The following is a 61,192-nucleotide window of genomic DNA, read 5'->3' as shown; positions in this document are numbered from 1 at the left end:
CCTGTCCCGTACCAGTTCTGCTTTATAAAACTCTCATTTGGGCACAAGAACGAGGGAACAGCTTCCATCAGGTTGGTACTGATGCACCTCTGGAGTTTGCTCAAAACCATAAGCCATGATCAGAGACTTTCCAGAGCTCAGACCCTGCACCAGGAACCAATGTTCCAAAATCAACCAAATTAACCTTACACAACCCGGGTTGATTCATCCATAGACTGGAGATGAGTGAGCACTTACCCAACAAGGAACCATCTCATGCAGCAGTGGAAGGAGGGAGTGGGAAAGGGGTGGCTGCAAACAGGAGCTGAGCAGCCACTATCGAGGTTTTCTCAGGTATTTCAACACCAAAATAATGCAATCCCTGCACTTTTTTGAATGCTCCATAGGTGCTTATGGTGAACTCACTGTGGGTGTGCCGGGCCCAGTTAATCAGAAGAATGAGCCTCACACCGGTGATGTCCCCTCCTCAGGAGGGTATAAAAGGCCAGTCCCAGGCAGGAGGAGCACAACTTCATCATCTCCAGCCACTTCTTCTCATTCCTTTTTTCCTTGGATCACTCCTGGCAGCTGCCATGTCTCGCCAGTGCACCGTGAGGAGCCAGGGCAGAACCAGCTTCAGCGCTGCTTCTGCCTTCATGCCAAACACCAGCAGCTCCAGCCTCTGCCTGCACCCTGCATCCCAAGCTGGAAGCTGCAGGACCACCACTGGCTGTGGAAGGTTCACTGGAGGGTTTGGAAGCAGGAGCCTCCACAGCCTTGGTGGATGCCAGAGGATCTCTGTGACCGGAAGAGGTGGTGGCTTCTATGGACCTGCAGGTTTTGGTGCTGGCACTGGGATCTCCTGTGGGTTTGGTGGGGCAGTTGCTGGGCCCTTTGGGTTTGGTGGTGACCCTAGATTCCCTGGTGTCCCATTTGGGGGCATCCATGAAGTGTCAGTTAACCAGAGCCTTCTGAAGCCACTCAACCTGGAGATTGACTCCAGCATCCAGAGTATCCGTAAGGATGAGAAGGATCAGATTCAAACCCTCAACAATAAATTTGCCTCCTTCATCGACAAGGTGAGACCTGAGATTCCTGGTTATGCTATGGGGATTCTTTGGTGGGGAAGTACAAACAATGATATCTTTAGCCGCAATTTTGCTGCTCCTGTTCCAACATCCCAGCAGCCTGGGAACACATCCTGAGGGTTTCCAGCTTTGAGATCATTTACATCTTTTGGGAATGCTGAGGTGAGACCAGAAAACAGGAACAAAGTGGTGGTACTGGATGTAAGGAAGCAGAGTCAGGAAAGAAAGCAGGAGTGTTTAAATTATCAGCTGTGCCCAAAGGGCTGAGACCTTCCATCTTCCAGCAAGTGAATCCTTGCAGAATGTCCCTCACATCTCCAAGGAAAATCTTAAAACGCCTTTCTCTCTCCAGGTCCGATTCCTTGAACAACAAAACAAGGTCCTGGAGACCAAGTGGGCCCTTCTGCAAGAACAGGGGAACAAAACAGTGAGAAAGGACATTGAGCCCCTCTTTGAGACCTACCTGAATAACCTCAGGAGGCACCTGAGCAGTCTAATGACAGACAGGGAGAACCTGGGAGGGGAGCTGAGCAAGATGCAGAGCCTCGCTGAGGACTTCAAGAACAAGTGAGTCTGTTCATGGTCTGCCTGGGCCTGGGTGGGCTGCAGCAGATGCAGAAAACAGCAGAAAAAAGCTTTTTTGCTGATTTAATCTTCTGAGAAAGGCCTGAGTTTAACACAAGATATGGCTGAAATGTCACAGGCAGAAAATTACAGGGCAAAAAGAATAAAAAAATGACAGGGCAAAGGCACAGAACTGTACGTACAGAAAAAAAAAATTAGAGGCTGGTCCTGAAAACATGAAATAATATTAAAACAAGCTTAGACCACCCCTCCACCTCCATTCCACAGATATGAAGAGGAGCTCAACAAGCACGTGGCCATTGAGAGCAAGTTTGTGACCCTGAAGAAGGTGGGTGCCCACCCACATGGCCTCCCAGGCCTGCAAGAAACCCCTTCTCCAGCTTTTCCACTGCTTCTCTGAAACTCACCTCATTCTGGTGATGTGTTTCCTCTCCTAGGAGGTGGACACTGCCTACTTGGACAAGACAGAGCTGCAGGCCAGGCTGGATTCCCTCACAGAGGAGATCAACTTCCTCAGAGCTCTCTATGAAGCTGTGAGCACCAGAACTTATAACCTTGTCCCAGTCCTTGTCTTCCTTTCCCATTTCAGAGCCTCAGAGCTGATTATTTTCCCCTCTGTTGCACTAAATAATTCAATGGTTTTTCCATTTCATATTTCTGCATGAAGCTGTCTTGGAAAAATCCTTTTGTTTGCTCAGCTCTCCCCTCTAACCCCGGGGCTTTCCATCCTCCAAGCAATATTTGTGTCACAACTCTCAGGAGTATTTGCTGCTTTTGCAGGAGCTGTCTCAGATGCAGACCCAGATCTCTGACACTTCTATCATCCTGACCATGGACAACAACCGGAGCCTTGACATGGATAGCATCATTGCCGAGGTGAAGGCGCAGTACGAGGACATCGCCAACCGGAGCCGCGCTGAGGCTGAGTCCTGGTACCAGTCCAAGGTAAGCGCCTGGGAAGGCTTTCTGCAATGGGAAAACCACCCTCCCATCCCCAAATTCCTCTGGGGAGGTGGGTGCAACTGTGGCCTTGAAACACAGAATGTCTTCAGATTTAATAACCCTATGAAATTCAGAAGTCTTAATTTGGGATTGGGAACACACACACATTTTGCAGCACAAACACCCCCAAACCCACACTGTTGAGCTCCAAATCCAGCTTATTTTCCTTTGACTGGTTGTTCCTCTCTGTGACAGTACGAGGAGCTGCAGGCCACGGCTGGCAGGCATGGGGACGACCTCCGGAACACCAAGCAGGAGATCTCGGAGCTCAACCGCCACGTCCAGCGGCTCCGATCTGAGATTGACAGCGTGAAAAAACAGGTAAAGGGTATCGCCAATGCATCAAATGTAACTCTGGGTTGTCCAGGGAATAAAAATAAATTCATCCAAGGGATTTCTGCTGGATCAGGAATGAACATGACAGGATTTATAGCAGAGCAGTGACACCACCAAGAGTTACTCAGTGAAATATCAATGACCCCAAGGACACTCTTAGAGTTGTGGAGGTAAATCCAGATAGTGACCTGGCTCAGAACATGGATTAGTTCAATGGATTGGATTGAATTCATGGATCAGTGATGGTTAAGATCACACATATTGATGTTAACCCAAACATCAGACCTGGGATTGGGACCTCAGGATACAAAGAGCTGGATTATGCTCTCAATAAGAAACGAAAACCTAGATTTTCCCCTGCAGGTAACTGGATTGCAGACAGCCATCGCCGATGCTGAACAGCGTGGGGAGGTGACCCTCAAAGATGCCAGGGCCAAACTGGAAGAACTGGAGACAGCCCTGCAGAAAGCCAAGGCTGACCTGGCTCATCAGCTCCGGGAATACCAGGAGCTCATGAATGTCAAGATGGCCCTGGACATTGAGATTGCAACCTACAGGAAGCTGCTGGAGGGCGAGGAGAGCAGGTGGGCGAACAGCAGCCTTTCATACAAACTTCTCACCTTTCAAGAATATTCCAAGGAAATTTTCCTGTCATTGTGAGCAAGTCCTGCTCACAGGATCCCCTTGAACTCTTACCGGTTCTCTTTTGCTCCCTGACAGGCTCTCTGGAGAAGGTGCTGGTTCAGTGAACATCTGTAAGTAACTTTTAGAGACATTTGGCACTTTCTAGATTTACCTCCCACCCTTGCTCATAGCCCATCCCACACATATCCTGCCGGTGGATTCCTCTCACAAGGGTGTTTTCCTCTGGCAGCCATGACCAGAACAACTTCAGGAACAGGATATGGAAGCGGGAACTGCCTGAGCTTCAGTGGTGGGGCTGGAGGTGGAGTCTGTGCTGGAACGGGAATAGGGTCCATCTCCGGAAGTGGACACGGCACAGGTGGCTCATGCATGGTCAGAGACAGCAGCTCCAGCTTCAAGTCCATCTCCACCAGCTCTTCCACCAGGAGATGTTACTGAGGAACTGACTCCAGGCCCAAGTGCCACAAGCATTGAGGCTCCTCTTGGCTCCAATCCTCACCCAGCTTCTTCAAAAGATTTGAAAATCAAACCCATCTATCATTATTTATATAAAAGAAGCTGTGCTCCCATTTGTCCTTTGACCCTCAACATCCCTCATTTCCCAGTGTTTGGCTAATAAAAGGCATGGAATTAATTATGTCGCACCCTCTTTTTAATTCCAATTATTTTATCCTATCTTGTGACAAAGGCTGGTTGGTACAGCAGAGTAACTTTACTGCTTTGAAGGTAAAAAAAATCACATGCAAATTGAGACATCTCCTTCCTCTCCAACTCCATGAACCTCATCTCCAGCAGGAATAGAACATTTGGATGTTCCATTTCCATGAGGATTGAAAGATATCTACCCTTCCTACTTGGCACAAGAGAAAGTCCTCCTATCTTAATTCCTACATTAAGAGATCTCAGCCTTTTTTGCCACAGTGGTCATGCTCAAACCTCTGTAATCGAATGGGATGAGTCATGGAGAGATATAAACCGGGTTTTCCCAAGAAAATGAGTGCTGTAGCTTATCTGTTCTGCACACACAACTGCAGGGACTGATAAAACACCTTCACTGCCATTACCACAATTAGAAATGGAACACACTCATTAAACGCCCGAAGTAACCCTCTTTGGGATAAATAATGTCTCCAGGGGAGGTTGTGAGACAGTGATAGACCCTCAGGGCACTTGAAAGGAAGTGGCATGTTCTCTTCAGCACCTGCCCATTTTCCTCTCCAGTCCACATCCCACTGACAGCAGCAGAGCTGGAGGTTGATTTGTTATTTAAGCACTGTCCAGCATCAAAGCTCAGTTGAGAGCTACATGGATGGGGAAGGGTCTGCAGGAGCCACACAAGGAACAGCTGAGGGTTGGTTTGTCCATCTTGGAAAAGAAGAGACTGAGGTGAGACCCCCTGGGGGCTGAAGCTTCATCCTGAGGGGCAGCTCCGATCTCTGGGGCCCAGGGACCCAGAGAATGGATGGAGCTGTGTCAGGGGAGGTTTAGGTTGGATATCAGGAAAGGTTCTTCCCCAGAGGGTGCTGGGGCACTGAAAAGGCTCCCCAGGGAATGGTCACAGCCCCAAGGCTGCCAGAGCTCTAGAAGCATTTAGACAATGCCCTTCAGTACAGGATGGGATTTTGAGGTGTCTGTGCAGGGCCAGGGGTTGGACTTGATGGTCTCTGTGGGTGCCTTCTAGCCCAGAGCATTATGTGACTCCTCTGATGAGCAAGACTTTCACACCTCAGGCTGTTTTCTCTCAGGGGACCCTGGACTTTCAGAATTCTCCTAATTCTGCATTTTGACTCAAAGCACCTGGGCTCCCAGAAAGGCACAGATGCCTCCCAAAACCCTACCTTTACCAGCAGCACCTCAGTGCAGGTGAAGTTCTGCCTGCAAAGCTCAGAAGTGCAGGACCAAGACAGGACCTTCTTGTCTGGATCAGCACAGGTTGTCATTACCCCACAATGGCTGGAAATCTGGGGGCATTCTCAGGTTTTTCCTTTAGCAAATCACATCAAACTGGCATTTTCCTCATCTCTGGATTCTCTCTTGTGGCAGCTTCAGTCCCATCAGCTTTAAGCTAAACAGGAACCACATTAACCAAGCTAAAATCAAGCCCAAAGGCAACTTGTGGATGGAAATGCATTTTTTTTTTGCCCCACCAGTAATCTCCTCTTTGAAAAACATCTTAGAAAACAGGGGTAAGAAAGTTTAATGAGCTGTCGCTGGAGCTCATGGCATTAGAGTGGGTGGGGGTGGCTGGATGCCAGACACCAAACCTAGGAGCTCAGTCCCTTGAGCTGTGGTCAAGCCCAGCTCTCCAAAATCATAAAAGGCTGAGGGGACTCCTGATCCCAGCTCCCAAAGATTCCTGCTGCTCTTCCACCTCACTTCATTGTCCTCGTTCAGTGTTGGGTCTCTTGGAGCTGGGTGCTGCTCCTGCTGTGATGCCCATCCAGTGCAGCACTCTCAGCACCGTGTCTGTATCCCACAGCCCTGCTGGAAGCATGGGAAGGACCAACAGACCTTTCAGCAGGAGAAGCCTTCACAACCTTGGGGTGAGCACAAGGATGGCCATGAGTGGAGGGCTCAGGGCTGCCAGACCAGGATACAGTCGCAGGGCAGGAGGCAGGGCTAGAGGAGCAGGGCTTGGATGTGACCCTGGAGGGATCCAAGAGGTCATGGTCAACCAGTGCCTATTGGTGCCCCTGAACCTGAAGATTGACCCCAACATGCAGCAGGTATGGCAGGAGGAGAAGGATCAGATCAAACCCCTCAACAACGAATTTTCCTCCTTTATCAACAAGGTGAGACACGTTCTGCTCCTCCAGCTCCAGCATTACCTGGAGATGGAGTCAGGCAGTTCTCAATGTTAGAAATTTAATTCTAATCATTAAAGCAGAGTTAAGGATTTTGTGCAGGACTTTGTTCCATATCCATTTGTCCATCTGTCTGTACAGATCTTTTTGACAACTTGGATGCAGAACAAATTTCTCCAGGCTTTCTTGCAGAGAATATTTCTCCTGGCTCCCAAATCTTCCCACCAATGATCTTCTGGGTGACATGCCCATCAAATCATGCTTTAAATTACAGAAAATATTTACAACCCCTGCCATATTAAACCTCCATTTCATGAAAACCAAGGAAAGTTTTGAGTAGAGGATCCTGAATTATCTGTATTGTTCTGATGGGTTTCAGGTGCAGTTCCTGGAGCAACAAAGCAAAGTTCTGGAGACCAAATGAAGCCTTTTGAAAGACCAGAAGATTGTGAAGAATAGCCTGGAGACCACATTTGAGTCGTACACCAGGAGCATGAGGCAGCAGCTGGAGACTCTGGGAGGAAAGAGGCTGCAGCTCAGCTCCAAGCTCAAGGCCATGCAGGACGTGGTAGAGGACTTCAGGGTCAGGTAGGCAACACCCATAGAAAGACCTGTCCAGTTTTCCTTCACTCTGTTCTTCCCACATCAGTGAAAAGGCCAAAGACAGCCCAAAAACCTCAGAATCATGGAAAGGTTTGAACGGGAAGGGACATTAAAGATCATCTCATCCCACCCCTTGCCATGGGCAGGGACACCACTCACTATCCCAAGCTGCTCCAAGCCCCATCCAACCTGGCCTTGGACACTCCCAGGTTTCCATGAGAAATCCATTCCAGGGCCTCCCCACCTTCCCAGGGAGGAATTTCTCCCCAGTATCTCATCTAAAACTCTCCTCTTTTAGTTTAAAGCTAAATGAGAATTCATTCAATGTATTGGATAGCTTGAGCACTTTGGAAAGTGAGGAGTTCCCTTCTGCCCCATGGAAAGTTGCCAGAATTCTGGGTGAGAGTTTCAGCTCAGCAACTCTTCGGGCTGTTAGGAGCAGGAGTTCCCTCTCTCCTCTGCTCTTTGAACTTTGGGAAAACATCCATCCAGTATTTGTGTCTGCTCCCATGACCATCAGGGATCTGCTGGGAATGGATGTGAAAAAATGAGGAGCTTAAATTGTCAGTGTGGAACCAGAAAAATTAAAGGTGGGAGTAAAGTGCTCATCCCAGCTCCCAACAAGGCCATGTGCATCCTGCTTGGACCCTCTGCTCTCCTTTCACAGGAGATCACATGCCTGACACTTTGTGCCAGCTTTTCCCACCAGGAAAAGTTCCCTCCAGCCCCAAAGCAGCATTGAAACATCCTTGACTGCCCTGGAGAAAGAAATCTGCATGCACATGAAACTCTTGGACAGTCAAAGGTCACATCAGAGATGCAGTTTAGACTTCACAGCTCTCCTTGTGTCTGACAAAGTGGCAATTATTCCTTTGGGATCAGCAGATTCTGGGGCGAAGCTCAATGACATCACACACATTGCTAGGCAAGGACCATCCTCTTGAATCCACACCTACAGAAGGACATCAGGCTCCTGCCCCACTTCCTAGGAGTTTGTCCTTCCCACCTTTATCTATTTTAAACTTTTTGGGTTCCAAATTTTCTTTCTAATATGGGAAGTGGAATGACATCATCTTTAAGGTCCCTTCAAACTCAAACCTTTGATTCCTCTGGACCAAACATTAATCCAGCAACAGAAGAAAAACAAGTATTAAATTTTTTTCTTCTACATGGCCAAGAGCTTTGAGACCCACAAATGAATGCAAAAATGGGGCTCTGCTTAACGGAAATTATTTTCAGGGACAAATATACCTGATGGGAATAAATCCTCCCCCATGAAAGCACCAGGAGACGCCCATGGTTTATTACCTGCACGGACTCCTTCCTTTGAACTCCTCTCTTTCATCTCCCCCATTTAAGCATTCCGTAGGAGCTGGGCATCAGTCCAGGCTCCCACTGGGTTTTGACTATCCCAAGAGCGTGGCCTTGGCTCTCCCTGCGCTAGCCACCCTCACCCTACTCCCCGGCCATCCCGCGGGAGCTGCATAGCAGATCCCGGCTCTCCTGACTAACCAGGTGTGGCGATGAGCTCATTCCCGGCTCCACCCAGAACATTTTAGGAGCACAGGGCTCCCATTCACGGGATAAAAGGTGCCTTTAATAAGGGCCTGCAGCTTTTCTAGACGACCCCTCCCATCTCCAGGATGCTGCCTTTTCCATCATTACCAGTGACATACGACGCTGCTCTTGGCCGCACCGGAGCTCCAGGCTAGCTCTGCGGTGCCACTCCGGCACGGGCAGTCATCAGGAGTGGGGAACTGCAGGGGAAAGGCGATCCCACTGCAGAACCTTCAGAGCACTGAATCCTGCCGGGCTCTGCCAAATCAGGTGTCATAGGTGGCGGCAAAAGGAAGGAGGAGACTCACTCGGCTGTACTTCCCAGGAACAGGTTTATTCGGGAGAGGGGATGAGCACAAGGGTCTGGGTTGGGACAAATCAGGACCGAAGAGAGCCCACAGCACCTCTGTGCACTGGGTTTTATCTCAGGGGCGGGCACAGTCCAGGGTCCAATGGGAGCTCACGGAGGGAGGGCTAAGGGGAGGAGGTTGCAATATCAGGGACCAATGGGGATACAAAGAAGGCGGGAATACAACATAACAACCAATAGTGTTTTGAGGAAGGGATGATATACATGGAAGGAGCTGGAAGGAGAGGTGGGGTTTACAGTGATGGATGGGGAGATGGGGCAGGGTAAAAGGTGATGGACAGGGAACATTCAGGAAAACTGGGTGGGGTTTACATAACAGACAAATGGAACCAACCAAAGCAGTAAATGGGGGAGAACCAGGAACATACCAAACAGATGAAATACTAACAATTTTAACAGAACTGAATAAATGAACTACAACAGACATAGAAGTAGAAACAATAAAGCTCCATCAAGGACTCTATTCCAGTGCTGCTCCCTCCAAAAATCTGTGGAGACCCTTTGGTCTCTCCTCGTGTGAAGAGGGGGTTTGCACAGGCCCCTGGAGGAGGCTGTGAAGGGATTCTGAGCTCTCCCTCCCCATAGGTGTGAGGAGGAGATCAACAAGCACAGGACAGCAGAGAACAACTTTGTCACGTTCAAGAAGGTGAGGAGGCACCACCACCAAAGCAGGGACAGCTTTGGAAAGGCAAACCACATTCAAATCACCCTTTGTATGCAGCAATGCCAGGCCTGAGCACCGGGAACAGGTGGAGTCATCCCTGGAAGCAGAAACACCCAGTTGTGCCAGTGGGGCAGTGCTGGTCTGTAATTCCTCCTTGTTTCAGGTCACTCATCCCAAACTCAGGAGTGTCCCACAGACCAGCACAGATTCCACAGATCCCACTGATCTGGTCCCCCAGATCAGCTCTGGGTCAGCTCTCGTCCCTTCACCAGATGCTCTGCCAGTCCTCAGCATTTCTGTGTCCAATCCCAGCATCCACAGCCCCTGGTCCCACCTGCAGAAGACACAATAAGAAGTTTACGCTGTTTCAAGTATTGTACAAAATATCTGTCTGGGCACTGGCAGGAAAATGGAATTTCAGTGGTGTGACATTGTTTGGATCCATGGACATCCGTCTCCTCCCCTCCCAAAAAAAAAGGTGGAGGTGAGAAATCAGTTTACTCTTGGCTCTGTTTAAAGATGTAGAGGTCAAGAAATCCTCCGTTTCCGGTTTAATATGAAATTTCAGTTCTTAATTTAATCTGAAACTCCAAAGGTTTGTGTTAGATACAAAGACTTTGCCCAAGGGCTCAGAGAAGGTCTGGTCCAACCTCCATTGCCCCCATTGCAGGATGCGGATGCTGCCTATGTGAACAAGGTGAATCTGGGGACCAAGGTGGATGCCCTGACAGATGAGATTAACTTCCTGTGAGCCCTCTACAAAGCAGTAAGAGTATCCCAAAATTCCCAGTCTGCTCTTTCCCCATTTTCCCAGTCTCCAGAGGCTCAAAGAGCCCAAGAGCTGGTCAGTGCTGCAGCTCCTCCCCAACTCTCTTCTACACCTTAGCTCAGGGCAAACAAACAGCGAAACATTTGGGACAGAAAATGAATTTGTTTACAGCAGCTGTCCCAGATGCAGACCCAGATCTCCAACACTTCCACAGTCCTGGCCATGGGCAACAACAGGAATCCAGACATGGACAGCATCACCACTGATGTCAAGGCAAAGTACGAGGACATTGCCAACCAGAGCTGCGCTGAGGCCAAGTCCTGGTACCAGAAGAAGGTGAAGAAGCAAAAACAAACAGGGAGATTTTTGTTTAGCATTTTGGAAAGGCTGGTTTATACTGGAGAAAGCAAGCAGCAAGGACAGGGAAAAATGGTGTAAAATGAAGTGGATTTGGAGAGGAGTTCAGATAGTCCCTTGGAGATGTTTGACAGTTGGACTTGATGATCTTAAAGGTCTTTTCCAACCTTAATAATTCCATGATTCTTCACAATTCTATGTGAAATTGTTGCTTTGATAATGAGAGATGGAGGAGCAGAAGGAGACCCCTCCTGCAGGCACCCCACACCTTGGCAAGGGCTTGGGACTCTGATGGGCCCCAGGAGGACCCCATGGTATTGAGAGACCGCCAGTTTATTCACCACCCTTCACAGAAGTAAACGTGAACGCCGTTTATTTCTATCTTTAGCACACCTTTTGTAGGGTTCTACAGGGTCCATGGGCAGAGCAAGCTACTATTGGCTAACACACACAGGTTTACATTTTTTCTCCTACACAAGGATATTGTTTTGCTTTACTCTGTCTTCTGCAGGAAGGTTTCAAGGACTTTAGCCTTCAATATCACGACTTATTTCAAAGGCTGGTTTGTGCATACAGGACTTTACTAATATATCAAATATATCAACAATTCCCCCTTTCTCTTTTTGCACAAACCAGGCTTTGGATGTGACTCTTTCTACACTCTTATGAAGACAAGATAACATACAACTTAGACTGTCATTCCGATTAACACTATAAGTAAAGTCCGTCCCCCTTCTAGCACAAGAGACCTCAACCATCCAATGATGCCCCAGCTGGCGAACCAACTTCCAATGGGATCACTATCTTCTTTCAGGGCATGTAATCCATCCTGTAGTTGTTGCAGTTGCTTATGGATGGAAGCTGAATAATCAGTAAGATTCAAACTGCACTTGCCTTCAAACTCCTCACAACCATGTCCTTGTGCTAAGAGCAAAAAGTCAATTGCAGCTCGATTTTGTAATACTGCATGACGTACACTACTCACATCACTGAAAGTTCACTTAACATTGTGGATGTTAAGTTCAATTCTTTCTTAGTCTAACAAGCAAGCCTTTTTGGAGTTGCTAAGCCTTAATTCATTCAGGCTTCACTTTGACTGTTCCATGTTTTTCACTTTGTTAGCTACATTCAGCAATTGGTGTAAACTTGGATGGAAACAAAGTAAGTTTCCCAAGGTAACAGGGTCTTCTATGTGGACTAGCAGGAATTCCATTCCATGCTCTATCTCCACAGATTAGGAATATGGAACTAGGTAATTGCTTTGGTAATTGTCCTGTGAGATTGCACCACGAATAGAGGCTTTACTTTCAGTGGTAGTAACGAGATCAGCTATAGGGTCGACTGCAGCCCAGTGCTGCATTACTTTGTTGGAATGACTTTTATTGGGGGTTCAAACATTATCCATCCACCTGAGGTATTGGTGGAGCTTAACAAATCTAATTCTTCTGAGGGCTGTATGGTAACATTGAGAACTTTGGTAATTTTTGCTTGCCAACAGGCTTCAAGTTGTCTTAATGTGAAGCCAACAGTGCGACTGCACTCTTGCAACATTGCCAATCGATTCAGTTGAGTCTCATTACTAACTAAACCTTTAAATGTTTGAGGATCCCATTCAGGGACTCCTATGAGACAGGTGCGAAAGGATCTCCAGGTGTGGCTAGGCTCAAACACATTGACCTTTGGCCAGTTCAGTGTGCCAGAGTGACCCATATGTTCTGTCACTTTTGGATGTTAGCAGACAGTTGGTCAGGACTATACACAACACAATTACCATAAGTAGTTTGTTCCATGTAAATGACACCATACTTGCAAACTCACAACTAAAACTTTAACGTTAAATGAACTTTCAAAGATGCTTACACTACCTCTTGAAGGGGGAATATTTATACTTTATACCAACATAACAATTACTACACAGGCTAAACTCTTTATCTTAAACTATTATCTAACTACTTTTAACACACGTGCTCTGGTATATATGTAGTCTAAGCGTGAAAGCAATTTGCTGAAAGGGTAAACACACAACTACAATTTGCTTTATATACAGTTAGATGGAGTCTCTACATTTTTCTTAGATCTTCTACAGAATTTCTCTAACACGATTCAGTCCTGGAACGTTCACTGCTCCCGTGATGTCAGCTGGCAGCTGATCGGTGACTGAGGGCTTTGATGTTCAAGTTGTTCTTCAGATCCTTCTAAATCTTAAAAGAGAGGATAACTGAAAAATTGGTAGAGACACAACATCATAATAACAACATAAAATTTCTGTTGGCAGCTGTCTGTATAGTGTTCAGACACAACTGTGTCCTGACAGCTCCACTTCTGATCCATGTCTGGAGTACCAAGGCTGTGTGGTGACTTCTCTGTTCACTGGGTCTCGTGTGTTCAGAGGCAGACAGTCTGGTCAGATGAGCAGGTGACTTTTTTGAACCTGCCAACAAAACACAGACACTTCTCCCCTTGAAGTTAATGAATTACACTAATCAATTGTTTTTAGGGCATCCATCTCCCCCGTTTTCTTAAAAAAATAAAAATGAGATGTACTTCTGTTATAAACATCAACATCAACACAAAACCCTATACACAATGAATAAGAACCTATAGCAGTTAAAAATCAATTAAATCATAAACATTATTAATAACATATGTAATATATAACTACTATTAGTTACTTAAAACACTGCACCAGCATCCCATAGTTCGCAAACAAACAGAAACAACAAAATCATCAGTGAAGGATTGGATAACCACCTCCGGAAATGATTCTCCAAGCCCACTTCAAAATTGATCCAGCTGTCATATTAATAGGGTCAAATTGCTGAGTCAAAAAGTGACTCAAATACGGATTTGGTACAGAAAACATCTGGGTCTGTTGGCAAACATTCCGTCCAGGTAAAGTCAAGGCTTGGCCAGGGCCTAGGCTTTAAACTGGAAAGATGCCTCTTAACATATTTCTAAAACAAGGTTCTCAATAGTAGCAGCTATGAGATGCTTACAGCACAGCAAACTGATGAAATGCATTTGTATAAAGCAAATGATCAGAAGCCTCAGGTGCCAGACCAATTAAACCATGCAGCAGTTGGTTTAATCTGAAGCCTCTCCCAGGGCAGCTGATCCTCAGCAATGGTACATCTTCTTAAAATTCTGGAAACACTGAAAAATAAGAAAGCTATAACAAACAAAAACTGCAGATTGCAACAACCAATAGAACTCCCGATGAAGTCAAGGGTGTCACAGACTGCATTCACTTCTATCCACAAGCAGGTGTTCATCAGCGTTCTGTCACAGCTGTTTCAGTTGTAGTTATCTTCCTCTTCTCTAGGAAAATAACTATACTTTGTGGTTTAGACAAGTGTCTCCAATAAAACAAAACAATTTAAATCAGACAATATTTAAACCTAATAAAAATTAATTATAACAAAAGGAAATAACAAAACTTAATCTTAAAAGAATATCTAAGTTATAAATCTTAACTTAAAAACATTCAAACCTAAACATAATAAAACTTAACTATTCTTAATTCTATTAACTCTTAATCTATACTAAATAAAAACACAATTTAATCTTATTCTGTTACTACAAAAAAGCAACTAAAAGTTTGATACATACCTTTTAAACACAATATAACAGTAACATGGATTCACTATAAAGATTATAAAAATGTAACAAATACATCACAATTCTATGTCATCTAGCTTTGAGAATAACCCACAATAACTGCAAATGTTACTAAAAATACTTATTCATAACAGGAATTTGTCTAGTATATGCTCAAATTGGTTAGGATTGTAAAGTGCAGTTTTTCTAGAGAAAAACCACAACAACACAGGATTTGGCAAGTTGCCATTCAGCTTTATAGCACTTTTCAGAAGCATCAAGTCCAATTTTTAAACTAAAATCCAAAATCCAAATTAGTATATATGCAGTTATATGTGTTTTATATAACAGAAGGACTCACATTGAAATTACCTTATTAAAATTGTGGAAAAAACAAGCAAATAGATAATATATACTCACAAAGTTAACTTTAACAAATGCAGGTTTTTTTCTCTCAATTTCTCTCTCGCTGTTCGCAGATAGAGGAAAAAAGGGCACGATTTTTACAGAAGCAGGTGATGTTACACGAAAAGTCTCTCACGGCCAGGTGCTAACAACGGCGATCATTGCAGCTTATCAGCGTGGCCTTGGAACTTTTCTTGCACTGCTTCTACCCCCGGGGTGCCTTTGTTCTCTGCGCCCACCTCAGTGCTCCCCCATGTCCCCCTGGTTCGGGTGGAAACCAATCTAAATTTGGCTTCTTTTCTTCCAGGGCGGTAAAGATGGAACTTAAATAAGATTGTAGTGATAAAAGTGACTCCAAAAATGAAGCAAATAGTTCCAAATGTATCACATCCTGCCGTAACTGAGCAGATTCTGTTCGTTGTTTCAGCGTTCGCTGTGGAACTTTTTTCTCATTATTTTCTTCTCTCTAACTCTCCCTCCCTCTCTCCATGGGCAGCATAGATAGGAGATAGCTTGCCCAGCAGTGGGAGGTAAAGACATCTGCCGCTGTGACTCAGGTAGAATTACGGGGCTCACAGCCTCAGCATATCTCGCTTTTCTGTTTTTTAAGGTATTAATTACAATCTGCCAAGTTCGACCAAGAGACACAATGTCCTTGCTCTTTTCCGTAATTGCTGTTTCCCATATCAGAACCCTAAAATCCGTCTGTTCATTCACTGCAAAGAGCAGTGGGAGCACTGCAAAATGCCCGTGACAATTAGCCCATACAATGAGCATATCCAGGTCTTTTTCCTGGGCTGCTTCGCCTCGTTTAATGAGAATACAAAGAAGCAGTTTTTTCGCCGCCGCACATTCCACTTCCATGCTAGCAGCAAACAGCGGGGGGAAGGTCACGACCCCTCTACAACGCTCCCGCACCTCGGTCTCCCCCAGCAACCTGAATTTCCACGTCCAACCGCACCGCATCTCGCCGCGCTCAGGCTGCCTATCCAGTACCGATCCAAGGCAGCGTCTATCTGCGCTCAGATCCGCTCCACCAACCTCGGTCCAAGGCTCCGTCCCACCGTGCGTGGACTCACCAAAGCCCCCCTGCCCGCAGGGTGTCCCGTTCGAGCGCCAAATATTGGGAGCCCGCCAGTTTATTCACCACCCTTCACAGAAGTAAACGTGAACACCGTTTATTTCTATCTTTAGCACACCTTTTGTAGGGTTCTACAGAGTCCATGGGCAGAGCAAGCTACTATTGGCTAACACACACAGGTTTACATTTTTCCTCCTGTACACAAGGATATTATTTTGCTTTACTCTCTCTTCTGCAGGAAGGTTTCAAGGACTTCAGCCTTTAATATCATGACTTATTTCAAAGGCTGGTTTGTGCATACAGGCCTTTACTAATATATAAAATATATCAACACCATGGGTCCACCTCTCAAGGGATCTCAGTGGGCGACCTCGAGCCTGGCAGGGGAGGACTGCAGGGCCCCCAGTACCCTGAGGGGATGCCAGAAAGGGCCTCTTTGAGGTCCTGATGGATGTGCTTGCCTACAGACACCGATTCCCTATGGGAATGGGACTGAGAGCTCAGAAGGACACAGAAGGGGGAAGCTCAAGATGAGTGTGGAAAGTCCTGGTCAAGAGAGGATCAGAGCAGGGTCAGTCTCTGCCTGTCCCCCATGGCACCTCCCTGCCCATCCAGTATGAGGAGCTGCAGCTCTCAGCCAGCTGGCATGGGGATGACCTCCAGAACACCAGGGTGGAGATCTCAGAGATGAACCACTTGGTCCAGCAGCTCCACTCAGACATGGATAGTGTGAAGAAATAGGTACAGGCATAGGACCTCCCCAAATGTGGGGTGCTCCTATCTTCACCCCTAGCTGGAAGGGGCCTGGAAATCAGGAATTCCAGACCCATCACATGGTCACTGGACTTGTTCCCCGCAGGTGGCTGGGCTGCAGACAGCCATGGAGCACACATGGAGCAGCACAGGGACATTGCCCTCAGGATGCCAGAGCCAGGCTGGAGGAACTGGAGGATGCTCTGCAGAAAGCCAAGGCACACCTGGCCCAGCAGTTCCAGGATTACCAGGAGTTCATGATGTCAAGCTGGCCCTGGACATCAAGATCACAGCCAACAGGAAGCTGCTGCAGGGTGAGAAGAGCAGGTGGGATCTCTCCATGCAAACCAAATCCAGGATTGTTCTCACCTTTGCCTTGCAAGGAGGTGAAAGTGCCACAGAATTTTGCAGAGAAAATTCATCCCCATCCTACGCAGTTACAGGTGTGAGAAATGAACTTGTAAAAATTCGTAAAAATCTAAATAAATGTATATAACAATAACGAAATAAAATATAAAGTACAGTATGACACACAAGCCCTTCCCAGATCTAGCCACGAATTCCCACTCAAAGGATAACGATCCTAGCCGGCGCCCATCAACAAAAGAATAGACAGGACGCGGCCCATCAAGCTGACAGGAAAAAAAAAAACTCCTCAAACTGACAAGGACAGGCTCGGTGACCATCAACGGGGAAGAATAGGCAGGACACGAAACATCAAGCCAAAACGGAGAAGCACCGACGAGATATTCATCACCGGACCCGAACACCTCGCCTTGCGGGCTACCGTTGGGGAAAGCCATCAAGTAAACAAAAGGAAAAATCCAGCCGAAATATCCATCGGCTCCAACCCGGATCCAGCCATCCCATCCGGATGGCCTGAACCACAAGAGCCACTCAGAATTTCTTTACATATGAGGAGACTCGGTCCGGACGTCCATTCGACTCTATTCTCCAATGCCAGGAAATCAATTCATACGACAATCAAGGACTGTTGATGAATGGTGCCTGCCTGGAATTTGGCCTCAAGGCTAAAAATCCCTATAAAAACCCCGGACAGTCTACCCTCCTGCGTGGATTTGGGAACACCTATACCTTTGAGTATAGACCCCTGTCCACCCAGCGCTGCGCTGTTTGTTTTATTGTGGTTTTCCCTCATTGTTTATTTTTTTATAGAAATTGTTTTATAATAAATTGTTTTTATTTAACCCAAATCTGCCTTTGCATTTATAACACAGGTGTCATTCCAAATCCTCTTGGATGCTCCCCATCAGACCCAGCCCCCCTTGGGTCTGTTTTCCAAGGTCCTTGGTGCAAAACTATTGCTTGAAATTATCCTTATACAGAGCCTTGACTTCTCCAGCCTCTCTTTCTTCCAGGCTGGCTGGAGAAGGTGTTGGTGCCATGAATATTTGTAAGTAATCCATCTCACAAACAATACATTAAGTGATTCCTTGATTGTACTTGGAACTGAGGGTAAGAGAAGGAAGATGCAGTTTGTAGTTATTGGCACAAAAATTAATATAATTAGGTTTTGCTGTCTAATTTTCCCAGCCCTTTAGATGGGACTAGGGAGGCCAAAGAACCTGAGGCACATTTTCCTCAACCAGATTTGAACCTGAAGGGATTTGTACATTGAGATTGTCCCTTGGGAAACTCAGATGCCTCAGGCCAGGAAGAAAAGCCAGAGAATGTGTGAAACCTAGTCAGTGATAGACTGTCCAAGAAATAATTGAAATGTGTAAAACTAAAGCTTAAAATTCCTTTGTACTCTTCCAAACAAACCCTGTGCCCCTGCTTTCCCATCAAAGCCATGGTCTCATGTGGGAGCAGCTACCGAGGTGGGAACACACTGGGGCTGGGACCAAGTTTCAACAGGCTTGGAATGGGGGAATTTGGCTCTGGAGCAGGAAGCAGCTCCAGCGTAAGGTTTGTATCAAAAAGCACCATCCAGAAAAGCCACCTGAGCTGAGCCACTCACCTGGAGCACGGGAGGGCAAGCAACACCTTCACCTGCCAGCACAAAGCCTGGAATAATCTCAAAATCCGTGCTTTTCTCTTAGCCATTGAGGGAAAACCTTCCCAACGCTATTTCTCGGCTTGGGAGCGCTCCCTCTCCCAGTCCAAACAATTCCCCTGTATATCCCTCCCCCAGCTGGTGAGTGCAGCTTATCAGTGAATAATCAGCTGTCTCATTAACGAATCTCATTAACATCAGAGCTCAGTTAGCACCTTCCCAATGCCCCGGTGCCAATCCAGAGGAGGGGCAAGAATCATGTTTACATCTGGAAACAGAGCCTGTTCCTTCACCTGCCCAGGAATCCAGGAGAGTTGAGCCCATGGTGGCGTTGCCTCCCACCTACTCCTTCCTCACTCCCCAGATTCTTAAGGAATTGAAAACAAAACATCTTCCCACAGGCAGTTTTGCTATTCCCCAATTCCTCTGGCATTGCTGGCTCCAGGGCTCTCCTGCTCTACCTACATCCCAAAATTCAGCCTTAATTTTCCACACATCAAAGGGCTCTCTCTAATGTCCAATGAATTCTTTACTCACCCAGAAGGGATACCTTTAGGTGCCCAAAGCCCACATATCACACATATCACAGGTGTCCCAGCAGAAAAGCATTCCCCTTCTCAGAAGATGGAAACAGGTTAGAAACACAGGGAAGCAGGGGAATTATTGAACCCAAACCATAAATTTTACATATCTTGGTAAAACATCTCTGGTTTAACATATTCAGGTTTAGTTTTTTGTTTGGTTTGGTTTTTTGGTGGGTTTTTTTTGTTTGTTTGCTTGGGGTTTTGTTGTTGTTGTTGTTGTTGTTTTGTTTTTTTTTTATGGGAAGGGGAGGGAGGCAAAGAAAATGGTTGGGAAATTCTGTACCAAAATGTAACCAGTTCGTTCCTCCCATTTTCTGCTCCTGCTGGACTTTTCATATGATTTTTATGAAATTTCTTCAATAAACTGCAATCAAACTACGAGTGGTGTCGGGTTTCTGTGCCACCATTAAACTCCTTTGCAAGTGTCATTTTAGAGTAACTTTAGATTTGGCCTCTTCACCAGCTGTTGCTCACAGCCTTCCCATCTCCCACTCCTCCCTCTCTCTGTCCTGAGAGGAAGGGGAACACTGGAGCATTGGGAGAGATCCCAAGGCAGCACCTTGGGAAGTTTTCCACGTTTAACAGCCAACAGAGACCAGAAGGTGGGGCTAGTTTCACCTGGCCATAAACACCACCATCCCAACCAGCCAAAGAGCAGAAAGAATTTGGGGTCAAAAGTTGTTCCCCAGGAGCAACCCCCTCCCAACCCCATGGACTGAGAGCATTTAGGCAGTCCCTGGAGGTGCCAGAAGAGGGGGAATGCTCCAAGAGGTTTTTAAAACCAAGGAAAATGGATCCAAATGATCAGAACTAAACTTTTGGAAAGGCTCACTCCAGATGAAGGGAAAGCAATCGAGCTCTACATTCCATCCCCTCTCTGGAGCAGCTGGCAGAGCCACCAGGCCAGGGGTTACCAAGAATGGGATTCCAGGGCAGGGAGAAGCTCCCAAGCCAAGGTTTGGGCCAGGTCTGCCAGGCTGCAAGTGCTGAGATCAGCCCAGCTCTGCAATTAAACCCAGAGACAATGAGCCAACCCCACTCCTTCCACTTCCCAGGAGATGACAACTCTCCCAGGCACCCAGGGTCCAACCAGGGAAATGCTGAGCTCTCTGAGCTCCTTTTAGGATGGATCCAAAAAAAAGTGCTCAACTCCCAGAACTCCACACAGCTTCACCCTAAAAGATTGAGTGGCTTTTAGGATTGCGTGCAAGAACTTCTCCATGGAGCAGAACATGTTCCCAGGCCATGGGAATGTCAAAAAAAGAAAAAAATCACATAAAAGCACTTTTAGAAGAGGAATTTCCAGGGCTAAGCCTTATCCCATTGCAGCCAAAGGAATTAAGAGTGTTTACACCCACGGCACAGAGCCCTATTGATATTCCAGCAAGGATGAGACTGAAAATTACCTATTTAATTTCTCCAGGAAAGATTTATCCGCCTTTCCTGCAGTTTTGTCACTCTCAACCCACCTCTTTCACTGAAAAATAAATACATGTACAGTCCAAACCCACAGGGATTTGGCCAACGATTCCAGCAGAAAGGAATGCCCAGGTCTGGTTTTCCTAGCAGCAATTCCCCATGGAAGACACTCCTGCAAGTGATGAGAGGTGTCATTCCATGGAACTGATCTTTGGGATGGCAAAGGCTGCACAAGGATCAGAATCTGTCCCAGGTGCTCATGGGTGACTTCCATCAGCAGCTGCTGGGGTTGGGCATCTGGAGGTGGAAGAGGGGGATTAGATTAATGTTCCTGTTTAATCATGGAATATCCCGAGCTGGAAGGGGCCCAAAGGATCATCAGGTCCAACTCTTGGCCCTGCCCAGGACAATCCCATGGATCCCACCATGTTCCTGTGTTTAACTTAAATAATGAGGAGCAAAGTGTTGGTTTTTTCTTCCCCTTGCAGGTGTGAGGAGCAAGCCCCACCCCACAGGCCTGTGCACAGGAGGAGTTTGTTGTGCTCAGAGCTCTTTCAACCAAATATGACATTTATTCCAGGCTTTTAGGGAGAACAGCAGCCAATGTTGTTGGAAGGAAGGTGAGGCCTCTCTCTCTCCAGAGACTTTAGAGGGACCTAAAGGCCAACTTTTGGGCAGATTTTAATTAAAAAGATTAGAATCCCACCTTAAGTGGATCAACTTTAGCTGAGTGTGTTCATGTAGGATTTTTAGAAACCCCAACTGGCCCAAACCCTTCCTCCTCTTCTCTGTCCAGTGACATCCGTCATCTTCCTGAGAGGAAGGGAAATGTGTCCTTGAAGGGAACAGCCCTGGGAATTTGAAATCTCATTTTCTGCTGCCATTAAACACTTTTCCATTTCCCAAACCCTTTAAGTGCTCCAGGACACAAGGATTGTGCCTCTGTGAGCAAAGATGAGCTGAAAGCCAAGGTGGAGTGCCTCATCCAAGGGCACTGGAGAGCCTCTGTAAAGTGTTCCTTTTCTCTTCCTCCTTGCCATGTCTCTTCAGGACTCTGTGGATATGGGCTCCCACAACCCATCACTAAATCCCAGAAATTTTTTGGTATTCCAAGCATATATCAGTTGATTGCTCTGGATTTCAAAGGTGTTATTCCTGCACTATTTGTGCAAGTTCCCAAGGAATCTGTTCCAACCTGATGGAAAAGAGAGATGCCAAGGGCTTCATTCTTCAGATTTCCAAATTTGTATTAAAGTGGCTTTTTAAAGGTCAATTTTCCCAGCCCCTGCTGGATTTCCCTATCTATGACATGTTCTCTGTCCACTTCTTGCTGCTGCTGAGTCATTTGTGTCCCCAGAAGCAAAGGTTTGGCCTTAAAGCTCCAGATCTGGGACTGCAGCCCCAAAATCCCACCAAGGGTTTGATCAGTGACTCATCGCCTCGCTCTGTTTGTATTCCTCGTGTTCCTGCTCTCCTCTATGTGAGAAACCAAGAGGAGCCACTGGAATGGCAACAGTTCCTTGGACACAAAGACTGCAGTTGTGGATGTGATCCTGAGACTGCCTGGAACAGGGAAACACCAAAGCCCAGGGAAGGATGACTCAGGACGCTGAGGTGTCCATTGCAATCCAAATTTGTGGTTTTCTGAACCTCTTCCAGAGCATGGGAATAATAAAGGCAGTTTGATGAGAGTCAGATGAGCTGCACCTCTCAGGCTCATGAGTAACCTGAACACCAAGTAAAGGGTCTGCTATAGCCAGTGACTGAGCTACCATCAATTGTAGCATCAGTGAGGACACAGCAGAGACCATCACCTCTGGAACTGCAGCAAATCCCACCGAGACCCCACCTCCCAGGGTGTGACACTTTCCAAAGCGTTTTCCAAAACACTTTACAGCATTTAATCCAGGCATTTGAGGACCCAAATGCCTCTCCAGTCAAAAGATCCTAAACCTCCAGGGTTTTCCCCAAATGGGAGACCTCCAATGAATGAAGATGAGGTTTTACGCAGCTTCAGATCTCATCCAGCTGCAGGCTCAGCCATGGCTTTGGCACCTTTGCCACTCCAGTCAAGGTGAACTGGAACATTCTCAATCCTTGGAAGTGTCCAAGGCTAGGTTGGATGGGGCTTGGAATAACCTGAGCTAGTGGAAGGTGTCCATAGCAGGGGTGAACCAGGATGAGTTTTAAGGTCCCTCCTAACCTAACCATTCCATGATTCCACAATTCTACTTGGCTGAACTCATTCAAAACATTTCAGATTTGGTGAGGTTTCTTTGGAGTCCATTTGGTAACATTTCCAACACATATCCCTATTGCATTGGAGAAGCTGCAGCTTCACCCACTCCCCTTCAAACCCCTGCAGACCCTTCCTCCCACAACCCCTCCCTCAGATTCCTGCCCCAGGCCTGGCTGTGCTAGTTGGCTCATCCAAAGCAGAAAGAATTCCTGAGGATGAAAATGTGGAGAAAGGAGCTGCAGCCAGAGAGCCCCAAACCAAAACCAAACCTGGAGCAACATGAGGATTGAGGAGAACCATGGGGTTAACTCAGGCTCTTCTCCTGACCAGTTTCCCTCAGGATGTCCAAGAGCCCTGCAGCCAGAACATCCAAGAGCTCCCAAATACCTCCAACAAAACTGGGGATTGTGGCTCCAATCTCAACTAACCACGGGACAAGGAAGAGGAAAGAAACGCGTGGAACAAAACCAAACCCTTCATCTGAAACTTCCACCTTTTCCCTACAAAACACCACCCTTCCAAGCAGAGACAAAGCTCCAACGCTATCTGGTCCTTCCAGGGATCCAGTATGAACAGGAGCAGCAGGAAGAACCCAATCCCAACACCACAAGGGCACAATGTAAGAGGGGCCCTGCCCCAAACCAGGTGGGAGCAACCTTCAAGTGAAGGATGAGGAGATGCTGCTTTTCCAAGGATTTGGCCAATGAGTGTCTAGAAAAAGCCACCACATTCCAGGCATTGACTTTGGCTCAAATTAATCAGCAATTTTCTAAAATTAATGAATGTGTTGGAAAACACGCAGATCAGCAACCTATAGGAAAACCACCTTGGGAAATAGATTTAGCCCTGTAGATGTTTCCTGGCATTGAAATGAAGGGTTCTACCTTTTTCTAGGTAGAAACAACAACAAAATGGTCATTTACCCTTAACCTGGCAGCCAGAATTTATTAATTCCCAGTAAATTCCCATTTATTGCTGAGAGTTTTATTAACAACCAGAGTCATTCTTGCCTTCAAATCTCTCTCTTGAAAGCAGAGGGACCAGCAAAAAATTAGGATCTCCTTGGATAAAAAGCATTTCACACCTTTGAAATCTCAGCTTCAGTTCACCCAACTAGTCAAAAAGGGAAATTTTCACCCAAAAATAATTCACTTGACCCAAATTCCCGAATTTTTGTTGTCCTTAAACAAGGCCTAACTATGGTCCCTGTGACTTTAAATCATTCCTCAAACTCTAATAGGACAGACCAGGTGCTGCTCTGGCTGCCAAGCACAAGTAATGTTAATTAGTCCCTATTCTTTGCAGCACAAACATTTTGTGGAAGTTTTGTGCAGCTTCACCCCATTTCCCACACAAATAAAAGGAAAAGGTGCCCTGCAGAGGGAACTGCACCCAGGAATCAGCTTCCAGCACCAACCTCTGTCCCAGCACTCACCATGTCCTGCTGCTCCTACTGCATGGGCTGCAGCCACGCCAGAGGGAATTTTGTCTTTTCCTCTGTAGCTCTTCCCAGAACTTGGTGGTGTGGTTTCAGCACTGCCCTGCGTCCCTGGGGTGCTCTGGGCTGCTCCAGCAGCAGAAACTGTGATGGTTCATGGTCAGGGCCCAGAAGAGCTGGTGGAAGTTGTCCTCCAACACGTGGACACAGTTTTGGTGCAGTCAGAGCGGGGTTCAGCTACAGTGGCGCCAACTTCAGTTCCAGGCTGGGCAGAGCCTCCCAGCCTTGCACCATCACCCCATCACCATCACCCCATCACCATCACCTCCTGCACCAGCACCCCCTGCACCACCTCCCCCACTGATGCCTTAAGTTTTAGCTTTCATATTTTCTAGATTCTGTACTGCATTTTTATATAATTCTGAACTTCACATAAAGTGTTAGCAAGTTCTCTTCACAGTTTAATCAGACAAAACAATCCCTTTCCAGCCCGAGAACCAAGGACACCATTGCAGCTTTAGGCCCAAAAAGTATAAACAACATCGAATTGAGGGCAGCAAACTGAGAGGATGGGACTTCATAACCTGAAGCTGTAATTGGATAATTAAGCCCAATATGGAAATGGACCAAAACTTATAAAACTTTTGATGATGAAAACTTTTGATCCATCATTCATCTTGGGTGGAGCCATGGCCAGGCTCTTGTACTGCCCAAAGTGTATCCTTTGAAAGTCTTTTTAATAAATACCTACTTTATTCCTTTAACACTGTCTAGTATCTGTTCTAGGTAGCCTCTGAAGGCATCATCACCACCATCACACCCTGAACCATCACCAACATCGTCCCCACCGCCGTTGCACCCATCACCACCCCAGAGCTGCTGCTCCGGACAGAGCTCCATGCCAGCGTGCAGATGGTGAAGTACCAACAGAAGGAGCAGCTCAGGACCCTCAACAACAAATTTGCTTCACTCATTGACCATGAGAACACTCCCCAGTTCCAGTTCCCAGGGTCTGGAGTCCAAGGGAGGGGTTGGGCATGGACAGGGCATGGAATCCTGGCAGAATAAGGATTCCTCTCTCATTACAACAAACTCTCTCATCAGAGATACCGAGGGAACTTGCAGAAGTTGCCAGGGGAGAACCTTGGGGTTTATGGGGCCTCAGTGTCCAGGCACTGCTGTTCTGACCTCTGGGCCTGACTGGGGCAGGGAAGAAGCTAAAACCAGTTCCAGCTGAGTCCCCTCTCAGCCCTGTCTGCACAGCTCACATTTGTTGCAGAGCTGGTTTCAAGAATGTCTTTGCTTTTTTGTGCATTTCCACATGGGTGCCCCCAAACAAAAGCTGCTGGATTGGGAAACGCTGCCAGGTGTGCCGAGAGCAGGAACACATCCTGTGCATCAGCACTGGCTCACCCAAGCACTTTGCCATGGGATACTTGGGAAAAGACCCACAGGGATCATCCAGTCCAACTCCTGCCCCTGCACAGACACCTCAAAATCCCACCCTGGTCATTGTCCAAACATTCCTTGAGTTCTGACAGCCCTGAGACCAGGACCATTCCCTAGGAAGCCTTGTCAGTGCCCAGCCACTCTCTGGGGAGGAACCTTTTCCTGATATCCAGCCTGACCCTCCCATGGCACAGCTCCAGCCACTCCCTGGGTCCTGTTCCTGGTCCCCAGAGCAGAGATTGGAGCTGTCCCTTGGGATGAAGCTGCAGCCCCCAATGAGTCTCACCTCAGTTTCCTCTTCCCCAGCTGGATAAACCAAATTACCTCAGCTGCTCCTCATGCAGGCCCTCCAAACCCTTTTCACAGTCTTCACAATCCTCTTCCCATTTCCCATTTTCCTTTCTGGGATTCAGGTTTGGATCCGGAGCAGCAGAAGAAGGTGCTGGAGACCAAGTGGAGTTTCCTGCAGAGTCACTGTGAGAGCAGCATCAAGGCCATGATCAGGGCTTTTATCTGGAATTTGAGGGAGAATCTGGAAGCCTTCAGAAGAAGCAGAGCCCAGTTACAAACGGGCCTGAGAGCAGCAAAGCAGGGTTGGGAAACCAACAAGAAAATGGGAGTAAAAACCAGAGAAATGCAACTTCAGAGCTCAAAATGTTGCTTGAAATTTGTGAACAGGCAGAAACACTGGACTTTCTGGGCTAGCAAATGGTTCCCAGAGAACTTGTAGGCAGAGATGAAATGGATTCACCTCCAGTAGATTCCCATGGTGGAGGTGAAGATGATGAAAAATCTCCCAGGATTTCAGTACGGAAAGCAACATCCACATTTACAGACAGATGGAGAAAGCAGAATATCCCTCTTCCACATTTGCTTTCCCTCTTTCCTGACTCAGAAATTCAGATTTCTAAGTGTTCAGCAGCTTTTTGAAGTCACACAAAAGCAATTCTGCTGCAGAAACCTCTCTGAAAACAAGTTTGTTTTCCCACGGGCTACAAAACAAGAGCAAGGTATCCCACAACACTGTGTGGGGAGAGGGAAAAAAACAGGTTCATTTGTTTCACTTGTGGCCTGAAGGAACTCAAAGAATGAGGGAATTGTGCCGAGCTCCAGCAAAACCTCCCATTTTCCCACACAGGTCCAGGGATGAGCGGACACATCCCAGGGGGAGCTACTTGTCCTAAGGAAGATGAGCAAGGGACTTTCTGGTTGAACTGTCCCCTACTCATTCACGTTTTTGGGTGGCTGTGGTGACTTTTTCCCCAAGGCAGCACAGGAAACAAGTACAAACAGAAGCTGGGTTTGGCTGGGTTTGGCTCAAACTCCAATCAGACCCCAAATTCCAGAAGCTGGAGCACGGTCACAGCACTGACCCTGAGGGCAGCCCAGAGTGTGCTCTCCTTCATAAAATTCCCATTTCCATCCCTCAATGCTCTCCAGAACACTGTGAGAGATCTCTTGGACAAAGCCAAGCTGGAAGGCAAGGTGGGAAGGCTGAAAGAACAGGGTGAATTCCTGAGAATATTCTGCAAAGAGGTGAGAGGCTTCCCCAGGGTTCCAGAAGTAATTCCCATTTCCCAGCTGGATTTAGAAGCTGGTTGTCCTGGGGAAGCATGGGCTCACGCTAATGTGGTCCAGGGCTCGCTGGTGATTCAGTGTGAAAGGGTCACCCCAAAGGGGGACCAAACAGGATGGTGGGGGTGGCACCAGTTTGGGCTGGACTGCGTGCACAGCAGGCACAGCCCATGTCCCCACCACTGGCTGCAGGCCCAGATCCCAGACACTTCTGTGGTTCTGCAGAGGGGCAACAGCCAAGACCTGCATCAGGATGGAACCATCAAGGACGTCAGGGCTCGGCACAGGGACATCGCCTGCAGGAACTGGGCATGAGCCCAGGCCTGGCAGAAAAACAAGGTTTCCAGGAGAACACCTGGAAAGGGTGGGGTGGGGCCCACCTCTCTTCAGGCCAACTTCAACCCCCACAGAGACACCCCTCACTCCCTGATCTGCTCTGGTTTAACTCGAGTTGTGTTTTGGGATATGCAATGACACCTTTTGAGTTGTCTATGGGACAAAGAACAGCCGTAAGCAGAGGGAAGGAAGATTTAGATGGGATATTGGGAAGAAATTCCTTCCTGTGAGGGTGGAGAGGCCCTAGAATGGATTTCCCAGAGAAGCTGGGGCTGCCCCATCCCTGGAAGTGTCCAAGGCCAGGCTGGACAGGTCTTGGAGCAACCTGGGATAGTGGGAGGTGTCCCTGCCCGTGGCAGGGGTGGGATGGGATGAGCTTCCAACCCAAACCATTCCATGGCTGTGATTTTAATTGGAGGAGCTGAGAGTCACTGCAGACAGCAGCACAGAGAGCCTGAGAGAGGTGAAACCCATGACAGCTGAGCTGGCACAGATGGTCCAGAGACTGGAGAGAGAATCAGGATCACCAAGGGCCAGGTGAGAAATTGGGAGCACCAAGAACCAAGTGAGAAGTTGGGAACACAATGGGCCAGGTGAGTACAGCCATGTGTGGGAATTTCTGCAGGGAAGGCAGATTTGCTGCTCCTGAAAATTCCACAGCCACTTCACCTGGTCCTGGAACAACTTGTAAAGGCTCTTCAGGAGCTACTGCTGTACCCAGGACTGTGACAGCCCCACTCTTGCCATCCCTGGCTGTGTCCCACTCCCTGCTATGTCCTTGCAGAGTGCCAAGCTTGGGGCCACTGTTATGGATGCAAAGAGCAAACTCTCAGAGCTGGAAATTACTCTGGAAAAAGCCAAGGCTGACCTGGCCCTGCAACTCCATGAGTTCCAGGAGCTGAGGAACCTCAAGCTGGTCCTGAATATGAACATTGTCAATTCAGGGAGCTGCTAGAGGGTAAGAAGAATAGGAGGGGGATGGGACTCCAGGACTCCTCAACTACTTCAGTTCTATATCCTGGGAGGGAAAACTCCTGGAAAAAGTTATCCCAGAGCTGTGAACCTACCAGGCAGTCCTGTACAGGTCAGCTCATCTCATCCAGCCCAACAGAGCTGCAAACCCATGCCAGGAGCCAATCCCACTGTCCCAACAGTAGGATATAGGATCAGGCTTGCACTGGAGGCCAAAGGGATTGGAATTTACATACAGACAGACAAATAACGTCATAACCCACTCTCCACAGACTCTGTGGGGGAGGTGCCTTCCCATCAAAACCTGTAAATTGTAAAATCAAAACCTACCAAAATCTGCATCTTCTCCAGGGAATTTCCTAAGCTGGATTCTTTTTCTCTGCCTTTTGCAGCTGCTTTCCACTCCCAGTGAGGTCTCGCCTACATCCCAAACCTGGATTTGGAAGTGCCCCAGGATCAGCACCCAGAAATTCCCATTGGACCAGTAGGGCTGGGGTTGGAGCAGTGGAATCTGAGCAGCAGGAGCTCCCACAGGAAGGGTGTCCTGGAAGACCTGTGGATCATGGCAGCGCTGGAAACAAAGCCCCACATTTCCCATTGCATGGAGACAAAAAAGGGTTATTTTCATGCTCGAGATTTTTGCTATTTTTTCTGAGGAACCCAGGAGAAAGAAAGACTAGAATCCATCATCACTCCCATTAAACCCAGATCCTTTGTTGTAGTTCCCTGGTCTTTCCATTCCCACAAGTGCAAGGACTAAAATGAGGTAGGAAGGAGGGGAGGCAGCTCTTTCTCCCAGGAGCTGACCAGGTCCTTCTCAACTCATTGATCCCCTAGCAAAGACATCCCAAACTGTCATGCCATGCCATGCCGTGCTGTCCCGTCCCATCCCGTCCCATCCCATGCCATCCCATCCCGTGCCATCCCATCCCATCCCGTGATATGCCGTGCCATCCCATTCGCCTTTTCCCAGGAAGACAAGAAGAGCACAAATCCCACCATCTCCAGCAAGAGGCTGGAAAAGGTTCTCTCCCTGTGGTGCTGCCCTTTATAACCTCATCAAGCCAATGAGGCTTCCCAGATGGGAGTCTTCCCAGGACGGAAATTTTCCTTTCTCCCACCCCTCTCCCCCCTGCCCAGGGGAGCTGAGCCCAGGCCCTGCTGCTTGTAGGCCATTTCATTTTTTTGAAACATCAGATGAAATTCTCAATCAAGACATTATGATCTTAAACTTTAACAATTCCATAAGTCAGCCTTGGAGCAGGGTTCCCAATATCCTATCTAACCCTGCTCTCTGGCACTGGGAAGCCATTCTCTGTGGCCTGTCCCTCTATCCCTTGTCCCAAGTCCCTCTCCCCCTGGAAGGGGCTCCAAGGTCTCCCTGGAGTGAGGTGAACACCCCCAGCTGTCCCAGCCTGGTTCCAGAGGGGCTCCTGCCCTGGGAGCAGCTCCGTGGCCTCCGTGGACTGGCTCCAGCAGCTCCAGGTCCTCCCTGTGTGGGTCCCCAGGGCTGGAGAAGCTCTGCAGGTGGGGTCTCACCTGAGCAGGGCAGAGGGGCAGAACCCCCCTCCCCTCTGTCCCCGCTGGGGGCTCAGCCCAGCTCGGGGGTCTCTGGGCTGGGTCAGGTCCAGCTCTCACCCCCTTGGCACCCCCAGCTCCTTCTCCCAGGGCTGCTCCATCTGCTCATCCCCCTGGATCCATCCCTGGGCTTGCCCTGACCCAGGGGCAGCACCTGCCCTTGGCTTTGTTAAACCTCAGGAGATTCCCACAGGACGCTGCTCCAGCTCGTCCAGGTCCCTCGGGATGGCCCCGTCCTTCAGGGCTGTCACCTGCAGCCACTCAGACTAACTGTCCTTCCCAGGTCCTGGAACCCAAAAATTCAAGGAGCAGCAATGGAGCACTTGGAAATCCCTGGTAATGCAGAGTGAGATTCACAATTCCTCTGCAAGTACCCGGAAACCACATAATTCCTGCCCAAGTATCCCAAAGCCACCCAAAGGATGACAAATGGTGGCACCGTCTCCCCAGACTGGCTCAGAACAGCTCCAGCTGTTGGACTGTGAAGGCGCTGGGTAAGAGGCAGTTAAGAATCTGCCAAGGATTCACTTCCCATCCCAGAGGAATTGGCATCCTCAAGTGACCCCAAAGCCTCTGGCCCCAGCTCCACAGAGCTGGAGCTCCAGCCAGGGTTTGTCTCCCCAGGGCTGTGAGAGACAACTCACCCTGGGATGGGCCTAGCTCCCTCCGGAGCCCCACAAGCAGAAGGAATTGTGTTCTTGCTCCAGGTGACCCAGACCCCATCTTCCAGCTCTAAGGAGGCTCAAACATTCCCACGAGGGAGCCGGGGCTGGGACAGGGAAGGTGGATCATGGCAAAGCTGGAAGCAAACCTCCCCACGTTTCACATTGCACTGGGACACATAAGGCTATTTTCCAGGATTTTTGCTGGGTTTTTTTCCAGGGAATCCAGGAACAAGGGCTAAAATCCCACTCCTCCCTCCCATGAAAACCAGATTCTGTTTCAGTCCTGAGCTCAAACCATGACTCTGAACAAACTCCCCCCATCCTTCTGCCCAAACTCCAGGCAGACAAAATCCAGCTGTGCAGGCAGCAAACCCCAAACCCTTCCCCAGCCCATGGCCCTGCCCCAGGTGACAGAGCTGGCACAGGCTGCGGACATGGCAGAAAGGTGATTCCTGGATATTTTCCAGAGCTCCTGAGCACCTAGGGCAGCAGAAAGAACTTGGCTGAGACTGGACATGCAGCTAAAAGGGAAACTTTATTAAAGGACTCATGAGAAACATAAAAAGCATCAAAATCCAACCCAAACCACAATGCCTGGACAGGGCTGAGCATCAACACAAAAACTGGGAGCAGGTCCTTGGAGCTAGTTCCCTAAAAACTCTTCCTACTGCAGTAACAACAATTTCCCTGGCATGTTGAAGACCCATTATGGCAGGAACAAGGAGTTTTTGGAATGGGGCATCAACTGGACCCTTGCTGCAGGAGACTTCAAGTATCACTAAATACCCTTAAATAGGGAGTGGTAAACAGAGATAGACACCCAAAAATAGAGAATTTATCTCCCAATTCAGTGGCACACATGGCATTTAAAGCAGTTTTAGATCCCTCAAGCTTTGGGCTTCACTTAAAGAGAGGGGAAGGCTGTGGGAGGTTCTTGAGAAGCTTTTTGCCACACGGAGCCTGAAAATCAATCTGCCAGAGTTGCCTTAGGTCAGAAATAGCTTCAGTCACAGGAGAATGTTAAATCCCAACCCTGAGCCCATTTCAAAAAGAAAATAAGAGGAGACCCAAACCTGTTTTCTTCCTAGTATATTTAAAAAACTCAACCCAGGGTGAGCCCTTGGCAGGGGCCGAGGAGCCTGAGGGATTAGAGCCTTCCAAATCCTGTTAAGAGGGAGAGAATCTTCTGGTCTTTTGCAGAAGGACAGCAGAAACATGGGATTTACCTTTCCAAGGGTGAAATCCAGTCCAGAGCTGGAGGTACCAAGCACAAGGGTAACAGCAGTGATACCCCCACCTGCATCCTGGGATAAATTTCACCCCACAGGCTTGATCCTGCTCCCAGAGAAATGGTTCAAATCCAAGAGTGCAAGATCAAGCCCAGGCAGGGCAGGGGTAGGGCCTCAGCACTGCAGGAGTTTTACAGCCAATTCATCCTGCAAAAGGCACCAAGACTTTTCTTTCCATGGTTTTCTCCTCTCAGGTGCTGGGAATGCCAAGCTCCATCCTTGGAGTTACTTCCTGACGCTTCTCCGGCTGGACGAGGTGGTGGTGATGGTGTAGGACTTGGAGGAGCCTCCAGAGGAGAACCCGAGTGCTCCGCTGCCCATTCCCGATCCCAGGCTGAGGCCTCCTCCGATCCCTCCTCCCAGGAATCCGCTGGAGGTGGAATATCCGCTCCCGCCGGTGGAGCTGACCACGGCTGGGACAGGAGAGGAGCAAAGTGAATTTGAGCACCTGGAACCTGCACCCAGCTGGGCACCATCAGGAAAGTCTCCCATGGGATCATGGAATCATTTGGGTGGGAGAACACTAATGCCCACCCACTAACACCCCTGCCATGGGCAGGGACACCTCCCACTATCCCAGGCTGCTCCAAGCCACATCCAACCTAGCCTTGGGCAATTCCAGGGATCGGGCATCTTCTTGGAAATCCATTCCAGGGCTTCCCCATCCTCACAGGGGAAGAATTTCTTCCCAATATGCCATCTAAACCTCCCCTTTTTCAGTTTAAAGTCCTTCCTTCTTGTCTTGTCACTCCATCACCCAACCTGGCTCAAGATCCCCTGAGGTTCGAGAACTCATGGAGAACCCCTAGAAAATCCATGGAGCATCCCATTTCACAAACACACTCAGCTCATCTCCTGGTGCCCCAAAGCTGTGGGAATGTGGTTTCCCAATTCCCAGCAGGAATTAAGTGGCTGAAAATCAGAGCCACTGGTTTGGAGCATCCCTGAGAGAGCAGCTCCTGCCCAAGGTCCAGGCCAGGTGAGGATCCAACACTTCCCAAGCTGGAAAAACACCCTCTGCCATCACCTGTACACTAATTCCCAACCCAGGGAATACATTTCCCATTAGTGCTTTTCTATCCATACAAAAATGGGAGGAAAGGAAGATAAATGCTGCCCCAAGTCCAGTTTCATCTGGATGAGTGGAGCTGAGCTCAGGATGGAGCTCCAGCACCACCCCCAGCCTCAGGGTGGGGCTGAACTGGGTGAACTGGGACACTCTGAGCCCCCTTTTCCATGGTTTTAGAACGAGGCGGAACCACTACAAACAACAAAATCCACTCACAGATGTTGACGTTGCCAACTCCATCCCCAGCCAACCTGTCAGAAAAGACAAAGGGAAGGGGAGGGATTAGACTCAGCTTTCCTTGGTCTTGGGGGTCGAGGAGGAGGACAGAGGCAGGTAGTTACTACTCCAGCTGTAGGAAGATCCCTGGACCCTCCAGGGCTTCATTCCAGCCCTGCATTTAACAGCTCTGTTATTGCCATGGTGGGGGAGAACAGAGCACAGAGGTTCTGTCCTAATTCCACGGGGATTTCCACTTGGAAATGTTCTGTCACAGCATCAAACATGATGGAAACCAGTTTTTTCCTTCTTCGCTTATTTTCCCTGAGTTTTTTTCCCCAGAATCTGCTAGCTTGGCTCTTCAGCCAAAGCATTTCCAGGACCAGAACTCAGTTTTCCAAAGGTTTCCTTGTCTGAATTTCCTTGTGGAAATGGGCACCGAGTTCTCAAGGTGTCCCCAGGCAAATGGAGCAAAGGGCTGGATCCTTCCCAGAGGAAACATAAGGAATCTTTGCTCACCAATCCCACCACGTGTCCTCACCTGCTCTCCTCGCCCTCCAGCAGCTTCCTGTAGGTCGCAATCTCAATGTCCAGGGCCAGCTTGACGTTCATGAGCTCCTGGTATTCCCGGAGCTGCCGAGCCATGTCAGCCTTGGCTTTCTGCAGAGCAGCCTCCAGCTCCTCCAGCTTGGCCCTGGCATCCTTGAGGGCCAATTCCCCACGTTCTTCAGCCTCAGCCACGGCCGCCTCCAGCTTTGCTCGCTGTGGGGACAGAGCGGCCACATCAGAGGACTCCTGATCCCTGGAGGAGGATCCTGAGCCCAAAACCTCTGGATCTGCTGCCCAGTGCCCTTTCATGGATCTGGAGCTCAGCTGGATCCCTGGGACTTCATTCCTACCTTGTTTTTTGGACATTGGATGGAGATGGAAACTCATCACTTTCCAAGGTGATCCAAGAAGGATCCAAGTTCCTCTCCACTGGCTACAGTTTTTTCAAGTGAACCTCAGCTTCCCAGTGCCCCACATCCCACAGATACCTTGGGGTTCAGGAAAGCTCAGGTTTTCTCTGCCAATTTCCCCAGAGATTTTTTCAGAGCTGGCCAGTCTCTGGCTGAGATGTGGGTGGGTGTGGACTGGAGCACACCTGGAGCTACCAAACACCCAGATCCACCCCAAGACCAGCCCTGTGGCGCCCCAGGGAACCCCCAGCTGTGCCCCCACAGCTCCCAAACCCTCGTGTTTGGCAGGGAGGGCTCCCAAGAGGCTTTGTGCTCCCATCCATTGTCCAAGGGAGCCCTACCACGGCATTCTTGGCTGGTGCCAGGGCCTCCCTGCCCTGAAACCAAATAATCCGGGATGAATCACCAGGTTTATCTGAAGCATTGGGAGCTCCAGGCCAGGCCTAAGCCATGGCCCTGATAAAGTGATAAAACCCCAGTGAAAGCAAACAGAGCTCCCCAAATCTCTGTGTGTGTGCCCAAATATGGTGTTACCTACTGGGAAAGGGAGTGGACAATGATCTCAGGAACTGGGGGGTAAGAGGACAGCATGGGGGGCCCTCTGTGTTCCAGGGACGATTTCGACTTGTCCTCTCCCAAATCAACTGTCCTGGTAGGATCACCCTGCTCCTAACACTCCCCCTCCCCCAACAGAACTGAAATCCTACAGGGTGAGCAGTGCAGCCACCCTGGAATGGTTCTTACAGACCACAGAATTGTGAAGGTTGGAAAAGATCTCTGAAATCACCAAGTTCAAGGTGTTGTGTGACATCCAGGCCCCTGAAACATCCCTAACATCACAGAATGTCTGGAGTTGGAAGGGACCCACAAAGACCATCATGGCTCGGCCCATGACAACCCTAAAAATCCAACTAACCCTGAAATACAACACCTGAGAGCATTGCCCAAAGGTTCCTGGAGCTCCAGCAGCCTTGCGGCTGTGACTATTCCCTGGGGAGCTCCTGTTCAGTGCCCGACACCCTCTGAGGGTAGAAGTTTTTCCCAATATCCAACCTGCCCCTCTCCAGACACAGCTCCAGCTACTTCCTCGGATGGTGTCCCTGGTCCCCAGACGGATCAGTACCAGATCCCAGCTCTGAGGCTGGAGAAGGACAGGAGAAGGGCAGCTCCTCACCTGGGCCTTGGCATTCTCAATCTCCCCCTGGATCCTCTGGATGACCCTGTTGATCTCCGTGATCTCATTCTTGGTGTTCCTCAGGTCGTCCCCGTGTTTCCCAGCTGTCACCTGCAGCGCCTCATACTGGGACAGAGCAGTGGGACACAAAGTGATGGGATGAGGATGGCAGGGAATGAGTGGGATAGGGCACCCCTGCCTCCCCCCATGGTACAGGGGATACAGGTGTTGACAGAGTTGGAGATCATGGAATCATGGAATGGTTTGGCTTGGAAAGAACATTAAAGCCCATTCACTGTCACACCTGCCGGGACAACTTCCACTATCTCAGGCTGCTCCAAGCCCCGTCCAGCCTGGTCTTGGACACTTCCAGGGATGGGGCAGCCACAGCTGCTCTGGGAAATCCATTCCAGGCTTTCCCCACCCCCACAGGGATGAATTCCTTCCCAATATCCCATCTATTCTCGCCCTTTTGCAGTGGGAAGCCTATCCCTGTGTCTCATCACTTCAGGCCCTCTCCAGGTACTGGAAGGGGCTCCAAGGTCTCCCTGGATCCTTCTCCCCTCCCAAAGCTTACCTTGCTCTGGTACCAGGACTCGGCCTCGGCGCGGCTCCGGTTGGCGATCTCCTCATACTGGGCCTTCACCTCAGCGATGATGCTGTCCAGGTCCAGGTTCCGGCTGTTGTCCATGGACAGCACCACCGAGGTGTCAGAGATCTGGGCCTGCAGCTCGTTAAGCTCCTGCAGGAAAACCAAGCCCATTAATCAGCGAGGTTTCAGTGCCCTTCCTTCAGAAGCCAATTAAAGAGAGAATCCAAGGAGAGAAGGGAAAGGGAAGCAGGTAAGAATTCCATCAAAATAATCATTAATTAGGAGGGAACCAACCTTGCAAAGCTCAGAGCAACAACCAACAGCAGAGCTGGAGCTGTTTATCCCTACTTTGGCAGCAGAGCTGCTTATCCCACTGTTATCCCACTCCTTAGACAATAACCCAGTTGGCTGCAGAACCTGGAGGGGCCAAATTCCAGCACCTCTCCCAAGGATGTGTGTCCAGCTCAGGCAATACCCGATCTTGCAAACAGTGAGGAGGAGGAAGGAGCCTGGATTAAGCAGCTTTCCTTCATTCCTGTCACACAGCACCACCTCCCCAGCACTAAATCCCTACAAACAACTCATTTTCCTTGTTTTCATACACACAGAAAATACAATGTCAGTCCTGTTATGTCTGAAATCCATCCATTCCATATTCCAGACAGGGAGAAATCCGTGTGACAATCCATGGGAATTCAAAGGAATCACTTCATATGCAGGCATAGTTTTGCTTATGGAAGGAAAGACTCCATGAATCCATCACCTTCCCCACATTCATTTTCCCAGCCAGCATTCCCTGTTCTCCCCCTCTGAAGAAGCAGAAGGGTCCTCACCGCCTCATGGAAAGCCCTCAGGAAGTTGATCTCATCTGTCAGAGCATCCACCTTGGCCTCCAGCTCCACTTTGTTCATGTAGGCAGCATCCACATCCTGGAAAAATGAGGAATAACCCACTGAGATTGTGGAGCTTTGATGTCTGAGCCCACCCAGCCCCTGGTGGCTTCCAAAGGAGAGTTCCCCAAACCAGCTCCAGGTGTCCCAGTGGCACCACAGGGCACTGAATGCTGCTGGAGTGCAGATCCTGGGGATCCTGGGGATCCCCTGGATCCCTGTTCGCAAGTTCAGTGTCAGGTTGGACAAGGAGACCTCAGGAAAGATCCCAAAGGAAGAACTGGCATCATCTCTGATACCCCTGGGACCCAACACCTTTTCCCTGCATGGGAACCGTCCCTGCGTGGGGACCTCAGGGCCTCCCCTGAACTGCCTTTGGCAGGTATGGGATGGAATTCTACCCCTCAGAGCTTCAACAGAGCTCGAGGAAACTGTGAGTAGGGCAAAGAGTAAACTGTGAGTTGGAGCAAATGTGGGGAAAGGGCTGCAAACATTGATGATCCATCCCAGGGAAGAGCCGTGGCTGCCCCATGCCTGGAAGTGTCCTAAGCTGGATGGGGCTTGGAGCACCCTGGACCCACAGAAGGGGGCCCATGCAGGGATGGGAATGGGATGGACTTTAAGGTCCCTTCCCACCAACCTATTTGAGGACTCACCTTCTTAAGCACCACAAACTCATTTTCAGCCGCTGTGCGCTTGTTGATCTCGTCTTCATATCTGCCAAAAAAAAGGGATTTCTGTGAAGTTAGAGCCTGGATAAAAGGAAAAACATCCCAGTGAAAGGTTATCCCAGTTCTCTATCCCTCCATTTCTTGGGAGCCACCTCAGCAATTCCCCAAGTGCGGTGCCACAGATCTGCTCTGGATGAGCTGCTCCACACCACAACCATCACCTGGAAAGCATCCCCTCCCTGCTTTCCCATAACCCTTAAATTCTCTGTGCTTCAGAAGATTCCTGCTCCTGCTTCTCCTTTGGGGAGGGCTCAAGCTGTGCCCCCACTTTGTCACCAACCCTTCAGGGAGCAAATATAAAGCACAGCAAAACAGATCAGACAGAGATACAAACAGATTCCACAAACTCCTCTAGGCTGATGGGACCTGGCAGAGCTGCTTCCACTCTGCACTTCCGTATTCCAGACTGTTGGGAACATTTTGCAGGTGTTGAACACATGGAACTGTTCTGGGAGGAGCCAAAGGTAGTTAATTACCCTCATTCTCCTCCAAAGCCTCACCAAATTCCAATCTTGGTGACTCCTCTTATTTAGGTATTCACCCTCAGATGAGGGGCTCACCTGAAAATCCCCAGGGGTTCACCTAAAGTTCTCCAGCAGACAAAAATCCCTCTCCATGCATTTTTACAGAACCACCATTGATTTGCAAACCTGGACCTTGGAGCTCACCTGGACCTTTCTGTGCACTCCCAACCTGCCCAAACATCCAGCCCCAACCTGCTCTGGGGATCTGGGAATCCTGAAAGCCATCCAAGGAACAGAGCAGAAAGCACTTTGGCTGATTGGGAATTGCAGTTGCCAGGTTAAGGCTCTTTATTTACATGGGCCCTGTATGGCCGGAGCTGGAATTTGCCTTCCAAAGCAGATGATTCACCTTCCCAGCCTCCCTGCCCCTCCCTCCTGCTCCCACCTGGAATTGTGCCCATCCACTCTGGGATCAATGGACATTGCCCCTTTGGAGGTCAGTGAGCTGCCAGTGCTATTCCAGAGGAATAAATCCCAGGAAATGACACAAAGGTGCCACCTCCGCACACAACGGATCAGCAGAGAGAGGTAAAAACACTGAGTTCTTCTGGAATGGATCATCAAGCTGGTCAATGAACTGGTAAAACATAGAATCTTGGAATGATTTGGGTTTGCAGGGACCATAAAGCCCATCCCATTTGCACCCCCCTGCCATGGGCAGGGACACCCTCTGCTATTCCAGGTTGCTCCAAGCCCCATCCAACCTGGCCTTGGGCACTTCCAAGGATAGGACAGCTGCAGCTTCCCTGGGAAAGCTATTCCAAGGTTTTCCCACACTCACAGGGAGGAATTTCTTCCTAAATTGTCCAATATTGTCCCAACACCCTTCTGGAATTCCAGGACACTCTCACCCCTTGGAACTGAGCCCCGTGGGCAGCATGATCCCAGCTGGCTCCACACCCTCTCACACTGCAATTCCTGGGTGAGAGGCTGGGTCTCATCTATGGAGGCTTTCCTCCCCTAAAATCCCCTGGGAATTTCTGTGGAAACCAGACCTATGGAAAAGAGGCCACAGGCACCCCCAGAGAACATCATGGTTTAGGTTTTCCATCTATAAATGAGATTTTCTCCATATAAATGGGGAACAGCAGGTTCTGCATTCTAGTTACTGCATCCTCACTCTCTCAGCTCCTAATTCCTGCTTCCCTTTTGTTGGCACATAGAGGGTTTGGCTTTCCACGGATCTGTAGCCTAAAGGAATAAATCCATGAGTCCATGAACTGGATCCATGGGAAATGTAACTAAACTTCGGGTTTTAATCCCTCTGGCTGCAAACCAGCTCCTTGCAGAGATTCCAAGGCCAACTGTGGATGAAATAACGGAGACAAAATAACCAGGCAGGGCTGAGGGAAGCATCATTCTCAAGCAGCTCTTTGGGAATCTCTGGGTATTGACTCTCGCTAAACACACCCTGGGGATTATCAGATCTGTTTGTTTGCAGTTCCTGCCTGATCCAGTTTGCCAGCTCCGTCCTATTCTTCCCTTCCCTTCTCAGAGGCATTTCCCAGCCGGGCTGGGCCAGGCTGGGCTGGAACAAAGGCCACCTTTCTTCTGAGGCCCCTCCCAGGTGACACTGAAAAGTCACTGAAGAATTGCAGGGCAGCTGCTCCATTCCCCACCCAGAGAATGAGCCAGGAGCTCCTGCGGAACTCTTGGGGCTCTGGCAACCCCAAAGAGCCACTTCTGACCCTGAGGAGGCCCCAAAGCACCACTCAAACCTCAGGGAGGCCCCAGAATGTCACCTTCCACCCTGAGTAAGCCCCAAAATGCCACTTCCAACCCTGAGGAGGCCCCAAAGCAAAGCCAAGAGGATGGAGGCACTGGCCCATGCAGGAACAAGATGACAGAAATAACAAACAACAAGAATCCAGGCAGCTTCCCTGGACTAAACACCTCATTCCTGGCCAGAAAACATCTCCCTCCCTGGCAGGGGAGCCAGGGACATCTGTGCCCAGCCACTGACCCAGCTGGCAGCTCCACCACCCCATTAGGAGGACACTGATACTTCACTTGGTCTTGAAGTCCTCCACAAGGTCCTGCATGTTCTTGAGCTCTCCCTCGAGGCGCCCTTTGTCCGCCAGGAGCCCGTCCAGCTGCCGCCGCAGGTTGCTAATGTAGGACTCAAACATGGGAGCGATGTTGCTTCGTGTTGTCTTCTGCTCCTGGAGGAGGCTCCACTTGGTCTCCAACATTTTGTTCTGCTGCTCCAGGAACCGCACCTGGGAGAGAGCGCAGGGGTAATTTGGGGTGGTGGGAGAGAGGGGGAGCTTCCACTGCTGGGAATGGAAAAACTGGGCTGCAGGTGGTCACCAGGAATTTAGGTGTTCATGGGTAGGACCAGAGCAGGGTCATGGAAACCATGCTAAAGAGGGTGGCTGCTCTGGGACCTGGTTTGTGACTTGGAGGCTTTGGATGAATTAAAGACAAGCAGATTCTGCTGGGCTGACACTTGACAGAAACAGGTCCTAAACTTCAAACCCTCCAACTGCTCCAACTCCAGGGCTGGATTCCTCACATTTTGGGGATGCCAGAGCGGGATTTACCCAAGGTCAATTAGTGCAAGAGAGCCAAACTGGGCAGGGCAGCATAAACACCCGGAGCAGGCTCTGGTTCCATCTGCTTTCCTGGGACAACTCCCTCCAGAAGCCTCTCCCTCCCCAGATTTGGTGTTAAGGTGGGGGTGCCGGCTTTGCACCTATTTGGGCAATCCCAGGTAAATCAGGGCTGCAAAGGCAGCCCCGGCAAGGCAAATACCTGCTCTGTGGGCAATGCCAGCAGGGCTTTAATACATCGGATAATAAGAATTATTTGATTGCAGTGGGCAAATCCCACCACATCCCTCCCAGCTACTGTTCAGCACCCCCAGAGCTCTGAGCTAGCCCGAGTTCTCACCTTGTCAATGAAAGACGCGAATTTGTTGTTCAGGGTCTTGATCTGCTCTTTCTCTTCCTTGCGGACCCTCTGGATGCTGGGGTCGATCTCCAGGTTGAGGGGCGTCAGGAGGCTCTGGTTGACGGTGACCTCCTGGATGCCGCCGGGGCTGAGGCTGCCCCCAAAGCCCGCTCCTCCATAGCCGTATCCCGAGCGGACGCTGAAGGAGCTGCCCCCTCCCAGGCTGATCCTCTTGCTGGCCGAGCCCAGGTTGTAGAGGCTGGCGCTGCCGAAGCCGCCGGCGCGGCCGAGCCCGGAGCTGCGGGTGGAGGACACGGAGCTGACCCGCACCTGGCTCAGGGCTGGCCCGGCGGCCGAGCGGGAGCTGAAGGTCACAGAACGGGACATGGTGCTCCAAGGGTCGGTCCGGGCGGTTCGCTCTTGCAAAGCTCAGGGAGGTCTGCGCTGGAGCCCAGGGGAGTGAGAGCTCTCCCGCTGCCTCCCCTTTTATCCGTTAGAAAAGCTGGGCTTGGCCCAAGGGCACAGCAGGGATCATTTTACTGCTCGGAGCTGGGTGTGCCTGGCTGCATTCCCACCCTCCGGCGGGAGAAGGGAAGGGCCGCAGGGAAGGGACAGGACACACCTGGCCGTGTCCCCGCTCTGCTCCTCTGCCACCTGCGGGGTGAACGCCGAGCTCTGATCCCCGTTTCCTGCGGATTCCCCGTGCCCAGACGGGTGTTGCAATGAGCAGGGGGGAACACGGGGAATACACATGGATTTGGAAGTGCTGCAGGCGGGTTCTCCCTTGGGCACGGCCCAAAGCTGATAAAGGGGCCCCGGCGCCAGGTCCTGCCTGTTTAATATAAACCAGGGCACAGCCCGGGCCCTGCCAGCAGCACCCAGAGTCTGCCTGCCCAGGGGGATATGTTTGCTCATCCCCCTCTTGCTAATCCCTCAAATCAATCCTAAAAACCGAGGTGGGTTAGGAGGGTTGCATGCCACCCTATGTTTAGTCCACACTCAAAAGGAGCCAAGAGGATTAAAATCCTGGCTCAGCATTCTGGGTCCCAGCTTGAATTTTGGGGTTCTATGAAGAAAAAACTGGGTTTCAGGGTTTTCACCATTTCCAAATAGTCCCAGGGAGCCTCAGCCCTTCACTGTCAGGTTGTAAATTCCCCAGGAGATTTCAAAGTCTGGCCTGAAAGTGTCACCCTTCAGCTTTTCTGTCCCCAGGACAGAGAGATAAGGCTGGCTGCAAACTCAGCCTGCTCAAAATCCACCTGTCCTGCTGTGGGGCGGAGAGGAGAAGCCTGGCTGCTGCAGGGGAATTCTGTTTTTAAAGAGGGAAAAGGGGGAATTCAATCCAGGAAGGGAGAGATGGGGCAGGATTCCTGCAGGACTGCTGCCAGCCCTGCACCTGGCTTGGCTCCCACCATCACAGTTTGGACTCAGAGGTCTTTTCCAGCCTAATTGATCCTGGGATTATAAAAATAATCCACTGAGTGTAAACTAAGTGGAGTGTTACAGACACACCCTGTACCTTCCCTGGGGCTGGAGGACAGGACGGGGATCTCTCCATCCATCCATCCATCCGTCCGTCCGTCCATCCATCCATCCACAGCTGGAAATGTGGCAGTGTCCAGCCTCACACATCCAGGCTGCTCCTGGAACAGCTCTGGGATGTCCTGTGCAAACAGGGATGGAAGCTGAGTGTGGGATTGATGGTGAGGCCACAAGTCCCATTTGGCTCTGGCTGTTACCAGGTTGGATTCCAGCCTGGATCAGCACACAGGGACTTTTACACAACACGTGAGGCACAGAAGGAGCAACCCAGGCAGGTGAATCCCAACCTTTTGCCACAAAGGCAAAGCTGCTCCCAGCAGCCTCCAGGAATCCCAATTTGGCACTGGGGAGCTGGACTTTGCCCTGGATTTGGAGGAGGGTGAGCCCTCCTCCTGCACCACAAGCAATCCAGGTGGGATCAGGAGTCCAACCCTCCCTCCCTACACCATGAGCAATCCAGATGGGATCAGGAAGCCTCATCCCCTGCTTGCTGTTCAGAGTTTTACTCCCTTCCTCCCCCACCAGGTGGACATTCCCCGTCTGAGCCCAGGTTGAAGCCAGGTGGGGCAGGGCAGGACGTGGCCACCAGAGGTGTCCCAGGCTTTGTGGTGTTGTTGTTCCATGGCAACCCAGGATTGTTCCACAACCGCTCTGACTGGTAAATTCTTCCCAGCCCTCTGTGAGTGGCCCCAGGGATTGGGGTTTGGTGACACTGAGCTCACTTTTGACTTTCTGGGGAAATGATTTCCCTGCCTGCCATGCTGGGAGTCACATCCACCCTGGCCCTGTACACGTTGGATTGGCTCCGACGCTCCCAGAGCAGCCAAACCCCTACAAAAGACCAATCTCTCCATGAATTCTTGGGAAAACAACCCAGGCTCACAATTCCAGCTGGAACATGCCAAAAAAAATATTTAACAAAACCAAATACTGGATTTGGAAGATATTGGTCACGGAAGAGGAAAACCTTTGCAGGTGAATGAAATTATGCGTTGGGAATGTGTTCTTGTGGGATTTCCACACCTCCTGTGTTATCCCAGGGGAACCCTCCTGCTACCTGACTGGATTTCTGTGTTCAGATGGAAAGCTTTTGGGAGCAGGAGTGTCCATAGGTTCTGTTTGCACAGGCCCTGCTGGTGGCTCCCGATCCAAAGGGCTCTGGCCCTGGATCCCACATCTATTGTTCCCACACCTCGCAGTGTCTGCATGGGCTCATGGCTGGGGAATGGATATGGAATATTGGGATCAATCTCCAGGTTCAGGAGGCTCTGGGTGATGGCAACCTCCTGGATGGGGCACTTGAGGCTGTCAGAATCCCAGGATCTCTGAGGTTGGAAATGCCCTCCCAGATCATGGAGTCCAAGCTGTGACCAATCCCCACCAGAGCCCTGAATGCCACATTCCTTGGATACCTCCAGGGATGGGGACTCCACCACTGGAGTGCCTGACCATCCTTTCCATGGAAAAATTCTTCATGATGTCCAGAGAAATTCTCCTGATGTCCAGTGGCACTGCCATGCTCTTATTCCTGCTAAACCTACGCAAAGTCAATGGGAACACAACAGATCCTGAAGATTCCCAAGATCCTGAGGATCTCCCCACACTGCAAACCCAGATCCCCCTTCCAGGATCAAAGCAGTCTCATTAATCAAAATTTCCAGCTCATCGTAACTCCTGTGAGTAGAGACTGGTCAGAGAGAGCTTGTTCTCCTGGAGAAAGGCAGGTCTTGGTTATCACCAGGCAAGAGTTGGTCTCGATGATCCTCAGGATCCAGCTCAGGATGTTCCACATCTGGAAGCACCGTCTGGTGCACAGATTACTGGGATGAGGTGGCCATTTATCAGGATTTTATGGATTCCAGGCCCATTTCCTGTGTCACCAGACCATAAAGATCAATGGAATGACGCAGGTCCAGCCCAGAGCTCGGCGACAGGGAGTGCCCTTTCCAGCCTGGCAACAGCTGCTGATCCACAGGGATCATCTGTTCCAAAGGTTGGTGCCTCCCTCCCGCCAGCACTTGGGGCCCTGTCCCTGTCCCATTGGATATCCTTTAACTGGTGCATGGTTTTGTTTTCTGCCCCTGCCACTTCCCAAGCACTGCAACAATTCCTGTGAGCCTGGTGGGATTCCCCCATTGACAGGAATCATGGAATGGTTTGGGCTGAATGGTTTAGGGTTTATCCAGTTCAATCCTGTGGCCCAGACAGGGACACTTTCCACCATCCCAGTCACACCCTCCGAGCCTTATACCTCATAAACTGAGTGGGCCAAAATCCTCACAGTCCATGAAGTGCCTTTTCTGAGGACCTGAATTTCCTCCCACAGCCTCTTCCTGCTCCAGTGCCTTTGGCAGAGGCCAGTGAATTGTTCAGGCTGCAGCTTCACATAGATTTATACATGGAAAGTGCCTTTTTCCTCCCCACTTTTCCAGCCCTGCACCAGGACAGGAATCAGGGCTCTGCCAGGTCTGGGCTCACCCAAGCTGCTCCAAGGCTTCCAGGAACTCCTCATCCAGGCATTCCTCCTGCTGCAACACAGCAAAACCCAAATATGAATTATCCCAGGGACCAGTAGGAACAGAATCATGGGATCATGGCATCATGGAATGGTTTGGGTGGGAAGGGTCCTTAAAGCTCATCCAGTGACACCCCTGCCATGGACAGGGACACCTCCCGCTGTCCCAGGCTGCTCCAAGCCCTGTCCAGCCTGGCCTTGGACACTTCCAGGGATGGGGCAGCCACAGCTGCTCTGGGAAATCCATTCTAGGGCCTCCCCACCCTCACAGGGATGAATTTTTTCCTAAATCATTCAATATTTTCCATAAGTCTCGAGGCCCCTTGGGGTGCCTGGGGCAATGTCTCAGCTTGCCTGAGGTGACAGATCCAGCTCTGTGTTCCCAAGGCTTCCCACAAGCTCCTAATTCCCTTCTTGAGCCACATTTCACTTCTCCTCTGGCTCTGCCCTGCTGAGGCTGGGAAGTTCTTGGCTCGGCTCTTGGCCACTCCTGGAAGCTGCTGGCCATGAAATCCATCCCTGGGAAACAGCTCCTGGAGCTCACAGTTGCCCACACTTGTCCTGCTTGCTGCCACCCAAAAGGGCTATCAGCCAAAATCCTAAATGTTTGGGTACAGCACAAAACCAGACACCAGCACTGCCAGGAACTGGGACAGGACCCAGCGAACAGCTGGACCTGAATCCTTCTCCAGACCTTGGGCCCAGTGCTGCAGATGCCAAGAAACCTCTGAAAGCACAATAAAACAATCCATCATGCAAATGTGTGTTCAGTGCACGCTAAAGCCTGTCCTAAAATAAATGGGTCACTTAGGAGGGAAAATAGGCACCTGTATAATCAAAATAATTTTCATTCCACTCGTATAGTCATGAAAACACCACAGAGGATGTCTTCCTGTGCCAGGGAGGGTCAGGTTGGATACTGGGAAAAGTTCCTCACCCAGAGGGTGGTGGGGCACTGACCAGACTCCCCAGGATATGGTCACAGCCCCAAGGCTGTCAGAGCTCCAGGAGTGTTTGGACAACACTCTCAGAATTGGAATTTTGGGACTGGGGGGATTTTGGGGTGTCTTGTGCAGAGTCAGGAGTTGGAATCGATGATCCTCATGGGTCCCTTCTATCTCAGGTTTTTCCATGATTTTGCAAATCACTTGGATCCCCCAAGGAATTGCTCCTGCTGGAATCTCTCCCTCCAGCCCCTTCCAGGTGCTCAGTGCAGCAATGGGGCTGCCCTTCCCTCATGGATGGAGCCCCACATTCCTCCTGCCCTGTTTGCAGAGGAGCTTTTCCACACACACTGCCCTGCCCACTGTCAGAAGCTCCTGGACACACTAGGAAACCCAGCCCAGACCGGGATCCTTCCTAGGGATCCTTCCCAGGGACATGGAATGTGCCTGGATACATGGAGAAGGTGTCACAGTATCCCAGCTACGCACTTTCCCCCTGTCCAGCTCATTGGACACAGGCCTAAAGCTGTTTTTTCCCCTCTCCCCCAAATTACAAGACCTTATGATTACAAAAAAACCTGAAGGAGTATGGATAAATATAGTTATATTTATGGATAATCATTTGGATAATATGACATGAAAGTTGAGAGTCCCTCCCACAGCCCAAGCCTTAAGGAAAAACAAACTGAAACTTCAGTTCTCAGTGCTGGGGTGAAACTGCCATTACTGGGAATGCTGGGCTCAGTTTTTCTGGAAAAGACACATCTCAAGAGAGGATGGAAAACTCCTGTTCTCTCCTCACAAAATCCCAGCTGACTTTGGAGTCTGTTGGTCTGCTCAGGTTCCAGGGGCTGATCTGATGGAAACTGAGAATCCTCCCAGGGACAGAGCAGAGTCCAGACACCCTGAGCTACAAGCACAGAATCCCAGGACTCCTGAGGTGGGAAAAGCCCTCCCAAACCGTCTGTATTTCTCCAGGTATTTCTTCCCAAGGTGAGGCTGCTCCTGGACCACCCCGCTGGTCCCATGTCTCCGTCACTCCCTGGCTGGACTTGTCCCTCCTGGGATCCCACATGGCCTGAGCAGCTTCTCCCATGTCCCTGCTCCCATTAGCTCCAAACTCAGGTGGCCTTTCCCAAGCAGATGGGAACTGTGAGGTCACTCCGAGGGAACACCAGTTCATAGGAGCTGGAATAAACCCAGGATGACAGAGCTCAGGATTATTGCAGGTGTCTTGGGCTTGAGCTCTGCCCAGGTTGGAGGGAACTGTGCAAGAAATGGAACAAGGAAGGAGATGATGCAGCACAATGACCCCAAAAAATGCTCTTATCAAAGCTCTCTTTCCTCTTCTTGGGCAGAGTCAAAGCCACTTTCCACTAATGTATCCCATTTCTGAATCCAGGAAGGATTAAGGTCTCACTCCCCTCAAAACACTCAGTTCCCACCATCAGCCATCCCAATTCCATTTCTGCAGCCCTTGGCAAAGGGAGTGGTGGGAAAGGACTTGGGGTTTCAACAACTCGCACAGAATCCAGCACCATCCTCACCCAGGAAGGACATGGGGATGGAGCTGCTCCTCACCATCTGCTGCCAGGAGGGAATTCCAGGATCTTTGGAAAAAACAAATGGATTTGTTGCCCAATAAACGCTCCTAAGGGAGAAAAATAACATGGAAAAGGAACTCAGAGATAAACACTCCCACAGGAAGGACATGGGAGAAGCAGGGGTAGAACCGGTGTCTACCCCTCACACCGAGGGACATGTCACTAACACGTGGCTCTGAAAATTCCTTGAACTCCTTGGTATCTTGCAAAAACTCCATCAAACTGTCCTCCTGCTCCAGAGGGTGGACAGGATCAGCCAGAATTCCAAGGGTGCCACCCCTGTATCCAGAAGGATGAGGGATGGCCCAGGGGGTTGTTTTGAAAACAACCTCGGATATTTTCTGTGTGCTGCCTCAGGGATTTAAGAGACCTGACTGGTCACAACAGGAGGTTGAAGTTCCTTCCCAAACAGCTGGAAGCTGAGAACCCAGAGCCCACTTTGGGGCAGGAGAAAGAGCAGGAGAGCAGAGGGGCTGGGGGAAGGAGCAACACCTCCACCCTATGAATCACTGGCTGCATTGGAGGGGTGGGAGCAGCACAAACAAAGAACATTTTATGAGGATTTTATAGCTGCTGTAATCCCTGAGTTATCCCTGCCTCCGAGGGGGCCAATCCGGCTTCCAGGCAGTTCTCCTGCAGGAACTACAGAACTGGGGAGAACGGAGCTCCCATATCTGGAATTTTGGCCTTCCCACCTGTTGCTCCACTCAGGGATTTTATCTCAACAGCAGGAGCTACTCCAGGGCCAGACTGAACCCAGAGATGAGAAAGGAGAAGGTACCAGAAGGAAGGTGCCATTCCCTCCTTCGCTCTGCTCTGGGCACCTGGAACCAGGAAGGACAGCGGGAGCAAAGGGCAGGATTGCAGCCTCGGAGCTGCTGGAGCCCAGCCCTGATGCTGATGGAGCAGAGGGTGGGGCCCGTCTGTCTGTCCCAGGCCCCTCCTAATCAATGCATTCAGCGCTGACAATGATAATTACAATTACAATTGTAAGGATAATTGCCTTAGACCCACCCACACTGGCGAGGACGTCCCTGCCGCCCTGGGAGGGTGGGGATGAGCAGGTCCAGCATTCCATGGAGCAGGGGCCACACCTGGAACCCTCCTCCAGCCGCACTTCCCAACGGCCTCCTCCCCACACCCACCTGCATCCCAAATCCAGCTCCAGCCTCGAGCTCCACCTGTGGCACTTCCCACCTCCCGCGGGAGGAGAAAGGCTCAGCAGGAATAGGAGACAGGGAAAAACAATGCCAGGAAAAAGAACAGTTCTCCATGATGCTCAGAGGAGCTGGGGCTGCCCCATCCCTGGAAGTGCCCAAGGCCCGGCTGGATGGGGCTTGGAGCAGCCTGGGATAGTGGGAGCTGTCCCTGCCCATGGCACTGGAAGGTTCTTACCACCCAAACCACTCCATAATTCCACGCTGAGGATGTTTCCTTCCTGCACTCCGTGGGCTCCAGAGCTCCTCTGGAGTGCAGGAAGGAGCTTCTGCCACCCAACAAACACGGCAAAACAGCCCCTCCAAGGCAGTGTGAGCTCCCAATTCCCGGAGTGCTCTGGGTGTGACTCGGCACCTCAGAATCTGAGCCCAGGAGTTAAAATTCGGGATGACTCAGCCCTGGTCTCTGATTTTACAGGGATTAGAGTGGCCCTGGCACACGTCACACACGTGGGGACAGCCATGGGCCACGTCAGCCCAGCCTCCCGGGGCCAAGAGCAGAGGAGCAGGAGATTCCTGCCTCTGCCTCCAGGTGTTGGCTTGGGCCTGAGCCTGCATCCCAGGCTCCAAACTGCCGAGGCACAGACTCAGTGCCAGATTTCCCTCTGAGATGCATCAGGTTGGGTGACGGCTCCAGGAATCCACCAGCCCCTCTGCAGGAATTCCAGGAATTCCGCTGTCCTGGAGCAGGGTTGGGGCTCGGCCCCTCTCCACCCTGCACGGCAGCACTGGAGATTTGGGAAAATCTCTCCACGCTAAAGGCTGTCCAGCCCTGGCACAGCTACCCCATCCTGGGAAGTGCTCAAAGAGAATGGATGGCACTTGGGGACACAGGTTTGTGGGCACTGGGTCCAAGCTTGATCTTGGCGGTCTGTCCAACCACAACAATTCCATGATTTAGGAAGCAGGACAAGGCACCCCAGGGATGCTGTGGTGAGATTTAGCCATGGCCAAATGCCTGCTTTGCACAACCAGAAAGGTTCTGGTAGCATAAGAGGGAAAAAGTGGGAGATGGATCCAATTACCATAAGTGACCAGGAAAAAAAATGGGAAAAAAAATAGAACTTTTTCCTGGTGATTTGGGCATGTGGCCCTGGAAACTGCAGGCACAAGGCCCTGGCTCTCCAGCTGAGGAGCTGCCATCCTGAGCCCACAAAAAATTGTCCCTCAGTCCCCACACAGTCCCTGCCTCCAGCAGTGGCACCATCCCCACTCCCACCATCCTCTGCTCCCAAATTGTGGATCAGCCCAAAACCTTACAGGGAAAAAAAACATACACAGAGATATCCCACCCTTAAAGTCCTGCTGCTACACAGATTTTGGGAGAGGAGCTGCTGCAGGCTGGGATTGCTCTGACCACAAATCCCCAAACTGAGGCAAAAGGATGTTTCTGCAATTCCAGATGCAAACATCCTCCTCTAACTGTCACAGAGATGTCACAGGCCTATTTTTTATACCCAAAAAAACCTGATCCCAGTGTATTTAACGCACAGAAGCTGTTGCAAAACAGGGAGCTGGCTCCTAAACCTCCCACAGCTCCGGAAGAGCCAGAGGCTCCCAGAACCCACAGCAGCAACTTCTGCATTGTGCTGCCGCGCCTGGGAGTGACACTCAGCAAACAAAAGCCTCATTAAAGTGACACAAGAGCCCGTCGGGATCAGAGCTAGATCTGGGTGCTGTTGAAGGGAATTAAGTCATTTGCTTCAGTGGGGATTGGGAAACACCAAGCTGTAAATCCTGCCTGTGCCTCTCATTCCTGCTCTTTTTATTAGCAGGATGTTGGGAAAGGAGGAGCCATTTGTCAAAGTAACAGGACTGGTTGTTGGAGAGGGAACTGGGAACCTCCAGGCTCCGAGTACAGCCCAGAGTGGAGATGATAGACAACAGAGAGAGCTGGAGACTCATGGAATGGTTTTCATTGGATGGGACATTAAACTTCACCCAGTGCCACACCATGTCATGGGCAGGGACAGCTCCCACTATCCCAGGCTGCTCCAAGCCCCATCCAACCAGGCCTTGGGCACTTCCAGGGATGGGGCAGCCACAGCTCCTCTGGGAAGACCATTCCTGGACTTTGGGGCCATTCCAGATGAGAAGAGAGATGAAGCAGAGCCCCCTCACATCCTCAGCATCCCCAGTGTAGGCAGCAGGGAAGGGGGGTTCTGCCCCTCTGCCCTGTTCAGGTGAGACCCCACCTGCAGAGCTGCTCCCACAGCAGGGGAGGCACTGGATGGGTTTTGATGTCCCTCCCCACTCGTTCCATTCCAGGACTCCATTGTTTGATTCCATCAGGGAGACAGTGCTGGGGCACTTCCAGCACCCAGAGCTGCTTCCCCACCCCACGGCACAGCCACGACCACCCAACCCCTCTGCAGAGCCAGCAACATCCCAGCAGGAGTGGATGATGTCGCTACCCTTGGCTTTAATCCTATTTAGGGGTTTTTTCCAACACCTGAAATTTCCTGGAAACTCCTTGAGCCAAAGCTCAGCTGAGTGGGAAATGTTCCTGGGAGTGAAGCTGCCGTGGGCAGGTCCTGGCTGGCTGTCCCAGCCCCATGAGACATTCCTGGGCCGTGATGCCTGCTTGGGGCTGAGTTTCAGCTTCTCCTGTGTTTCACCCAGAAATCAAAAAGGGCCTGATTTGGGATTCCAGGAGAAAGCAGGGAAGACATGTGGATGGATCTAGGCAGTGGCAGAAAACAAGGAAAAGACGAGGTGGGAGTGGGACAACAGAAGGGAGAAGAGTGAGGGGGGAGAAGGAATAAGTGAAGGTAAGAGTAGGAATAATGAAGTGAGAAGGAGCAGGGATGGAAAGGAGCCTGGGAAGGTGGCAGAGCTCCCCCCAGCCACCCCCCAAACCAGGGTTCACAAATAGCCCCCAGTCTGGCATCGAATTCTTCTGTTCCCAGCCCACACAGCCCAATCCCAGCACGGGACGGGGGAGAGGGGGAGGAAGGGCTACAGTGTCCCCTCTGTGCCCACCTCCTCTCCTTGCAGCATCCCTGCAGTATCCCCCACCCCTGTCCCAGCAGTGTTCCCCCTCTGTGCCCACCTGGGGCTGGGCAGTGTCCCTCGAGGGCCATGGACCTCCCTCAGCCCCTCTGTCCCACCCTGGCATGGCCTGGCCATGTCCCCAGCCTGGCCCCTTCCCAGGGGAGAGGGAACAGAGCAGATCCGAAGGAAGAGGCTCTCAACCAAACTCCCTACCCAAACTGGGCAGTGCTGAGTCCCAAACTGGAACCTCCAAGCTCAGCCCAGTCCCCAGCGGAGCAGGAAATGCCTGCCCAGCCCAGGGCCAGCGGCCAAACTGAACAAAACAAACCAAACCACACATTTCACAGAATAAATCCTCTCCTTCTGTTTCTTTAAACCTGAGCTGACCTTGGGGAGGCTCCAGCAGTAGAACCAGGAGCTGCTCTGCCCTGTCCCACACATGGCCACAGCACTGGCCATTCCCAGACGTGCATGACCAGCTGGACACAGCTCCCTTTCCAGGGGCAATTCCCTTTCCAGGGGCAATTCCCATTCCAGGGGCAATTCCCATTCCAGGGGCAGCTCCCTTACCTGGCTCCTGCTCACCCTCCCATTCCCTCCAGAGCTGCATCAGTCCTGCTCTGACTCCTCACTCAGATCCCTTGCAGCTTATTCCCACTTTATTCCTCATTACTAAATACCAATTACTTGGGGAGACTTAATAAATTATTCCACTCTGCCTGCACATATTGAGTCAATAATCATGGAAGGGGAGTTTTAGATGCTGGCTATAACCCCCAGTGTCCAGGGCAGGGTCAGATTTCCCACGTTTGTCCAAGGGGGTTGAAGCACCTTCAAGGCTCCCTGGGATGGTTTCAATCTCCCTGAGCCTAGCCCCCCAAAAAAACACACACAGTGACACATCCAGAGTCTTGGGATCACTCTGCATCCAACCACACCAGGATTCAAGACACACCAGGCTGTGAGCACACAGGGAATGGCAGAGGAAGGACACAGCAGTTCAACTGGATGGGACTGAACCCTTTATCTCCTTCTCCACCTTATCCCCACCTTCCTTTGTCCCTGTCCTTTTCCAGCAGGATTTCTGTGCAGCCAGGAAGGCTGAAAAGCCCCATTTTGGGGACCAGCCCATTCCAAACTGAGCCAAATACCTGGCCAAGGAGGAGCACTGAAAACACCAGGAAGGGCAGGATCTGCCTGAGTCAGCACAGCCCCTCCCCTGGGCAGGGAGGGCAGCAGGGGCAGGAATGAGGGGCAGATGCTGAGCTGGAGACAGGTCCTCCTTTCTCCAGCCTGGAGCCAGAGGATCCTTCCCTACAAACACCAAAAATGCCCAGGAGCAGCACCATGGGCACTGAAATCAGGGTTCCCAGAGTATCCCCCTCCACAGGACTCCCCTGGGCCTTCTGCTCACCAGGTGGCCCAGCAGGAGCTTCAGCCTTGAAAGGAGAGGCCAAATCCTCTTCCCACACATCCCATGTCACCTGCAAATCAAACCCCTTCTGCTGGAAGGACACAGCACTTGGAAAAGCTTCATCCATCTCAGAGCAGTGTCTCCAGTGATCCTAGTGAAAAATAGGGTTTCCATGCTGCTTTTCCCAAGAATTAAAGGCAGTTTTCATCCTGAACCATCATCCTTCTGCACCTTTCTGTGGCAGAGGGATTTGGGCCCATGTCCAGCATCTAATCATGGAATTATGGAATGGTCTGGATAGAAAGAGACCTGAAAGCTCATCCCATTTCACCCCCTTCCACTAGTTCATGTTGCTCCAAGTCCTATCCTTTGACACTTCCAGGGATGGGGAGGATGTGGGACATAGGACATGGTGCTGTGCTGGAACTGGGAATCAAAAGGCATCAAGATCCATTCGGATCTGATCAGCTGGAGAGGTTTCCTGGGCCACTGTGCACTGGGAGATGCTCTTTGAGCCAAACTTGTTCCCATGGGCTGGACCTAGGTTTGGAAACTTCATTTCATGGAAGAAAATGGATGAGGGGAAAAAAACGATCCTTGGATGAGAAAGGAGCAGGGATTGATGCTCAGACTGGAGGGATGACCTGGGATCATGAAACATCCCACCAGGATCAGAGCAGAAACTGCTCCCAGCCTCTACTGCACTGAAGTGTCCTCATTCCACCTGCACCTGCTTCCCTTGGAGGGCTCCAGCCTTCCCTGAGCGCCCTCAGCACCACCAAGGCCAACCCCTGAGCTGACGCCTGTTGGGCTCCCATCTGTGCCTGCAGCCACAGAGCCATCAGAGGAGGGATAATGTCACCCACCGAGCAGGAGCCACAAGCTATGGCTGCTCCCAGCTAGGAATTTGGGCTTAATCATTAAAATAAACCATCAGGATTACCCTGAGAAGTCGAGTCACTGAGTGAGTGACGGGCCGTACAAATGCATTTTCCCTGGAAGGGATGTTTTGGGAAGGCAGACAGGGGAAAACACTCCATTCCTGGCAATATACTGTAATTCCACCTGAAGGAAAGGTCAACCCCACAGGAATGAGATCCCTTCCCTGGGAAGTCCTTGCCAAACTACAGCTGCTCCTCAGCAGATGTTTCTTGTCAGAGCACGTCCATGACAGATCCAACCTCACCTTCCCTCACCTCCTTTGGCAGGGGAATTCCAGTGTGGAGCAGAACCAGAGCAGCAAAGCAGCAGCTTTCTCACAAGATGGAAATTGGGATGGCCAGAGAAGACCATCCCCCTTCCCAAGGATGCCACAAAACAAGGCACAGATAAGAGTTCTTCTTTCCCAAGCTGCACAGGAGAAACAGAGCCAAAGCATGAAACCATGTCTAGGGTGGGTTTGTACCTAACAGAGGTTTAAGGGTGGGACACCAGAATTCATTGAAATTCAGAGAGTTTTGGTATCTTCAGCTTTTATAGGGCTTTTGGGGAATGGGGCAGTCAAAGATGGACTTGGGCACCTAAGATCCACCTCAGGGTCCAGAGGTTTTGAGGGTCTCTGGTGCTGCCAGAGCAGATGAGTGATTAACCTCAGCACTCTTGGACCCCACTCTCAGGGGTCCCTAAACCAGACCTATCTTCCCTAAAACCAGATCTATCATTTCTAAAAACACATTTATCCTCCCTGAAACCAGACCTATCATCCATAAACTGGAGCTAGCATCCCTAAAACCAGACCTATCCTCTTTAAAACATGTGAGAATTAGACCCTTCCATGTTGTGCCCATGGTGACAGAGCAGGAGCAGCTCCAGCCACACCAAGCTTAGGATACATTTTCCAGCTCCTTCTTTAGCCAATTCAGACTATTTCTGGTTTTAAACCCTCCTGTATTTAAAAAAAAAAAAAAAAAAGTATCACTGTTCCTTCCTGCAAATTTGGGCTGGAAAGCAGCCAGGGGCTGCTCTGTGTGCCAAGTCCCTGTACAGCGCTGTGCCTGGAGCAATCCTTCCCAAGCCCAGCACCTCCAATTCCTTTCCTCACCTTTTAAGGATGAGGGAAGCAGCTGCTGAGGCCCGGAATTACCTGGGAGAATTTGGTTTTGCTGCGAGGGCCTGAGTCCTCCTCACACAAACAAGCTCTTGAAGAAAGGAGGGAACAGACAGAGTGAAAAAAAAAAAAAAAAAAAAAAAAAACAACAGGTTGATCTGGATTTCCATCAAGGGTTCCACCCTCCTCCGTTTAATGAACATCGCAGAACAGGTGCTTGGAATTCATTACCATCCCACGAGCCCAGGAGACGGGAATTACACCGGCCCAGCTCCACTGCTCTCCCTCTCTCAGAGGCAGCAGCAGCCACAAACCTCCAGCCCTTTTCTCCCTCCGCCTTTCCCTCCCGGAGCCGCAGCCCGGGCATGACCAACCCCTGCTCTGCCTTCTCCAGCGGCTCCCTGTGCTCCGGGGAGGTGTCGGGGAGGATGAGCCGCGGCAGAGCCGCCCCGAGCCCGTCCCCGGAGCGCCGCAGCCCCGACGGCGGAGCCAGCGACGGCCGCGGCTCCCCGGGCAGCCTCCGCTGCCTGTCCCGCTCGCCCTTCTCCGGGGACGGGAGGCTCCCGGGCCCCGTGCGCCTGGACATCGACACCGACTTCCAGGCCGTGCGGCAGCAGGAGAAGGAGGACATCAAAGTGCTCAACAACCAGTTCGTGACCCTGATCGAGAAGGTAGGGACAGCTCCTGGCTGGGGGTGGGCAGGGGGCGCAGGCACTGCCCGGGCTCCCGGGGACCCACCGGGGCCTGCAGCCACCCCCAGCGAGGCTGGGAACATCCTGCTAATTACTCAATTAGTTATTCCTTCCGAGCTCTCTGTCGAGCGAGGGTTAGGGAGCATCCCTGGGGGAGATGCGTGCGGGGGCTGTGCCCGTCACCCGGGGAGCTCCTGGGGCACCATGGACGGGAGTGACCGTGGACAGCAGTGACCGTGGACAGGAGTGACCGAGCAGCCACGGGCAGTGACGCCGATTATGGTGACAGCTCCAATTCCAGCGCTAAAGAGAGCTGGAAACTCTTCCCTGGAAGTTCATCCCCACCTCCACCTTGGCAGCACAGAGGGCCAGGGGGACCCCCCACCCACTGCCTCTGAGCTTCTGCGGAGAGGGGCCAAGAAAGTGTTGCTTTCATCTCTGCAGAGACAGGAGAAACAGAAGTTTCTCCAAGGAAAACAACTCCCAGGCAGGCAGGTTCCTGCAGAGCCCTGCTCCATAAACAGATGTAATCTCTGGGATTGCTTCATGCAGCTGTCCCTGCCAACCTCCAGCAGCCTGGGATTGATTAATTTTAACTCTCTGAGGACTTGAATTCACACTGGGAAGGAGAAGGTCATGGGAACATTTCCAATGGATCTCTCCAAGGGGACAGTAGTGACGAGTCACACCTGGCAGTGCCAGCAGGGCCCTGGCTCTTATGGATGGGCACAGCCTCCTCCTATGAGCCTTTCCAAGATCGTGGCATTGGGAATTTGGAGAACACCTGATGTGGGAAACACCCACACAGTGGAGGCTGGAATTGAGACTGTCCAGGTGGAGAGGCTGGGGTTTGCTGGGCCCCTCAGAGCAGGGATAGGAGTAGGGGAAAGGGACAAAACCCCATGTGCCTGAGCCAGGCCCTGACACCAGGGAGGGAAGAACTGAGAGTTCCAGGTTTCCCAACAAACCCAACCCAACAACCTCCTGATCCACAGGGACACAAACAGCCCCTGGGCTGAGGTCTCTGACTGCAGCTCCTGAGCTCTTTTGAAGGCTTCAAGAGCTGCATCAAGTGGCAACTTCAGGCACTTGCCCCAGGCCCTCATTCCAGAGGAAGGGAAGGACACTTCCTTGTTAAAGAGAGCTTGGCTTTTTAATCAGGGATTCAGGTGATCTCAATCCCCAGCAGGTGATTCCATGGATAATTGACCACACAGCTACAGGAGTTTGGTGCTGGTGGTTTTCCAGCTGTTCCAGATCTGCTGGCATTTATTCTCCAGATGGAAAAGAAGACAGGGAAAAGCCAAGCCCTGGAGCCCCTGTCTGAGGCCCTGCCTTTATCCCAAGAGCCCAGAGGGGATAGGCCTGTGAGGACCAAACTTTGGCTACTTCTGTGTTCAGGCATGAAATTCCAGGGAATGGGGCCAAATCTGGGTGATCCCTCTGCAAAGTTCCTGCTGAAAGGCTCTGCAAGGGAGGATTTCCACTGAGGAGGACTTTGCAGGAGTCATGGAATTGTGGAACGGTCTCAGGAGGGAGAGACCTTAAAGATCATCCAGTTCCAAGCAGATGTTGGAAGCCAAGATGGAACAGTTCAGCCCAGTGTTGGTTTGCAAACAGGAATGTGAGGGGGGATAAAAAGGAGCAGCTGAGGATTAGAAAGGAGGTCAGGAATTAATTAAAGGTCAAAGATGGACTTGGAACAACAGCCAGCACAATCCATTCCCATTCAAGAAAGGAAGGATGAGGCACTGGAATGGTTTTGCGTTGCTTGGCTGCTCCCTCCGTTCAGACAAGAAGGATTTGGAGAAAGATGGTGCCACATCTGAGTTGGCAGCTGGAATTCTGCCTCTCCTTTGGACCCCAGGCCAAAGCTGGCGGTCTGATGGCTCCTGCCCCGAGTGCCCCCAGTGCCCCCGGCACGGCATTGGCCCTGAGTCATCTCAGGATGCAACAGCAGAAACTTGGAGGCAACTCTGGCATCTCCAGCCAAAACGTGACTGGGGTTGCTCCCAGAGGTAGCAATTAGCTAATTAATTGGAGTTGGCCAAGAGCTTTGAAGACGAGAACTGTTAAACTTGGAGCATTACTGGTGAGATTGGGAATATTGGGAAAGAGGAGCAGGTTCCTCAAAGGCGGGCGGTGGAAGGGCAGCGTTGTCCTCTCAGAGCCAGCACAGGATGCTCACCTGGAGTCTGTAATTATCTGGGATGTTCTCCAGAGCTTTGTCTGAGCTGCTCTGGAATAAACCTGATTCATTCCCTGAACGTCTCCATGCTGTAATTCCTTGCAGTCCAGAGGGTTCCCTCACTTTATGCTCTCTGGGGTAGGAAATCTGCCCTTTGCTGACCCTGGACATCCTTGTGTGACCTGGGGTGGATACGCAGCGTGGGTTTCACCGTGTTGGACTCAACACCTGGATCTGGTGATCCTGGAGGTGTTCCCAGGAGTCACGTGCAAAGGGGACAGAACTGACCATTCTTACTGTCAGTGACTCCTTTATCCTGATGTCACTGTGTTTATCCCAATGTGAACATGTTTATTCCAATGTCACCGTGTTTGTTCCACTGTCATTGTGTTTATTTTGAGGTCACCGTGTTCTATTGAGAAATGAATTAGTGGGTAACTTGTAAAACTCCTAAAAGTCGCCTAAAAGAGGGACGTGACCCTGCCCGTACCAGGGGGTGGACCTGGGTGATCTTTTAAGTCCCTTCCAATCCAAACCATTCCATGATTCCATAACCCTCCATCCTCAGACCTAATTTTGAAGGGATTTCTCATTCTTCCCTGGATATCTGTTGATTGTAGCAGCTCGTCTGAAGGTCTCCAACACCTTCTGCCCTGCCATGCTTTGATTATGGCTCTCAGCGTCACTGATACCTCTGAAACCTCTCCCGTAGGTCCAGAGCTTGGAGCAGCAGAACAAGATCCTGACGACCAGGTGGAACTTCCTGAAGGACCAGGACAATTCCCACTCTGACTCGGACATCAAGGCCATCTATGAGCAGTACATGAGCAAAATGAACCAGGAGATGAAGGCACTCAACTACGAGCAGGAAAACCTGGAGTCTGAGCTGGCAAAGGTCCTGAGCACCATGGACACCTTCCGGAACAAGTAGGTATCTCTGTCCATATCCATCCCTATCCATACCCAGGGGGATTCAATGGGGGCACAGGGAGGGATTGATTTCACTCAGCCAGTCTGAGATTCCCAGGAAAATATTCCTACTTTGGTGTGCATAGAAGTGTGGATTTGAGAATTTAGGATTACAACATCTTCCTGGTTAACGAGAGATGAAAGGAAAGCAGTGATAATGAAATTCCAAGGAGAGAAGGGTCTGAGGAGCCTCTGCTGGAGAACAACTTGGGGAATGGCATTGCTGGAATGGGAGCCAAGAAAAGAGGGGAATGTTTATTCTCCACAAAATTATCTCAAACCAGAACTTTGTCCCCAAAGTGATTTCTGTCTGCTCAGTACAAAACAAAACACTCCTGGCTACATGGTGGGAATTTTGGGGTGTTGTGGGCAGGACCAAGGAGTTGGATTTGATGATCCCTGTGGGTGTCTTCCAACTCAGGATATTCATCATCACAGAATGGGTTAGGAGGGACCTTTAGTATCATCCAGTGTCCTTTGCCATGGGCAGGGACACCTTCCACTCCAAGCCCTGTTCAACCTTGGACACTTCCAGGGATGAGGCAGCCACAGGGAAATCCATTCCAGAGCCTTACCACCCTCACAGGGAGGAATTCCTTCCCAATATCCTACCTATCCCTGCCCTCTGGCAGTGGGAAGCCATTCCCCCTTGTCCTCTCCCTCCATCCCTTATCCTCCAGCTCCCCTGGAGTCCCTTTAGACACTGGAAGGGGCTCCAAGTTCTTCCTGGAGCTTTTTCCTCTCTGGGCTCACAGACACCCATTGCACGCCTGCCATGGGCAGGGACACCTCCCACTATCCCAGGCTGCTCCAAGCCCCATCCAGCCTGGCCTTGGACACTTCCAGGGATGGGGAAGCCACAGGGAAATCTATTCCAGGCCCTCACCACTTTCACAGGGAGGAGGAATTCCTGCATAAAGAAGGAATATTCTATTCCATGATTATGGGATCTCTTCCTTTCCCCCTTCACCCAAAGCATTTTTGCCAAACTCTGCTTTGACCAAAAGGTCAAAATTGTGCCCCAAATGGTCCTGACCAAGAATAGGGAGATAGCCAAAGGTCGGGGGAGGTGCAACTGCCTCTTATCTCTGGGGAGCTCCTCTTATCTCTGGAGAACTCTGAGATGTGCAGTTAAGAGAGAGCAGCTGGGCCATGCCCGGTCATGGAGCAGACAGTGCCTCCCTCATTATGGGGCTCATTTGCATCCCACAGGAGAATCCCAGATGAGCTCCTTTCCCTCCCAATGACACCCAGCACCTTCCCGGAGCTCTGGAGGCTCCTGTGGGGATTTGGGCTGTGCAGAGTCTGTCCAACCCAAAGTGGTGCTGAGGGACTGGCAGGGCAGAAATCCCTGCTGGCATCCAAACCCACTCCTGGGGTGAGGCACAAACGATCCGTGCTCTCTCCAAGGAGTCCAGCCCAAGAATTCTCCAGCTTCTCAAGCCCTGCACCAGGTGGCTGCAAATTAGGGAAGGGCTGATAGCTCCTTCTAAGGGAGACACAGCAGTGAAATGCCTTAATCAGCTCAGAGCAGGTTGGAATCATGGAATCCCTTGGAAAAGCCCTTAGAGGTCATCAGGCCCAACCATCAACCCCCCACCACTGTGGTCACTACTGACCCCAAGTCCCCAGGTGTCACATACACACAGTTTTGGACACTTCCAGGGGTGGGGACTCCCTGGGCAGCTGGACAACCCTTTCCATGGAAATTTTTCTGAATATTCAACTTAAACCTCCTCTGGTGGAGCTTAAAGGCATTTTTCCCTTGCTCCCTGGGAATGGATCCTGAATCCCACCTAGCTGCCCCCTCCTGTCCAGGAGTTGTGGAAAGGGAGAAGGTCCCCCCAGAACCTCCTCTTCTCC

At 50.5% G+C, this 61,192-nt stretch overlaps 3 protein-coding genes and 1 pseudogene across 3 annotated transcripts in view; 3 read left to right on the top strand and 1 right to left on the bottom strand.

The window, feature by feature from the left end:
* Positions 1 to 572: 572 nt before the first annotated feature.
* Positions 573 to 4,073, top strand: LOC102108053 (keratin, type II cytoskeletal 5-like). Its single transcript, XM_005532008.2, has 9 exons — positions 573 to 1,058; positions 1,420 to 1,634; positions 1,920 to 1,980; positions 2,090 to 2,185; positions 2,433 to 2,597; positions 2,850 to 2,975; positions 3,354 to 3,574; positions 3,711 to 3,745; positions 3,865 to 4,073. The coding sequence occupies exons 1-9, from the start codon at positions 573 to 575 to the stop codon at positions 4,071 to 4,073; spliced, it is 1,614 nt and encodes a 537-aa protein (XP_005532065.2).
* Positions 4,074 to 6,190: 2,117 nt separating this feature from the next.
* Positions 6,191 to 28,607, top strand: LOC102107810 (keratin, type II cytoskeletal 75-like; annotated as a pseudogene).
* Positions 28,608 to 31,383: 2,776 nt separating this feature from the next.
* Positions 31,384 to 41,925, bottom strand: LOC102107862 (keratin, type II cytoskeletal cochleal). The gene is made up of 9 exons (XM_005532007.3): positions 41,204 to 41,925; positions 40,322 to 40,530; positions 37,713 to 37,773; positions 37,000 to 37,095; positions 36,152 to 36,316; positions 35,575 to 35,700; positions 33,983 to 34,203; positions 33,442 to 33,476; positions 31,384 to 32,569 (listed from the first exon to the last, which is right to left on the bottom strand). The coding sequence occupies exons 1-9, from the start codon at positions 41,588 to 41,590 to the stop codon at positions 32,382 to 32,384; spliced, it is 1,488 nt and encodes a 495-aa protein (XP_005532064.1). The 5' UTR covers positions 41,591 to 41,925; the 3' UTR covers positions 31,384 to 32,381.
* A 13,763-nt stretch (positions 41,926 to 55,688) lies between these two features.
* The window catches only part of KRT80 (keratin 80), a 16,185-nt gene continuing 10,681 nt past the window's right edge, over positions 55,689 to 61,192 (top strand). The window contains exons 1-2 of the mRNA XM_005532076.3: positions 55,689 to 56,151; positions 59,073 to 59,287. Coding sequence (XP_005532133.2) covers positions 55,846 to 56,151; positions 59,073 to 59,287 — 521 coding nt within the window. The 5' untranslated portion in view covers positions 55,689 to 55,845. The remainder of the gene's footprint in view (positions 56,152 to 59,072; positions 59,288 to 61,192) is intronic.

The sequence above is a fragment of the Pseudopodoces humilis genome, chromosome 32 (genome assembly GCF_049639895.1).
Source record: "Pseudopodoces humilis isolate 2021_Gansu_Grassland_sample_001 chromosome 32, ASM4963989v1, whole genome shotgun sequence".
NCBI classification, from domain to species: Eukaryota; Metazoa; Chordata; class Aves; order Passeriformes; family Paridae; genus Pseudopodoces; species Pseudopodoces humilis.
This window is presented reverse-complemented; position numbering and strand designations above follow the sequence as displayed.

Bases quoted from the DNA above. Each gene is read 5' to 3' on its own strand.
- LOC102107862 (XM_005532007.3), bottom strand. From the start codon at position 41,590: ATGTCCCGTTCTGTGACCTTCAGCTCCCGCTCGGCCGCCGGGCCAGCC. The intron at 37,096-37,712 runs GTGAGTCCTCAA...TCATTTTTCCAG, and splicing joins AGTTTGTGGTGCTTAAGAAG to GATGTGGATGCTGCCTACAT. The intron at 35,701-36,151 runs GTAAGCTTTGGG...GCTCTGTCCCAG, and splicing joins AGTCCTGGTACCAGAGCAAG to TATGAGGCGCTGCAGGTGAC.
- LOC102108053 (XM_005532008.2), top strand. From the start codon at position 573: ATGTCTCGCCAGTGCACCGTGAGGAGCCAGGGCAGAACCAGCTTCAGC. The intron at 1,059-1,419 runs GTGAGACCTGAG...TTCTCTCTCCAG, and splicing joins TTGCCTCCTTCATCGACAAG to GTCCGATTCCTTGAACAACA. The intron at 2,598-2,849 runs GTAAGCGCCTGG...TCTCTGTGACAG, and splicing joins AGTCCTGGTACCAGTCCAAG to TACGAGGAGCTGCAGGCCAC.